Genomic DNA, 65,087 nt, shown 5'->3' on the forward strand with positions numbered 1-65,087 from the left:
TTAGTGGTAAATACAAAGTAATTTCAGGAGGAAGAATGAAAATAACTGGACATCAGCAAAGAATGAACTGTGCTTTTAAAGAAGTTAAGGAATCTATTAGGTAGACGTGAGGAAGAAGCCCATTCCAGATGCAAGGAAAAGGAGGGAGGAAATAATAGGGTCATGTATGGTGAACAGCTAGTGGGTCAGTGTAACTAGAATACAAAGTAGATGAAAGAGAAGAATATAAAAGTAAGACAGAAAAGGCAAGCAGAAGTCAGACTGCGATGGGTTTTAAATGTCATGCTAAGGGGTCTTGTCCTTTATCTTAGAGGCAATAGAGAACCACTGATGATTTTTGAGTAGGGGTTATGACTGATTAGATTTAGATTTTAGGAATATCAATTTAGCAGTTGGTCTACCTTCATTCATCATTTTTTGTTGTTTTTCTGAATACACACTGCTGTAAAAGTATTCATAAATATTGCCATTCACTTGTCAGCTATGCTAAGAATACAGGTTACAATACATCTGTCTGACTTATAGTCCAACTAGCCTAGTGTGTTCTGACGATGGCATGAAAGAATGTATTGTAGGCACCAATGGTTGTCCACCCATGATGTCAAACAGCAAAGTTTAAGGGGGAGGTCACTGAAATTTCTAGCTTCCCCTTACTAACCTGTTAGAGCCATCATTCATGAACGACTGTAAATGCTTTGGGAATCTATTTTATATGTTCACTTTGTTATCACCTTGAGGTAAAACTTTTAAACATTACCACATGCTGTGTAGAAGATGCCCTTTTCTCATGAAATCCTCTTGAGCTTTAAGTGGGTTACTGAATTCTATTAAATTACATTTGGAAGTAGTCTGTGTTCACGCACTATATCACGTCATTACAGACTTCAATCATGTCCCCTCTGTCTTCCTTGTTCCAGAAAGAACACTTGGTCTTTTTAGTCTGTTCTTCAGCCTCTGTGGTTATCTTAGTTGTCCCGTTCTAGATCTAGATCTAGATCTAGTATTTCTAAGTATTGCTTTGACCAGATAGAAGACTTAAGGAACGCCAACACCAGGGTTTCATATAAGGACGATGTCATCTGCCTGTTCCTCTCATTTCATCTTCTTCCTGAGAAGGCCCAGTATGTTGAACATCTTCCTCTGGGAACACCATGGATCAACATCTCATGGACTATAACAGCATAAATATATGGACATAGATTTGCTTCAACTTAGTACATAAGAAAGAGAACCAGAAGGTGCAGAGAAATGTTTTATGTTTATAGAGGGAGTATTCACACCAAATCATCACTCAATCAATAAACTTTTATTAAGTCGTTGTTTGCCAAGCATTTTCCTAAGTGCTAGGGATACAGAGACAAAATAAAACAGTTCTTGATGTCAGGGAGCTTACAGTCACTGGAGAAACCATCCAAGTACTACAGTAGGCATGAAATTAAGACTTATAGTTCCCCCATGTCTAATCTGGAGCCCTAGTTACACTGGAAATTTGCTAAGTACTCATTTTAACCAATCTGACCAAACCCTCCTACTTTTGAATGGATAGAAGTAGGATGGGTGATGTCAACTACATCAGTAACTTTACCATTTTGACATTTAGACAGAAATGTTGGGTTACTTCTGGAAACGTTAAGAAAAGGTTTTTCAAAATTTTTGTAAAATATCTCACAGAGGCAGCATATGCATAGTTATTAGAGAGTCAGCCTTAGAAGTAGGAAGAGCTGGACTCAAGCCCTGCCTCTGACACAATACTGGCTGTGTGAATCTGGTCAAGTCATTTAACCACACAGTGCGTTAGACTAGGAATCAACAAACTAGACACTGTAAGTCAAATGCAGCCTGACATCTGCTTGGTGCTGACCAAGCTAAGAATTGTTTTTACATTTTAAAATGAAGTTTTATTATACTTTAAAATGTAAAAACCACCCAGAACTCACATGGTGAGACAAAAGACAGGCACAGCCAGAGTTTGCTGACCATTGCTTTGGACAAGTCTCACAGACTTTTAAGTTGCTGAGAAGTTACAGATCCGCATTAGTAGAGGAAAATTTTCCTTTTCTAGGGAATTCTCTCTATGAATGAAATCATAGGTCCAGTCACTTTAAGCACCCTTGTAAACTTTCAATACAGCAAAATTCCCCTTTTCAAAGAATAAAAATTAAGCAGGTCAAGCCAATATTTTGAAATCTGCTTGATGTCTTGGGGAGGTTGAAACTTTCAATACCTCACTAACAGTTCTAACAGCTAAAACAAACTGCTTTATAGCTGGCACTTGGAATAAGTATACAATTCAAATTCACTGAATTACACACTGACAGATCATTTCTGCTAAACTGGGAATTCAAGCTCTGTTCAAGAACTGAACAGGGTGAATGACATTAAATGAGGCAGTAGAGTACAGTCTGAGGGCCCTGGTTCAAATAAAGGCTCTGCCACTATCTGTGGGGCCTTGAGTAAATCACCTTAATTCTCTGGACCTCAAGTTTCTTCATCTTTAAAATGAGAAGACTGCATTAGATGATCCAGATCCTATAAAAGTAAATACTACTTTAGAAAGATGAACTGACTATACTCTGCAAAGAATAGATTTTAGGAAAAACTGAATGGCACAGTAGATAGAAATCAGGAGAGTCTTGGGTTCAAGTCTCACCTCTTAGTCTATACAACAAAGAACAAGTTATTTAACTTCTCTGAATCTGTTTCTTCCTCTTTAAACTGCTGACCATATCATCTGTACTGCCTATCTCTCAGAGTTGCTGTGGAGGAAGCAGATGAACGTCAAATGTAAATGGTGAAGCACTATATGGATGTCAGCTATTACTTTAAGAGGAAATGAAGACTGGAGGATGGTGAGCATTCAAAAGCCACTAGAATAATCTAGACCCAAGGTGATGAGAGCCTGGGAGAAAATGGTAAAAATGGAAATGGAGCTGGTAATACTCAAGACAGTGCTAACAGTGAATCAACATAAGACTTGGTGGCAAAATGAATATAGATGATGAAAGGAAAGGAGGAAAAAATACATAATCCTTAAATTTCAAGACTGGGAAAACTGGTGCCAGCAGAAGAAATGGGAAAGGGGGGCTTACAGATAAGGAGACTTTTTTGGATGAGAGATAAAGTGATAAGGTCAGTTTTATACATTCTGAGTTTGAGAAGACCAACAGTAAATTCAATTAGAAGGAAAGAATCCTGCAGGCAATTAGAAATATAATATTAGAATGAACACAAAAGCTGTAGTTACAGATTTTAAAGTAATCGGCTCTGAAAAGGTGGCCGAAAGAGGGAAAGCATTTCAAAAGGAAAAAAGCACTTTAAATGTGCTGACGCCTCCATTAGAGCCTACTACTCTTAGCATCACCATGAATCTTGGCACAGGAATGACCATGAATTCTCAAAGTCTGTGGCAGTGGAGCATGAGTTCTAGCATGGCAGGTCTAGGAGCTGGGAAAGTTCCAAATGCAGATCCAGTGATGGGACACATCTGTTGGTCAGAGACTAGCCATGCTAACGTTCAGAGAGATTCATCACCAGCAGGCTGGCCCCCAAGTATGAATCTCTGCAAATCACAGAAATTCGCTGAAGACAGATACGAAGAGGCAGAAGGGCTAAGATCTACACAGATCTGGCCATGATACTCCCCAACCACAAATCAGGGACTCCCTACTGCGTCTAGCATGAACTCTTCATTCACAGCACTGAAAGTTTCCAGACAATCTAGACTCACTTCCCCTAAATCTCCTCACCATATTTTACATTTCAGCCAAACTGGCCTCTTTTCAGTCTCTGAATTCCATTCCTCACCTACCTGCACAGGTTGTACCCGAGCCTGAAATAGTCTCCTTCCTCACCTTGGCTTTGCTCGAGGCTCCTCACAGATGCCACCTTCTATAGGAAGTCTTTTCTGGTCCCCTTCTGTTTGTGAGTAAGCTCTCCCTCCTCAAATTCTCAAGCAGGCATACACTTATTGGAGAACACAGTGTATCATCTCCCCCTAAAGCTCCAAGATCCTAGAGGGCAGGCATGTTCTCTCTTTGTATGCACAGTATCCGGCATAGGTATTAAGTGCCTACCACTACCACGCAAGGTGCTGCATACTGGGGACATCAAAAAAAGGTAAGAGTACTACTATGCATATCACAGGGAGTGAAAAAACAACTGCTGAACCAAGCTGAAGGACATCAGCGGAAGGAGCAAGCAAACCATCACAATCGTCAGTCTTCCAAGTACTCAAATGTAGGAGAGAATGACGCTTGAAAATGTCATTTGGGGCCCGGATCCCCAAACCAAACAACAGCAAGAGCAGCACAACTTAAATGCCCAGCTTGGGCTGCCAATCGGGGGGAGATCGCATCACAGGCTTGAGAGCCAAGCTGCGAGGCACCTCGGAGATCACGCCTCTACTGTCCTCATTTCAGAGGCAGAAAAACGAAGGCCCACAGAGCACAAGTGATTTCTGCCCATGGCCACATAGCTAATGGCAGAGGAGTGCTCTGAATGCTCCAAACCTAGAGCACTCCTTCCCTTCCTCCCTCTCACTGACACCCCCACTCCTCATGCCCCATGTTTCATGAAGAAGATGATATTGAGTTGGGCCTTAAAAAGAATAATCAGGATTTCAACAGATGAAGATTAGAAGGGGAAGAAGTAGTGAAGAAAGGTACTCTAGGCACAAGGAATAGCATGAACAAAAAGAACTCGGGACTGAATTTTCTGTATAAAATTCCTGATTTCCTTATTCCTGCCGTTTATTTGTGGCAGTTTATTAATAACCACTTTTCATAGATCAGTTTCATATTTTCAAAGAATTTTCACATGTAATTATTTCATTTGGTCCTCATAACTCTTCGAGGTAGTAAAGAGAGGAGTAGCCTCATTTTAAAGACGAGAAAGCACATACAAAAAGACCCATCTCACGGCTAGTTTATAACAAAGCAAGGCCTCAACCCCAGGTTTGTCTCTCAGCTCAGTGTTCTTTCCACTGTACCATGCAAAAAGGAATACTGAAATGCCAGGATAGCATAATTACTAAAAATGTTAGCTCATCTTTTGTTTTAGTCTATATTTTGCCAAAAAATGAAACAACTAAATTAAATCAAACCAAATAAACCAACTTCACTAAGCTAGATATCATTGTCTCCCAAGAAATAAAGATGAGGCTTTAGGACATGAAGTATGTATAGTATTCATACTGATTTCATTTAAGTAAAAAATGTTCAGAATTTCATGGAAATCAAGATGATGTAAACAAAAGGTAGCATTTAAAAAATAATTTACCAGGAAGTTCAATTTATGTGCATACTACATGCAAAAAGGTAAATTTGGTGAATTCAGATGCACTCTCTTTTGCACTCATTGCTGCATGTTTTTGCTCTTACTTTACACCAGCTAGTTACAAGAGAGACACAGATAAAATCAGTTTGACTAAATTAAAAAGAGGATAAATTGGTCTCTTCCTCTTCCCAGAGAACCATAACTTATAATGAAGAGAAGAGTTCAGCAAAACCAGTCAACACATAAAAAAGGTCTGAGAATTAGCATTTGCAATGTTCCATTGCCATAGAGCTCCCTCCCAACTTCTGGAGACAGCCTCTCCCCTTTTCTTTGGGCCCGGGGACGGCCACTACAATTGGGCGACATTCGATTTCCGCTGTTTTGTTGTTGCTGCCCCTTCTACTTATGTTGTTATAGTCACCGTGTGGACTCCTTCCCTGGATCTGCTCTCTTCACTTCTCACTGGCTCCACACTGCTCTGTATTTAACATGTCTGCTGCTTCTTATCACAGAGCAATATTCTGTCACCTCCATGTACCACAATGTGTTTGATTATTCCCCAATCAATGCACATTTACTTTGGTTCCCATGCTTTGCAATCACAAAAAGTGTTGTGGTCAATAACTTGGTGTACATGGAACCTCTTTTTTGGTCACTGAAATGTATACCCAACAAGGGGATCCCTGAGTCAAAGAATATGTGACGTCTAAGTAACTTTACTCCTAGGCTTAGGCTCTCACTAGAGGGCAGAAGAGATGAGGAAAGAAGGTTCTACAGAGATAAGCACTGAAGGATAACACCCAAAAAAAAAAAAAAGGCACAAGACAGTAAGGTTTGCAAAACTAACATTCATGTGAAGTGTAAGTAATTAATTCCACTATGAGAACAAATCTGCACCCCAAGGATAACTTAATCCCTTCTGATTAGTGGCTGGCAAGAGAAACAAGTTAGGGTATTCATTTTCTGCAATTCTTAACCAAAAGAGAAAGCTCTCTCCCTGAACACCACCTGAAAGTGCTTCAAGAAATGGCGATATTAAAAAGCTATTCGAGATGTTGGTGTAAGGGATTGCTGACTCAAAGAAAAAAATTCCAGCCTATCTTGTACTAATAACTCTTGGAGGAAAAAACAAAGATGAGCTCACTTTAAACCCTAAGTATTTTTTTTTTGCCTTCTAGAATATTATAGGACACTTTTAAGTCTTTGCTTTAAAATATACTTAAACCTATAAAACAGTGGGATAAGACATTATTATTCAAAGCCTATCATAACAAAAGTCTCTATGTACCTAAAATTCAATTCAATAAATATTTATTAAGCATTTATGTTGTTTTTGTTGTTGTTGGGTCATTTCATTTGAGTCTGACTCTTCATGACCCCTTTTGGGTTTTTTTTTTTTAAGCAAAGATACTTAGAGTGGTTTGCCATTTCCTTCTCTAGCTCTTTTTACAGATAAAGAAACAAGGGTGCGGCTAGGTGGCGCAGTGAATAGAGCACCGGCCCTGGAGTCTGGAGGACATGAGTTCAAATCCAGCCTCAGACACTTCACACATACACATACACACAAAACTAGCTGTGTGACCTTGGGCAAGTCACTCAACCCCAATTGCCCTCCAAAAAGCAAAAAAAGAAACTGAGGCAAATAGGGTTAAATGACTTGTCTGAGGCCAGATTTGAATTCAGGAAAATCAGTCTTTCTGACCACAGGCCTGGGGCTCTCATCTACTATACCAGCTAGCTGCCATGTGCCAGGGATTATATTAGATGCTTATAAAGACAAATAAAGGGAAAACACAAAGACAGAAAATTAAATATAAGATCTATACAGTCATGTCTAGGGGGAAGGTGCTAGCCACTAGGGAAAGAGGGTTAGATCCCAGCTTCCTCTAAGGGGCACTAGAGTTGAGCAAAAAGGTAGCAAGGTCCCATATGGGGTCACAACCCACAACTTAAGAAGTGTTAAAGGGTCATAAGTGGAGAGAGTTTAAGAAACCCTGAAGAATATAGGGTCTAGGATGAGAGAAGGGAGTGCACACCAAGCTCTACTCTAGTATCTGGGCAAGGGTAAGGAGATGGGACATATGTTATAGTGTGAGAAGGGGAAGGCACATTATGAAGAGCGGGTGTAGTAGCTAGGGCAAAGGTACTCAAGTACCATTAGATAGGGATAAGGTATACTTGGGCTTAAATATTGCCTCAGGCACTTTCTAGATGTGTGACCTTGGGAAAGTCATTTAATCACTTGGTGCTTCAGTTTCCTGATTTGTAAAAAGATTAGATTCAATGGTCTCCAAGGTCACTTTCAGATCTCAATCTATGATCCTAGGAGAGGCTTTATTTAGCTTTTGCAAGAAGGGTCATTCCCTTACTCTGACTCTGATGCAAAGGAGGGGCTCTGGAGATCATAATGAATGATTTGGAGTAGAGAGCTGAGATGAGGGATCTAGTAAGGAATGAAAAAAAATAATGAAAATCAAAAGAGTTCCAATCCTTGGTGGTGACCAATTACAACTCCAAGAGGCTACCTAAATTTTCTTTTGCACCGAAATTTTGCTATGCTAAATAAAAGTGGAAACCTTTTGTCATCTTTGTTTTATAGAATCTTGAGCACAGAAAGCAAATACCATCTAAATACAAATATTTTAAAAAGGGTATTTATTGTGATGGGATTTAACTATATTTCAAACTATGTTAGCAAATGATTTTAAATGTCTATCCATTTAAAAAACAGGCTACAATTCAAATTTTTTCTAATTCATACTGGACTCATTCCTGAATAAATCCAGATTACCAAGATTTTACTTAAGAGTTCTGGTCTATCAGATGGGAAGGGAACAAAGAAAATGGGTTGTGTAACATGTTCTTGAAAATTTATAATAAACAGAGTGGCAAACCCCATCCATGAAATAACATTGTGAGAAGCAGATTCATTCAGCAAACAGATACTAAGTACCTACTATGTACTAATCACAGACAAGGCTAGATTCCAAAAGGGAGATCTAAAAAAGGTCAGGTTTAAGGGTGAAGAGCTGGAGGGGACCTTGGAAGGCCTTCCCTCCCATTTTACAGACCACAAAGCTGAGACCCAGAGGGGAAGCCATAGTAAGTGTCTGAATGAAGTTTCTGGTTTCCTTTTAAATGCTCGATTATCTATGCATTCACTGTCTCCACATTGCTGGCCTGGCAGACAGGAAGCTGAACACTGAAGAGGCTGGGCAATCCTCCATTTCACTAGACTAGGATTGAAGGTGGCCTTCTCACACTGGCTATTAACTTGTGACTATGTAGTTCACAAGCTAATGTCCATCAATGATCAGCAAATTACCAGCCTGTACCCACTGAAGTGAGTGAATATAGTTTAATCAGAGAGTCTCTAGTTCTCATTAGGAAAATTATACCACAGGGCCTTAAAAAGCCAAACTGGAATTGAATTCAGAGCACTGTGTAGTTTATACCAGGTGAGGCGGAAAGCAGAAATGCTATCTCCATTTTACAGAGGAGGAAACCGAGGCTCATAGATGTGTAAATAATTTGCTGACAATCACACAATTGGTTTCAATTAGTTCCTCAACCTCCAACCAGACCAAGTCTGGTCCGACTCAAAGGTCAGTGAAGAACCTACTTTTCCCTGCTTATTTGGATTCTATGTTCCAAGATCTAACTGGGGAGGGGGAGTGCGTTTCTTGAGCAAGTAAATGAGAACAGCTAAATAAAAAAACCATTAATTTGAACAAAGTATACAGGCCAGTGAAGTCCAGAGACCCTCACTCAAATTTCTACATAAGCCTAATGCCCTGGCACATTCAAGTTCCACTAGGAATACAATGCAAAAAAATTATTATGATAAGAGGCCTCTCTGAAAACATCTTTTTTTCTTCCTAATTTAAACTAAAATCCAGAATCTACTAAATAGGAACATTTTAGCAAATTTCAACAGCCAGGAATATGTACAAGAAGAAAGAAGCAACCTTTATGAAAAACAAGAACAAATCCAACAGCTTTTGTATAAAAATCACCATTATAGGACATTCATTTGAAATCGGTTACTTACTATAGTAGAACCTCATTTATCTGGATTATCTGAAGATAATAAGTCTAAGTCTGAGAAAACTCTTCCAAAAATTGAATTTTTAAAGTACTTTTAAGTGTAACAAAAATAGTCTTTAAAAAATATTACCAGTAAAGCCCCAGTTGGAAAGGAGAAGCACTAGTAGCCAGGGCAGGTCTCTGGGCTTTCTGGTCCTACTCCCTCTACCAAAGCAGACAAGCAACTGCTCAACAACTGAAGAGCCTGAAGAAGCTGCCTGGGGCGGAGCTGGGGCATGTCAGAAGTGGGAGCTGAACCCCAATTTTCCTGACTCATATACTTCCTCTCACATTGTAATTCCATTATAGTAAATGATGATTCCTATGTGTAGAAGAGTATATTCCCTATAGGAATGTTTATTCACCTTAAAATTTGGTATCCATGATGGATTTGCTTATTTGCAGCTTGTGTAATCATCATTTTAGACAAGAATTTTTAAAATAGTTAAAAATCTGAAAAAATGGCATCCAGATTAATGAGGTTTTACTACACTGAAGCAATCACTGATACTCAAGTCCAAAGACAATTTAAGACCCCAAAGCCAGACCTCAAAAACACTTTCACCAACAAAGAATGAGGAAGAAAGGGAGTAGGAAACCATTTAGAAATAGTATGAACAGAAAACTCAAAGTCCAAAGTATTTTCAAGAAAAAGGGAGACTGGTTTTGTATAGAAATAGCAATTTTAAGTAGTAATAACATATCATCCATTAAAATTAGTTACAAGAAGGTTACATGCAAATACACAACCACCTTAGCAAACTGAAAATTTCATCTTATTATCAGAAAGACTAAAATAATATTTATATAAAAAATATGCATGCATGCATGACAGCAAGATCATTTTTCTAAAGCCTCCATCAGCACCATTTTTCTCACACATTATCTGTGTTTCCAGCTATGACTTCTCTCATTTATTTGATTTCCACTTATCGACATTTCCAACAGTCTCCTCAGTATCTCCACCTGGATAGCCTGCTGGTGCCTAAATTCAACATTTCTGGCTTTTGACATTGTTTCCCCCAAAGCAATTCATTCTTCTGACCTCTCTGCTACCACTCTGTCTCCAACACACCACAGTCATTGTAGTGAGTTATTACTGATGCCTGACTCCTCCCTCTACTTCTCAACCAAAATTTTACAATTCTTTGTGCCTCCCAAATCTGGTCCCTCTGCCTGAAAAGGGAAGGAAACTGCCTAGATCAGAGTTCTTATCACATGAATTACTGAATAAGCCTTTTGGACTTTTAGAAGGTCTTCCTTCAGGCCACCCTACACGCTGACACAAGGGCTGCCATCCTAAAACAGTATGTAAAGCCTGTCATCTGGGGCAGCGAGGTGGTGACATGGATAGGGCACAGGACTTGGAGGCAAGACTCAAGTTCATACCCAGCCTCAGGCATTTGCTAGCCATATGACCCTGGGCAAATCACCTCACCTCTAATGGCCTCAGTTTCCTCATCTGTAAAATGGGGATAATAATAGCACCTATTTCCTGGAACTGTTGTGAGGATGATCAAATGAGAACATTTATAAAGTGCTTTGCAGGCCTTAAAGTGCTATAGAAATGCTAGCTGCTATTATTACTATCATTTGCCCACCCCTAAGAATGTTCAACAGAGTCCCCATTGTTTACTGAGTAAATTTTAAACCCCTGTCTGTCATTAATGGTGCTCCAGATCAATTAAAAACAGTATTTTGGGAAGAGGACTGAATTGGAAATCAGGAGGCATATGTACTAGCCCCTGTTATGTGTGACCTTGGGCAAGTCCCTTTAACCCTTCTGGACCTTAGTGTCTGTATCTGTAAAAGAAGGAACTACGCTAAGATCCCTTCTGGCTCTGAAAGGCTTATCAACTCTATCTCCACAAATCAGCTTCAGCCAAACTAATCTATTTATTCATGTCCCCTAATATATTTTGTTACTTTGCTTATCCCGTTCTTCCTGCCTGGTACACCCTTGTACCTTCCTTCTTCCCTCCTGTTCAAATCTTACCCAACTTTCAAGGCAAAGAGCTAGATTTGGGATTAGGTCTGTCTGCTATTTGAGCAAATCCCTGTACCTCTGCTTCCTCGTCTATAAACTGAGGGGGTGGCAAATCTAAAATCTCTTCCACCTCTGACACGTATGGTGGCTCAAATCCCACAGCCTCCAGGAAGCCTTCCCTAACCAGTCACACTGGAGGTATTGATTCCCTCAACTGCTATAAGACTACATCTTTACTCTTCACTTGGAAAGCAGTATTAGCAATTATTTTTTCATGTGTTATGGTTTACCTTCCCAACTAGATTATAAACTCAGAGAAATGTTCTTTACTTCTTTGTGTACTGGGTAATGGGTGTAAATATACTCATGGGAAGTGTCATAACAACAGGAAGAACACATTTAAGGGTGAATTCGTCACTTCCCAGTACCTAAATCTTTTCAATAGGAACATGTTCAATTTTATAATGATGTTCAATGACACCTGAGATTTGATATACAGAAATTCAGTGCCAAATATAGCAGACTCCTCAATTAGCACTTGCTAATCCACTGTGATAACACCTCTACTGGGGGAGCTTCACAGACCTTAAAGAGATTACATGTGAATACTGAGGACACAGTTGAACTGCAGCTCTGGACGGCCTTGGGAAAATGAACAGAATTGGCATCAAAAGAGGCCTACGTCCAGGGTACTTTGGAGCAGATGGCTCAGAGAACACTCAAGTCTGTTCTTGGAAGAATCAACTTACTGCCAAAGCCCATGGAAAACGTTTTGGGCTTGGCAGAGTAACCTTCAAATATAAAGTCAAATGTCCTTTATTTGTTTTATTATCCACTTCATTAATCAATCACACCTAGTAAAAGTGGAAGCCCCACCCAGTTCTCAGAAGCGAGCTCAATCACACAACACGGCATGCTTTTTGTATATTTGGGGAATGTAGGCCAATTTGATTATTAGTCTAGGTAAAACAACAAGATAATCTGCTACAGAATAAACCATAATCCAAATGTATGTTATTTTGTGCTTTCATTGTTCCTCTTCATCAGTACAGAATACCTATGGCTGGCTGAATTTAGAAAGCTGGGAATGAAAAGGAACTGTCATTACAGATGGCAACTGTCTGTTGATGTCGATGCTCCTCCTCTTCTCCCCTGACAGGAGAGAGACCCTTACTTAGCATATGCAGCTTTATTCCTCACCTGACAACCAAAGGCTGGAGGAGGACTGGCAGCTCTCCTAGCTCTACCTCCATGAGAACGCTCAACCTAAATAATCACTACTGCGGTAATATGCGATTTCAAATACAGTCCTGAGAGTCCTCTGTGCTGTTCAAGAGGCTCTTCATAACCTTTTTCCAGTAATTATAGTGCATTTGAAAGCTTTGGCTGCCAAATCCGAAGAGCTAACTCACCAGGTCCCTAGGCTTCTCTCAAAAGAGTCATTTATCCCCTACAATTGACTTTTGTGGAAGCTGGTCAGATCTCATATCCAGGGATCTTCAGGGAATGAAACAAGTTTTACTACTACCATTTGAAAGCCTCTTTCACTGAGATGGCACTGGAAAACCATGCATCAATTTTAATTACATGTGTGTGGCGTCCCATTCAACATTAATAATTAATGTCAGCTTCTTAGATATCAGGATTACTATTGGAAGGGAAACAAATCTTTTTTCAAAAATCTAATCGAAATGCTGTTAAGTCTAAAATACATTAATATCTTACTAGAGTCACAGTTTTAAAAGAAATATCTAAGTTAATTGTTTATCCTCCAAAATAATTAAACAGTTTGATTTTACTGTCAAAATAAGTGTTTTGACAAACAATGTACCCTAACAAAAGAATAAAGTCATTTCCTTACAGACAAGATAACTGAGGTTCACAAATGTGAAAGGATGAGGCTTAAGGTCACATTATGAACAAGGGCCAGTCAGAACTTAAATCCAGTTCTCTGAGGTCCAAAATCCAATCTTCTTTCAATGCTATCAGTTAACTTAAAGGCTAAGAGCTCTTTTAAGAGACTAACCAACCTTCTCAGAACCCAATACTCCTCTAGAATGCTAATACTTTTTTAGCTGAAAATGAACTTGAAAACAAATGCTAACATTCTTTTGTGAGCCTAGGTGTCGGGTCTCTGAGGATATCCCTGTTATGATAGCCTTTTTTTTTTTTTTTATCATATTCTACTGGGGAAATCAATGGAAACAAATAATTTTTTAGGTCTGGGAGGTCAGAATGACCATGCTAGTTAAGTGCCAAAAGTCAGTCTAAAATATGACTAGATTTATAATTCTCATATGAAGAGTCAAGAATAATATCTGAACTCTTAGAAAACACAGAACGCTTTTTATTTAATAAAGGAGAAAAACCTAAATGAGAAATGAACCCACAGTTTTAAAAACTGAGAATCCCTGAATGTGATATGCCACTATACAAAAAGCAGCCCCTGTGCCAGTGGTGTAGGGATGACAGACGGCATGATCAAAAGAAGTTTGTGGTTATCCTGGCAATCTAAGGAGGCTTCCAATAGTCCTCCCCATGTCACAAGAGGCTGGGAATGAGAAATGAAAAGGCTTATCTTTGATGAAAGAGAGACTAAAAATCAGTGGTATGCTAGGCCTGGGGCTATTGTGAATATAAAGAAATTCAAGAAAGGGAGAGATACTTTGCAATAATAATTCGGTAGTAATTATTAAGATGCTTTCAGAGTAGAGAAAGCCTACCAGTTTGAAAAGGATTTAAAAAAAATTTTGTAACCTATCCAGAGGACATCTTAAGCTAAAGGAACCAGGACTTCATGCTATCAGGACTTAATGAGGAATTTTCTAGTTGCCAGGGGTCAGTAGCAACGTAAGAGGTTAGGATTCCCTCACAACCTCCTGTACTTTGTATAAGATTCACTTAGCCAATGTGAGACCTAGACAGTGGGAAAAGGCCACAGGTGCAGCAGGTTCTTGTCTTGACCCTAAATACAACGAATGCCTTCCAGGATATTTCCCACTGAATGCTAGTCACCCTCCTCCTTCCAAGGCTACACCATAACATGTCTAGCTAGGTGCAGAGCTTAGCTAGAACAATTTCAGAACCATTACTGTCTCCCAAATTTAGTCTGTATCAGAGTAGCCACCAACTATTTTGTTCTTCAGATTGGCTTAGGAAAACACCCCTATATCTTTTTACAAACCTCAAACACAAATGTTTTTTTTATCTTCTACCCTCCCTCCCACTCCAGCAACTCCCACCCCACAATAAAACAGTTATCAGACTAGCCCAGGCAACAGCAAAACTGGCTATGATGACTCTAGCAGACAGGAGGGGTGCTTAATTTTATGTGAAATCAGTTAAATATCCTTCAACACTCTTTAGGCACCACCCCAACCTGTAAAAAAATGAGATAACAATCAGTAATGGCTATGACCTTGCTTTCTCTATAAACTTAAGACATTTTAAAGGCCCTGATCCCGATGCTGTCTTTCCAGCTCTCTCTAAAGCAGTTCTTATACTACTGTTTCTTTTCACTATAAGTTCATCCCCTCCAAGCCTTTATTTTTTCTACCAGTTTCAAACTTCTTGTTCTCCCATTAGACTACCCCTTCCCCTTAGTTTGTTTCTGTAAATGCATACACAGACACAGGATACCAACAGCACTGCTTTATGTACACAGAGCCATAAAGACAACACGTGGCAAGAACCCTAGCATCATAAGTCAGAAATCAAGACGGGGACCTCATCAACGTCAGAGTCGTCAAACAATTCCATTAGTTTTTCTCTCTCTAAGACCAGGCACAGACTAGATTTGTGTCTGCAACTCACCAGATGGCTCTTCAGGTTCACTTTCATTCTCCTCCTCTGGAGGGGCTTGAGGAGGAGGGGGAGGAAGCTTCTTCTCCTTCTCTGCTTTGGCATTTCTTTCCTCTTCAGAATAGTACTCATCTTCAGAGAGGTTGGCCAAGCTCTCATCCATTTCTCTGTACTCTACCTATATGTAGACCATGTCAGGGAAAACAAGGTAAAACAGCACCTCAATTAATGCATTCCAAAGTACAGTAAAATAGAAACCAGGCTTCTATTACAGAGATATCTATTCAAAAAAGAACCTCAGTGTACATTTCCTAGCATGAGTGTATTATGCAGCCAAACATTTTCATAAATTCATTTATTCAACAGATTACATCTACTGTGTCTGCTATGGAGAAGACTCTATGTTAGATGCTATGGGAGACACAAGAATGAACGACACACTGGTTGTTTCATGTCCCATTCTGCCATCTCGTATCTCTAACCACATGGGATCTTCGATCTGAGGAGGTATAAATCCACTCAGCTTTGAAACTCCTGGGGGCTGAGCTGACTTGATTGGTAAATGAATGCAAGTCAGTCTAATGGTAAATAATCTAAATGAAATGCACAATGAAGACTTTGATGCCAAGTCATGCCAAGTCAACCGAGATAAACTATAGAAAGATTTCTCAGGATAAACTATGTGGATGAAAGTGCATCAACTTCACTTCTTCCACTGAAGCCTCTTCTCCATTCCCCAGCCAAAAATGATCTTTCTGTCTCTGCATTCCTATAATACTTACAACCTGTCTGTACCATACTCTATTATTTCCTGCAATTTCCTCTATCTACCTCTCCAACCTGAGCTCTTCCTATTCCCCTATATGAATGAACCCTTTGCTCCAGCCAGTCACAAAAGAGCTTTACAAAGTGATTTAGGAAGCAATTTCATATCTATTATCACATTTTATCCTCACAACAGCTCTACAGATGTGGTAGACAGGAAAAACAGGCAAAAGAGATGAGTCAAACTCACTGAACACAACGCTCCTCACACCTTTGGTCATACAATCATTTTGCGTTAATGCTAGCCTGTAATTGCTACTTTTTTCTATATAATATCCCTATCCTGTACATACTGGCAAACATAAATACATATGTATTTATATGTACACATGTATTTATATGTACATATATATAAAATCTTGTTTCCCAAAATAGTTAAGATTTTAACTGCCTTGAAGGCAGTGACCATCTCTTATAATTTACTTATACTAGCACCTAAAAAACAGTCTTTCACACAGGACAAGCACTACAGAAAAGTCTGTGACACAACTATGCTTTGCTATTTTCTAATGTGTGCTGCATTTTTCTATATAAATTATAACTCTCTGAGGGGTAGTACTGCATTTCTGAGCACCCATGCCTCCCAATTCCCCAGTAAGTAATCTTAGATAATAGAATCTCCTATTTCTATGGCACTTTTAAGAAACATAAAGCACTTTCAGGCAGCCCCATAAAGAACAGAGCTTCCATATTATATGTATTTTTACAAGTGAGTTAACCAAGTTTCAGTGTCTCATCCAGGGCTACAAAGTTAGTTAAGTATCAGAGGAGGGATAAGAAGCCAGGTCTCTTCTGACAAAGTCCAGTGTTGTATGACCCCAAAAAAGTCACAACCTTTTTTGACTCTCGTTTTCTCAACAAACAATTGGGTTGGTATGTGTATTGTTTCACATGGGATTGTTACCTGAAATTGTGTGATCAATGATGTTTTTCATAACTGGTAGGGCAAAGGCTAGTCTTATTTCTTTGGTAATTCTCCGAAGTCTATATGCTCTGTTCATGGCAGAGGCATCAATAATAGTTCGTTCACATTTATATTACACTGAGTTTTCACAAATCCTCTTTGAGGAAGGTAGTGTAAGCATTATCTCCATTCTATAGAGGTCCAGAGAAGTGAAGTGACTGGTCCTGCAGGAGAAAGGCCCAGCTCTCTAGACTCGACGGACAAGATCCTTCCAATTCGACAATAAGTTTGAAGAGGTGCAGTGCTGACATTTTTCAAATACATCCAGGAACAGAGAAACGGTGTAGGAACAAATCCAAATCATTCTTGGCTAGTTTCCCTGCTCTGCCACTGGCAGGATCAGAGAAAGAATTTCTCTAGTATTTTAAAAGATCTATTTATTTTGTCCCTGTAGACACAGTCTCCATGACACTGACCCCACGTCTCAGTAAACTGCTTCAGGACAAAAACTTCATCACTTAAAGGCCAACTCTGGTAACAAGTAAAGAAACATAACCCTGACAAATGTGAATTCATTCCATCTCTATTTTATTGTAGTTTCTATCAAAGTCCTGCTCTGAATTCAACAAACATTAAGAGCCTACAATACACCCAGCATGAGAGAGGAGGAAAGGACAACAGCTACAGAACTCTAGAAGCTAGGGTGAATCATGGTACTTATAATCTAGGTTTCTAATTTCAAGACCTCTTTTAAATACAAAAGTCTAAGTGCTCCAGTAGGGATATGGGAGCTCTCAGAGAAAGCCTTTTACCTTTCCCTCTCCTTCCTTGTCACTGAGGTACTCCCACACCTCCCAAGTGTCCTCATCACAAGAACCAGACCACCCTAGGGAGTGTGGTATGGGTATGAGGGTTGGGGAGAGGCTTCTATTTCTAAGCTAGTCAGGTAAGGTCAGCGTGCTATTTGCTGTGAAGAAGGGCACTGTAGTGCTTGAAGGATGCTGTTCTGGGTCTCTAAGCAGAAGGAAAGAGACTCAGAACAGGTCTCTGAGCAGGAGGCATCTGCACTAGAGGTACTACAGTGGCGGATGTAGTAGAGAGGATTCTGTTAGGGGAACTGTCTTACATCCCTATGAAGCACGTAGGGATAGTGAAGTTTAAGAGTACTTGAGTCCTTAGGCTGGGCACAATGAGAGCATGGTTGGGGAGGACCGTCTTTGATCTATAAGGGGGACTGATCAGGAGAGTCCTTGAACAATTTGTCTTAATCCCCAATTAACTGGGGTCTCTAGAGGCATCTGGACCCTCAATTAGGACACAGGGAATTTAAGAAGACTGTGAGTGTGATTCAGGGAGGTAAGACTCACATTGTAAGGGTAGCCCCTCCTCACAGTAAAATACAGCATGATACACATTTATTGAGCTAGTTATGTGCCAGGCTCTGTGCCAAGTGCATCGGATACAAAATAAAAATAAAAGACAGTTCCTGCCCTTAAGGAAGTTACAATCTAATGGGGAAAGACAATACACAAAAGAAAGCTGAGAAGTGAGGGGAGGAGGGAGCCAGAAAGATAACGATGTGTAGCAGAAGACAAAAGTCAACTTCACAATTTATGGAAAATGGAAACAGAACATAAAAGCGCCCTTCACTTCATCTCAGAGGGCAGTTCATGGACAATGCTAGAGAAACTCAAACGCCTTGTTGGAGGAGAGGAAAGAATTCTGAATTCCCTGGGCAGCACAATTTTGGATTCTAGACTTTTAGATAGAGGAGGGAGAATTTCTGAGCAGTAGCAACTCAAATTTGAGAGTTCGTAAGTGCAATAGTTTGGGGATGGAATCTCCTAGAAAAAAAGAATTTCCTAATTCACTGAACAAGTATTTACCAAGTACGTATTAATATTACTACTATGTGCAAGGTACTAGCTAGGTGCTGGGATACAAATCAATCAACAAAAATGTATTAATCACTTACTAAGTGTCAGGCAGTAAGTGCTGGGGATACAAAGGAAGACAAAAACAATTTCCTACCCTCAAAGACCACAGGTTAACAGGAAATAAGTAAATAACTATGTACAAAGACACATAAGTAGAGACGGGAGGGAAAGTTATCTACAGAGCTAGGCCCGCTAGAAAGGAACCCAGAGATTAGCTAGGAGGCACAGCTGAGCAGGAAGAGTATTTCAGACATGGTGAAAAGCAAGATCAAAGTCAGGGGGTCGAGAGATGGAGCATCCTATTGCAGGGACAGCAAGACAGTCAGACTGTGAAGGCTTTAAGTGTCAGAGGACTTCATTTTGGATTTTGGAAGTCATAGGGTTACAGTGATGAAAAGTTCCATCTAGCACTTGTAATTTACTGAGGGAGAGGGAAGGTAACATATACAAAGATCATACAGAGTAATATCAGGCCAGAGTATGAACAACTATGGGATTAGGAAAGGTTTGGTTGTAGAGGAGAGCTACAGATTCCAAGAGGAATCTCAAAATGGAGGTTCAGGGTATAAGTACCAGCCTTTGCGAAAGCATGGAAGTATGACATGCGATGCCATGGATTGAGAACATCAAGTAATAAACAAAACTGAGAACAAAAAAGGGAAAGACTAGAGAGGAAGTGGGTGCAAAACTGCATATGGCTTTCAATTTGAGACAAAGGAGTGTGTATTTCATGGACATCACTCTCCCCCACCCCAAGTCTGTCTCCTTTCTTTCTATCTCTAACAAGGAGAAGACTCTTCTCCTGGTGCAGGTCAATCTATTTGCCTATGGCCTCGAGATTATCCCCTCCCACTTTCTCCAGGAGAGGCCAACCTTAATCATCTCCCCAGCTTTCTCTAATATCCAGCCTCTCCCTTCTTTCCATACTGTCTTCAAACATGCCCAAGTCTCATTCATCCCTTAAAAAAAAAAACTAAGGGGTGCCCATCAACCGAGGAATGGATAAACAAATTATAGTAGACAACTCTTAAAGACTTGCTAATTTTGATCATAGCACAGCGGAGAGAGCACTAGACCTAGAGTCATGAAGACCTGAGGTCAAATGTGACCTCAGACACTTATTAGCTGTGTGACCCTGAGTAAGTCACTTCCCCCTGTTTGCCTCAGTTTCCTCTTCCGTCAAATGAGCTGGAGAAAGAAATGGCAAACTATTCTAGTATCTTGGCCAAGAAAACCCCAAATGGGGTCACAAAGAGTTGAACACAACTAAGGCACAAAAATTTTGACCAGTGCAATGACCAACAATTACAGAGGACCAATGATGAAGCTACCTACCTCCTGAAAAAGAATGATGTACTCAAGATACAGAATAAGGCATATATTTTGGCAATGGTGCTTGATAACATTTATTATAAAGACTTGTTTTTCTTTTTTCCCAGTAAGGGAGGATGAAGGTTGGAAAGATAAAAAATGTGCACTAACTGAAAAAAATTAAAACTACAACTAGATCCCTACCATCCTCTTAACCAACCTATAGCATTTTTTCTCAGCCAAATCCCTAGAAAAAGCTAATCAAACTCAGCTGCCTCCACTTCTTTCCCTCTTATCAGCTCTTTAAGATGTTTTCTGACCTCACCACTAAACTGACCCTCCTTCCTCCAAAGTCACCAATGATCTCTTAATTGACAGATGTGATGACCTTTTCTCAGTCCCATCCTTCTCCAAGTCTTTGTGGTATTTGACATTGCGGACTACCCTTTTCCTCCTGTAGCCTCTTTCCTCTCTGGTCTTTCATAACAAGTCTCCTTTGCTGGGTCATCATTCACATTATGTCTCCTAACTGTTGGTGCACAGTAAGGTTCCATCCAAGGCACCCAAATCTTATCTCCCTAACCTTGTTCTCTTGGTGATCTCATCAGTTCTAATGGCTTTAATAATTTATACCTATTATGCAGGTAACTCACAGATTCATTTATGGAGTCTCCTCCCTAAACTTTAATCCCACACCCCCTATTTTCCTACTGGACTTTTCAAAAAGCATGTCTATGAGACATCCCAAACTCAGTATGTCCCAAAGAGAATTCATTGATTATCTTTCCTCCCTTACAAATCTAGTCAATTGCCAACTCTTGTCTTTTCTACATCCACAAGCTCTCTCTCATTAGTACCTCTTCTCTATTTACATAGCTACCACCTTAGTTCAGTTCCTCATCCCATTTCCCTTAGATGACTGTACAAGGCCTCCTCCCTGACTCAAGCTTTTCTCCACACTAGACAAAGTGATTATCCTTAAGTCTAGCTCTGACCACATCACTGCTCCTCAGCTATGTTCAGGAGTTCCTCTGTCTCCATGAACCTCTCCTTTAGTTTCACGATCTCATCTCAACCTATGTGTCCAGTTTCATTCTACATCGCTGGGCACACTGTCTTCCACTGGCTTTGTGCCTCTGCACTGCCAATCTTCCATGGCTGGAGCAGGCCCTCCTCCCTTCCTCCATGGAAGCCACTCCTAGTCACAGCTCATGCATCCCCTTCTACAAGAAGCCTTTTCTGGTAGTGAACATTATTATAACCGTCTCTCTCAAAATACATTGTATCTAATGACTTTATAGTTGTTCTCTATGCACACACCATATCTTCCCCCCCATTTCCCCACTAAAATCTAAGCACCTTACACTGTGTTTATCGCACATGGCTTTGGCCCACAGATGTTTAATAAATACTTTTTGATTCATTTATTCATTTGTTCTAGGGACAAGAGGGTTTCCATACTGGAAAGGGGACGGCATGGTTCTGGGGTGTCACTCTGGGCCTGTATGCTGTTACAAATGGCCGGGTTTGAGGGGAGTCACCTTCAGTCTCTATGCTGGGGGGTCTTAACCAGGGTAGGAATGGTAGGAATTGGGGGGAATCATCTTAGGTCACTATCTTTGAGGGGGACCCTTCATGCTGGGGTAGGGTCTCTTTGCGGAGGATCTGAGGGGAGTATCTCTCCATTGGGGGGGGGAAATCTCCCCAGATTTCCCTGGGGAGGGGAAGGTCTTCCTCGAAATATATGGGGGGGAAGGTCTCCCTGGACCTCCACCCCAGGGCAGGGGGGGGGCACTTCCTGAGGGAGCCCCTGGGGGGTCTCCATGGTGGGGAGGGAAAGGTCTCCCTGGATCCCCATGGGGACAGTCAGTGGAAGTCTCCCTGGACCTCCTCGCTGGGGTAGGGTCTCCGTGGGGATAGTCTTCCCGGATTTCCATGGAGAAGGTCTCCCTGAATCTCCACGCCGAAGTAGGGTCTGGGAGGGGGGAGCTTCCTGAGGGGGCCCTCGGGGGTCTCCATAGGGATAGTCATCGGGGGATGGTCTCCCTGGATCTCCACGGGGATGGTACCTGGTGGGGGGAGGGAGGGCCCTCCCTGGACCTCCACGCCGGGGTTGGGTCCTGGTGTGTCGGGGGCGCGTTTCCTGAGGGCGCCCCTGAGGATCTCCACGGGGATAGTCATTGGAGGAAGGGGAAGGTCTCCCTGGACCTCCACGCAGGAGTGGGGTCTCCGTGGGGGCAGTAAGTGGGGGGGCCTCCTTTGACCTCCACCGGGGTAGGGTCTCCGTGGGGAGGCGCGCTTCCTGAGGGAGCCCCTGGAGGTCTCCATGGTGGGGAAGGGCTTAAGGGTCCTGGGGAGCCAGCGGCCTCACTCACCTTGGCCCGCTTGCGTCGGCTGGTCCGGCGGCCCTCGGGGGTCTCGGCGATGCCCGTCTCCATAGGCGCCCCGGCAGGTCCCGGAGCTCCGGCGGGGCCGGGCTGCGGCGCTCCGGCGGGGCCCGTCGGCTCTGCCAGGCCCCCGGGAGGCGAGGCCCGCAGCGGCTCCTTCTTGCGGGGCGTGCGCTCCGTGCCCGGCCCCGACCCACTCCCAGCTCCGGCCCCTGGCCCCGGCCCCGCCTCGGCCGAGCCCGCCAGGCCGGCGGCCTGGGGCGCCGCGGTCACCGCCGCCGCCGCCACGGCCGCCGCCGCCTCGGCGCCGTTCTCCGCGCCGCCCGCAGCCCCCGAGCCCGCCTCGGCCCCCGAGGCCGCAGCCGCCGCCGCAGCAGCAGCTGCAGCCGCTGCCGCTGCCGCCGCAGCCGCCGCCGCCGCCTTCTTCCCGGTCAGCATGGCCCGCTGCCTCTCGGACCGCCCGAGCCCACGCTTGCTCCCCTCGGCCACCGCCGAACGCCGCCGCAGCCCCGGGCCTGCCCGCGCGCTCCCGACCAGCGCCGGACAAAGCGTCCCACACCTGGCGGCGGCGGCGCCGCGCACGCTCCAGCACGCCGGCCCAGAGAGCCGTCACGTGACGGGCTAGAGCGGCGGCGCCCCGTGGAGAGCGTTCTTGTGGCCCGGCGCGTTCGGAGGCTGTCCTACATCGCCCCCTGGCGGCCGGAGTACTCTGGCGCCGCCGAGCTCCCAGCTTGCAGCCTCCTTGTCCAGATTCTGATATTGACTGCTTAGGGAAACTCGCCCACGTGGAGCAGGGCCTGCCTGACGCCTTGAGGCAGATGCCAGTCTCCGCGTCTTGAATCCAGAGCGTGGTATTCCAGGACTATTCTGATTCCGGGAAGGAGGTCCGCTGTACAAATCCATTTCCAGAATCACAGCGCTCCAGAACCTCAGACTCCTTCCAGTCCAACCAGTACTGAATAGGAAAACCCTCTCCCAACGTACCTGACATGCAGTCTCCTCCGGCCACTCCTTGGAGACCTCCAGTGAATGGGAAATCTGCCACCTCGCGATTCAGCAGATTATTTAGTCTCTCTTCCCTTGTCTTTGCTAGATAAGCACCTATGGCAAACAAATAACAGATTCAGATCTGTCCCTTAAGGGAGATTACACCTAGGACCTTGGGTGGAGAAGACCTGGGCAGGGGAGGAAATTAGCAAATCCTACAAAGACAGAGGGACCAGATCTTGAAGCGCAAACAGTAAAGGCACCAAAGAAGGGACAGATTATTGTGACTTTGAGGAGGAAACCCGCAGATTGCAATGGAGGGAAGGCACCCTAGAAGGCAGCAGAAGGGGGACCAGAGATTGAAGAGACCTTAGCATATAGAATGTCAAAACTCCGAGGAACATGACAACACGGAGTGACAGAACAGAATGTCAGAACTGGAAGACAATCGACAAATTAGAACATAGAATGTCACGCAGAATGTTGTATTATAAAACTGCAGAGCAGAGAGACATTCCACTGCATAGAATGTTGGAATATCAGAGCCAGAAGGGGACCTAGAAGCGGCGTTCCACCCAAGCGTCCTTTGGGGTCTGCAGATAGATTTCAATTCATGAACTTGAATAGGAAAAATTCATTTTAATTTTCATTAATCTTTAACTGAAATGTGCATTTCCTTCAGTTATTTAAAAACATGATTCTAGAAAGGACCTCCATGGACCTCACGGAACTGGGATCCAAGACAAACGCAAAAAAGTTAAGGACCTCTCTGTCTCATCAGCTGTCTACCTCCTAAGCTTGGAGTTCTCAACCTTTCTTGTGTCGTGGACCTCTTTGGCAGTCTGGTGAAACCTATGAACCTTCTTTTCAGAATAACATTTTTAAAATAATTCAAGGGAATTCTAAATTTCAGTCAGAGGTTACCGAAAATAAAGATTGTTTTTCCCCATTTGTATTCACAAATAATGAAATTTATCCTTGGACCCTCTCCTCTTCCCCCTCCCCACCCCCACCCCCCAACATAGAATGTCAGATCTAGAAGGAATCTTAGAACAAGCAATGTTTAGTTGACTCTCCCAAACTTGAGGATACTGAGTAGAAAGAGGGAAAATGAGGAAAAAACTTGGTGGAGCTTGGGGATGAGGTGGAGTGGGATGGAAATTCGTGTTGCGTCGTTTTTCAGTCATAGTACCACTTGGGGTTTTCTTGGCAAAGATACTGGAGTGGTTTGCCATTTTCTTCTCCAACTCATTTTACAGATGAGGAAACTGAGGCAAAAGGGGTTAAGCCCAGGGTCATACAGCTATTAAGTGCCCGAGGCCAGATTTGAACTCACAAAAATGAGTCTTCCTAACTCCAGGTCTGGCGCTCTCTCCACCTAGCTGCCCTTACAGACTCCCCAGGGGAGATGGAATTGGGGGATGGAGGAAGTGGTGTGGGACCGAGAACAAAGGAAAGAATCAAAAGCAGGTTGTTGTTTGTCCTTTGTTCACTTGCTCATAAATTGGATTTAAGTGAGACAGCTGCAAATGTCATCAGCTTTCTCACCGATCCTGCTTCTGCCACCTTCATGGCCATTGGAGCAAATTCTTCTCATCTGGCCATTCTGCTGGTGGGAAGTCTTCCACTTGCGTGGAGTGGACACCCTCCTAACTCACCAACTGGTTTGAGGAGTCTCAACATGGTTTAGATCATTTGCTGAGGCGGTTTATCAGGGCCTGCCCACTGCACATGCCATGGCTTGTTTGGCAAATGAAGAACAGTGAGAGTTCAAGATCTAGTATGAAAATGGACTACCAAAGGACTCTACTGTTTTTTTGTTTTTACCAGTAATGGAAGATAATTAGAAATGACAAGACAGTAAATTTTTAAAAATACTGTTCATGTGGACTAAGCCTAGAAATTATAAAAAGCATACAAATAGCATTAGTGAGGTAAATGCTATACTAGAAAACACCAATCTAAACAGTCTAAAGATTTAGTTCTCCCATATTTCTCTTAATTTCTCATGTTTATAATTTCTCACATTCAATATAACTAATTCAAATAACTAATTTTACTTATAGAACATAATTTGTTGAGTCATGCCCCCCTCAATGGGCTTCTACTTTGTTTCCAGGCTTTTGGTATAACAAAAGGTGCTGCTGTTAATAGTTTGGTATATATGGAACCTTTCTGTCATTGACCTCTCTGGGTACTCCCCCACAGTGGTGGAGTCATTGTGTTAAAGGGAATGAACGATTTCTTTACTTTTTGTAGCAGGAATGGAGGTGAATGAGCCAAGCTTCCTGATGAACAGAATTTAGAATGAAATAAAGTTTCTTATTTATTAACCTTTGGGGGCACAACGAAACAAACTTCTTTCTTTAAGGAGAACCTTTAAGCCACCCTATTTAGCTAGAACTTCATGTCTTGGGGTCTTATTTATAGTGGGAATGTCAACCTGGATATGTCCCAATTACTTCAGTAATATGTCATGTTATTAGTTGTTAGACAAAGATCACACATTGGCAGTACCAACAGGAAAATTAAGGCTAAAAAATTGTATATAATTCATGCTGAAAAGTAACTAAATCAAAAGTATATTGAGTTCAACAATACCATAGGACTTCTACTCCTTGTTCCTGGAGGGAAAAAGCTAGAAGGGAAAGGGGTAAATGGCTTCATCCCTGGAAAATACGTAGAGAACATGCAAAATCACTGTCAAAATAGATAAACCTTTACTTTTCTTGCTTTTTAATTTTTTTTGCAACATGGCTAATATGAAAATGTATTTTTTATGATTTCACATACTTGATCAATATCACATTTTTTGCCTTGTTAATGGGTCTGGGAGAGGTGGGAGGGAGGGAAAGAATTCAGAACTCAAAGACATTTTAAATTAATTTAATTAATTAATAATTATTATTAATTATTGTTATTGGGAGGACTATTGATAATAATAAAATGTTCATGTTAAAATAATAATTATTGAAAAGAAAACAGATAAGCCTGAATCCAATCAGTTATATACAATAAAACAGAATAGAGTGTTTCCACAAATCTTGGATGTTCAGCTAAGTGGTAAAGAACTTTGAATTATGGATTGGAAGCTGGAAGAACTAATCTACTTCAACACCTTTAGAGGGGAAGAAACTGAGAGCCTAAGACGTTGACTGCTGAATTCCCACAGAGGTAATAAATAGCAGAATTGGATTTTGAACCGAGAGTCTGATTCTGAAGCCCATGCTGTTCTCTATATCACTGGTAACCAGAGAGAAAGTCACATGGAAGGGAGAAACCAGAAGGAAGGAGTAACAAGTCACTGCTACATAGCAACACTACAATAATTCACACCGTTACTAAATATTGTATATTTGTTTAAAAATAGAAAAGCTGATCAATGGAACAGATTAGAAACAATTAGTCTATCAGTTAGTAAATTACTAACATTAAAAAAATGAACTTTATTAGGTTTTTAAGCCTTGAGCCATGTTTTTCTCTGTCCCAGGACAGGTACTGTTGTTTAATCGGCCATCTCTGACTCTTTGTGACCCCATGTGGGGTTTTCTTGACAAAGAGACTGGAGTGGTTTGCCATTTTCTTCTCCAACTCACTTTACAGATGAGGAAACTGAGGCAAACGTGGTCAAGCTACTCACTCAGGTTCACACAGCTAAGAAGTGTCTAAAGCTGTATTAAAAGGCACTCTGCTAAGTACTGGGAATACAAATTAGTAAATAAACTGCTAAGTGCTAAGAACACAAATATAAGCAAAAAAAGACAGTCCCTCCCCTCAAAAAGTTTATATTCTAATGGGGAAGTCAACATATGAAAGGAAGGTTAAAAAAAAGTAAGGGAGCTTGGGAAGAAGAAGGGATGATGGAAAAGTCTAGAGGAATGCAGCTTGGTAAGAGATAAAGAGATGGCTAGCTTGAGTACCCTCCTTAAATGGAACATATTACAATGAAATGAACATAGCACTATAATGTTGGATAAACACAAGGAAATCAACCACTGAGGCTTACTCCAAGGAATTGCTGGGGAAAACATTGGAAAATTGAGAGAAAGTAGGTTTAGACCAATATGTCACACCTATACCACAATAAGTTCCAAATGGATACATGTTCTAGATATAAAATGTTATGTCATAGACAAATCAGAGGAGATTAGAGGGGGTTATCTTTCAAAACCATGGAGAGAATTCCCAACTAAATAAGGAAGAAATAATTATAAAAGATAAAATGGACAATATTAACTCAAAGTTTTTTAATAGTATTTTATTTTTCCAATTACACATAAAGATAGTTTTAACATTAATTTTTTTTAAATTGGGGTTCCAAATCTTCTCCCTTCCTGCCTCACCTCCCCCTTCCTAAGACAGTAAGCAATTTGATATAGGTTAGATATGTAAAATCATGTAAAAGATATTTCCACATTAGTTATAGTGTGAAAGAAGAAACAGATAAAAAAAACCAAACATGAAAAAATGAAGTGAAAAATAGTATGCTTTGATCTACTTTCAGACTCCATCAGATCTTCCTCTTGATGTATACAGCATTTTTCATCCTTATTGATTCACAAAGTTGAAAAGGTTTTGCACAAACAAAATCAATATGGTTAGACTTAGAAGAGAAAGCCCACTGGCATAGGAGGAGGGATAGGAAACCTTTGCAGCAAATCCACTCTCTAATAAACATCATAAGATATATAGGGAATTGAAACAAATCTATAAGAACAAAATCCATTCCCCAAAAGATAAATGGTTAAAGGATATCCAAGCTACCAGCAACCACATTTTTAAAGAAATGCTCCAAATTATTAATAATAAGAGAAATGTGCATTAAAACCATTCTGAGGTTATATCTCCTATCCATCAGAATGGCAAAGATAACCAAAAAAAGGGAAATGGAAATTGTTGGAGTGGTTTTGGGAGGAAATGTGTATTTATCTGCAATTGGTAGATCTGGGAATTGGTCCAATCATTTTGCTGTATTTTCTTTTTCTTTTAATCTTTTCATTATGAATGTCATAAAATCAACAAACACAAACATTTCCATATACAAAGAGGAACAGAAAAAGAGAATTGTATATGGAACTGTGTGTCTATTATATTTAACTTGTTTTTTTTTTTTAGTATATAATACATTTAATATATTAGTAGCAACACTGCCCTGTTTGTCTGTGTCCCCTTCTGGACTTCTTCCACTTGTGTGTGTGTGTGTGTGTGTGTGTGTGTGCTCATGCTTATGTTTCACTAAAACTCTTTTTGGAAGAGTGGGTGGGGACCACTGTTCCCCCAACTCCCCCCTCTTCCCCATAAGCTTCTCCCTTTCCCCCAGTAAAAGTCCTCCCCAAAAACAAATAAGTGTAGTCAAGCAAAACAAACTGACATATTGACTATTTCTGAAAATATATGCATAATTCTGAGTCATTCTCTCTTTGCCAATTGATGGGCAGCATATTCCATTAATCAGTCTTCTATAGTAGTGATTGGTCCCTGCATTGATTAGCATTCTTAAGTCTTTCAAAATTGTTTTTCTTGACAGTATTTCAGTCTTTGTATGAATTGTTCTCCTGATTTTGCTCACTTTGCTCTGCATTAGTTCATATAAGTCTTCTTATGTTTCTTTAACTCCCACTTAGAATTTCTTACAGCAAATAATATTTTCATAATTCATATTCAATGATGATTTATTTAGATATTCCCCAATTGATGGGTACTCAATTTATTTGGATTTCATTGCCATGACAACAATAAAACATATTGCTATGAATATTTTTTTACAGATCTCTTTGGGATATGTACCTAAGAGTGGTATCACTATGTTAAACTGTATGTAAAAAGTTTAGTGATTGGGAGTAGGGGATATAGTCAGTGTTGTGTGTTAGAGTCAGCTCTAATCAGTTTGTAAGAGCAATTATTTTGCAATGCAATGTTATAAATCAGGGATAAATTTATTGCTATATTGATTGTCTAGACTTAAGAAAGTGTTAATAATAAAGATCAAATTTAAAAGAAGTGCATGTGCATACATTTCTCCTTCACCCTTTTAAACATTTATCACCATACCCCTGCAATGATCTAGGAACAGAGCTTAATCACAATAGGAGTATAATAGAAGGCTCAGGGAATGAAATCATCACCAGATTAGAGGTCAGGTGACTGTAAACTACTACTACTATTACTGCTACCACTGCCACTACTACTACTACTACTACTACTACTACTACTACTACTACAAATACAACTACTTCTACTGCTACAGTATACTACAACTACTGCTACTGCTACTACTACAACCACTACTACTGCTGCTACTGCTACTACTGTTACTATTGCTGCTGCTGCTACTACTACTACTATGTAATAGTAATAATAATTGGCATTTATATAGCACATTAAACTTTGCAAAGTGTTTTATATCCATTATCCCATTTGAGCCTCATAACATCCATAGGTATAGATCTGAATCACCTTTCAGAATGATTGGCCTTTTTTTTTGTCTCATCAAAGTAAGCTAAGCTTTCCCATGCTTTAGTGTATATATTCTTTTTTTTCCAGTACAGTAACATTCTATTGCATTCATTTACCACAATCAAAATAGAGAGTTCTGACCAAACAAGATATAGAGAGCATTACAGGATATAAAATGGATAATTTTGATTATATCAAATTTAAAAGATTTTGCACAAACAAAACCAAAGTAGCCAAGATTAGAAGGAAAGCAGGAAACTGGGGGGAAAATTTTTACAGCAAGTATCTCTGATAAAGCCTAATTTCTCAAATATATAGAAAACTAAGTTAAATTTATAAAAAATATGCATCATCCCCCAGTTGATAAATGGCCAAAAGATATGCACAGGCAGTTTTCAGAAGAAATTAAAGCCATCTATAGTCCTATTTTTTCATATGCTTTCAATGCTCTAAATCACTATTGATTGGAGAAATGCAAATTAAAACTACTCTGAGCTACCACCTTGTACCTATCAGTTTGGCTAATATGACAGAAAAGGAAAATGACATGCTGGAGGGGATATGGAAAAACTGGGACACTAATGCACTGTTGGTGGAGTTGTGAAATGATCCAGTCATTCTGGAGATCAATTTGGAACTCTGCCCAAAGAGCTTTAAAACTGTGCATTCCTTTTGACCTAGAGATACCACTAGGTATGTGCTCCAAAGAGATCGAAGGAAAAGGACTTCTATGGACAAAAATATTTATAGTAGCTCTTTTTTGTGGAGGCAAAGAATTAGACATTGAGGGGATGTTTTATCAATTGGGGAATGACTGAACAAGTTGTAGTATATGATTATGATGGAATACTATTGCACTATAAGCAATGACAATCAGGATGCTTTCAGAAAAACCTGGGAAGACTTACATGAACTGATGCAAAGTGAAATGAGCAACAGGACAACATTGTACACAGTAACAACAATATTGTAATGATTATCATCCTTGAGTGACTTAGCTACTATCAGCAAGCAATGATCCAAGACAATTTCAAAGGACTCATGATGAAAGAAAACTATTCACCTCCAGAAAAAAACGGATAAAGTCTGAATGCAAATCAAATTATACTTTTTAAACTTACTTTATTCTTCTTCTTTTGGTCCATAATTTCTTTTGCAACATGGCTAATAGGGAAACTCTCTGCATGATTGCACGTGTATAATCTATATCAAAATGTTTGCCTTCTCAAGGGAAGGGAAGGAGAGAGAGAATTTGGAATTCAAATTTTTAAAAATGAATGTTAAAAATTTTTGTTTACAAGTAATTGAGAAAAAAAATGATATCAAATTAAATGTTTAAATAATAGAGTTCTTAAGAGGGAGTAGTTTCAAAAAGACTCACTCTTTTCTTAGGGTGAGTCCCAATACTAACAATGATTCCTTCATTTAGTAATCCTAAAAACCCTGTGAAAGTGAAACCATGTACTTTTGTTCTCTCTTACTCTAGAATTTCTTTTGTTTCAAAATTATTATGAAATTGCTATGAAGTAGTTGGAAACTGCTGAGAGGGGTGGTCTTTTCTGAGTCTTTTCTTTCTGCTGCTCAGAAATTCTTTGTCTTTTAATAAAACTGTATCTTTGACATATTTAGCTAAGAGCATTTTTTTCTTCCACAGCATGTAATGGGTAATACATTGCTTTAGAATTGTCTGTGTCTGTCTGATCCCTCCTGTATGCTAAGCTCCATGAGAGCAAGGATTGGGTCTTGATTAAACCTTATAATTTCACATCCCCTCCCTCAGGTACCAATTACAGTGCTACACACAACTAGCAAATTTTTAAAGAATGCTAGAAGGAAATTCTGAAAAAGGAAAGTATGAGAGGAGAATTATTCAACACAACACCTGCTTTATGTAAGAATGAGCACCAGGGAAGTAAATTCGCCTATAGCAAATAGCAAAGACTTTGCTGTCAAGGAATTTATCATCTAATGAAGGAGGTCAGTCAATAAACATTTATTAAGCACCTACTATATGCCAGGCACTGTGCTAAGCCCTGGGAATACAAAGAAGGACAAAGACAGTCCCTGATTTCAAGAAGCTTGCAGTCTAAAGGGGGAACGAACATGCAAACAACTATGTACAGACAAGTATATCCAGGATAAGTGGGAAATAATCCCCAGAGAGAAAATAGTAAAATTAGGGGGTTGAGGAAAGGCTTCCTATAGATGACAGGATTTTAGCCAGCACTTGAAGGAAGCCAGGGACATCAGGAGGGAGAGATGAGAGGTACTGGGTATGATCTAGGAGGGGTGTGGCCCAGCCCAGCCCAGCCCAGCCCATGTCACAGAAGCACTTTGTTGAGGTGCTGGGAGGGAGTGAAGAACCAGGGGATGGAGATGGGCAGCCACAGAGCCTTCTTGCAGAGCATGCTTCCCTCATCTGTTAGGGAACCTGGAGGCAGTTATGGATACGGCAAATTCCCTAGGGACCGTCTTTAATTGGTTGCTCAACTACAAGCCCATTCTGCTCGCGGTCCTGGTTGTTTTGCTGTTGCTTAGCAACTGGCTGGTCAAGCAAGAAGTCTGGCCAAACAGGATGAAGCATGAGACGGTGAGGGGAAGCTCAGTTGGGGTAAGACTTTGGGGATGCTTAAAGAGCAGAGAACACAGTCAGCTAAGGGAGTGTAGGGAGGGGATATCTCAAGAGTATGATGGAGTCATAAACCTAAGAGAAAAATATGCCAGGAGCGTAGGGAATAGAGCTATAGCTAGTAATGGAACAAATGGCAAGAAACTTACCCTCAAGACAACCTTGTACTTTGAGAGGTGAAAATAAGACACAAAATTAAGACAAATTCAGTTGACCTTGAGGGGGGAATTAGTTGCCATTATAATAATTCTTCGCCTTCTGGGTCTCAGTTTCCTCTGTCAAATGAGGGGGTTGAACTGGACTTTGTACCCTCTAAATTTCAGTGCCCCATGACAAAGTCCTAGTCACCACACCCTAGTTATGGCTCTGCTAGGGACATGATCATATTGAGTACAGCAATGAATACAGGAGAATTTGGAAAGTGTTGGATGTGATTGGAAGCTAGAAAACATGGCATTTAGAAGCTCTGAGGGAACTCAAGATTATATAGTTCAACAAAGGAGGAAACTATATCTCCGAGGAATAAAATGATTTGCCCAATGGCAGGTGTTCAGAGCCAGAATTCAAACCCACAGTCTCTGACTCCACATCTGTATTCTTTTCGGTTCACTATATTGCTTTCTCTCTGCAAACTCTTGTGCCTGGTACAACTGAATGGTCTAGTGTGTCCTGCTGAGATAGATTGCTCATTCTAAGTCCTTGCTCTGCCACCAGCTTTCTTGTTGACTTTAAAGAGTATCTTTCATTTTATAAACAGCAAGAGGTTATCAGCTCCTGAGTGAATGGCTAGTCTGGTGATTTGGAAAAGATCATGCCTAGGGACCCTCTAAGTGTGGAGGCTCTCCAACCAGGCAGGTTACAGAGAGGAGGGGGAAATGTGAGGATGAAAATACCAGCAAATACATGCTACTAGTGGGCCCAGAGAAATGGGAAAGGGCTTGTAGGAAACTAGTCATGGCCATAGAGTCCACAGGGAGTAGGTTATCTAATCTCATTAGAAGCACAAAGGAGATCCTTTCAGATACTCAGGGTACAAAACCCTAGCATCATCCTTGACTTTATCCTCTCCCTCTTCCCCTTCCTGTATTCCAGACTGTGGCCAAGCCTTGTCAGTTCTCCCTCTTCAACATCCTTCAGATTTGTCCATCCCCTTCCACTAGTCCAGACACCCTAATCTACACTCTCATCACTCTTCACATCTAGAATATTGTAGTAGCCTCTGGATCAGTCTCCCTGCTTCCAGTCTCTTTCTTTTCCAATTCATCTTCCTTTCAGCTTCTAATTGAAATTCCCTCTAGCACAGGTCTGACTACGTCAGTCTCCTGCTACCGGAGCTTTAATGACTCTCTCTCGCCTTGATGGTAAAATATCACCCTCCCTCTCTCTAGTTTGGTATTTAAGGTCTTTTACGATCTGGTTCCAACCTACCTTTATGAAATGATTTCATGTTAGTCCTCTTTGCACATATTCTGTTATAACAAAATTGTCTTATTGGCTATTCCTTAAACATGGAATTCCATTCTCTACCTCTTTTCATATGTTCATGTCCTCCCAGGTCAGGGGTATGCAACTTAAAACAAGTACTCATGGACCACTCCTGACAGCTTCGGCAGAACTGATCTTATTGTATGAAATGGTTATGAATAAAGTTATAATTTTTGCTTTGTTCAATTGTTAAAATAAATTAATTCTTGCATAAAAAAGCAACATAGATCTTGCCATTATAAAAGACTTCATCTTATTTTGGGGGCGCTCTGTCTAGCTTTCATTAGCCAGGCATGGGAGCATATAATCTCTGGCTAAAAGAAATGTTGGATTGTCCTGATGAAAGGAGAGGCTTCCTAGTCACTACACTCTAGCAGGCAGGAGATAGCTGGTAGGATGCCTTGAAGAGATGAAGCCTTGAAGCTGGTAGCAGGGAGTAATGTCCAACAGTAAATAGAATACCATTAGAGTGATTATGCCCAGCAGAGAGAATAACAGTCCAAGAGAGAAATAGGAAGTCACAAAGATGCAAGACCCAGTAGGGAGCAGTAGAGACACTATGTGATATCTAAGTGTGGACTTAGTCTTGAACAGCATAACCTGCAGGAAAAAAACCCAAAGAGAACAGTGTCATAATAACACCAGGAGACAGAAGTGGCCCTGAAGTATTAAAGTTATGTGTTACCCTTCCATGAATGTGCCCTACATGTGTGGCTACAATGTTCTTTACATTTACATGTGTCCCTATGTGTGATCCCTGTATATGAGCACAGGTCCCATGAAAATGTCTATTTGTGGGAGTTTACAGTAGGGAATATTCCATCACTACATTTCTTACTGTGCTTTTTCCTTAATGTCTTTGATGTGGACTCATTGTGTCCTCTGGCTGACTAGTAAGAATGAATATCTCTGTGGAGAGTTGCGGTGCAGACCCATGCCTAAAATCTTGGGCAGCTCTTCTGGGAGCCTGTAAGGTTAATGAAATATAAGATCTTCCTCGCCCTTTAATAGGCCTATGTGCCCAGCTGTGATACATCCTGAATCACACAGAGCCCACTGAGGGGAGGAACCTGCTTAAAGAGAAGCCTGCTTAGGGGAAGCTTACTTGTAGGAAGGCTTTCATACCAGGGCTGTGATACCTTCTGGTTCTGAGAAGGGCATGTATACTCTGAGTTGGTATTTTGCTTTGGGGGTTCGCTCATGAGAAGGATCATGTGATTTCCTGGTTGAGATTCTGAGTGGTAGCTTGTTGACAGCCTTCTGACTGCTCAGATATTGTCTGTGCTCCCTCAATGTATGTAAAGTGTATAGCAATATTGCTTTACTCAGACAGTTAGAGCCCTGTCTGTTGGTCTTTGTGCTAATTTCTCTGCTTGTATTTTCTACTTATCTGTCTTTCTTGGATACTCACTTCTTTTTTTTTTTTTTTTGGGTTTTGCAGGGGGGAAGGCAGGGCAATTGGGGTTAAGTGACTTGCCCAAGGTCACACAGCTAGTAAGTGTTAAGTGTCTGAGGCCGGATTTGAACTCAGGTCCTCCTGACTCCAGGGTCGGTGCTCTATTCACTGCACCTCCTAACCGCCCTCAAAGGGTTCATTTTTTTGTGACCCTACAAGGCTGCCCCCCCCCCAAAACACCATAAAGTTTCATGCTGAATCCCTTGTAGTAGGGGTGGTAGACCTTTACCATCACACTGCGTCTGGACCAAGCTACTAGGGGCTCTCCTCTGACCATGAATACATCCTTGTCTGTTCCGTTGGCCATGAAAGGCCTTGAATTTTATCACTCATTCTGGGTTGTCGTCATCACCATCATCATCATCATCATCATCATCATCATCATCATCATCATCATCACCATGACCACCACCTCCAGAGCATCTAAACCATGTAGGGTAATGGACTTTTTCACATAGACATGAAGCTGGGTCTGGAGACCCCACCAGAAGGTGGTGTCATCAGTATTGGGGAAATTAGCTTTACCAACCCAATCCTTTCTCTAAATGACTGGTAGCAGGTACAACTCTATAAGGAAGGCCTTAAGGAAGTGATACAGGCCAAGACTCAAGTCTGGCTTCTTAGATGGCATCTTGCTGCTGAAACAATGGCAGAAGTTGGAGCTACAGGATGGAGTGACCCTAGTGGCCTGAAATTTATCCCACAAACAGTATCCTAGAGGATTGGGTATGGTCCAGACCACTTGGATCTATGATCAGGCCAGAACTATGTTATAATTTTGGATAATGAAAAAGTGAAGAAAAAATATTTAATTTGTAAGAAGTAGATTTTGCTGGCCCTAATTGGCATCATATACATAAAAACATAGATTCATGCATATATATATATATACACACATATCTGTATATATTTATATCTGTATCTGTCTATACACAAAAGCAATTCCTACCCTCAAGAATCTTACAATTTAATGGGGGAGACGACATGCAGATAAATATGTTCAAACCAAGCTATATGCAGAATGATTGGAAATAATGAACAGAGGGAAGGTACTAGAATTATGAGGGTGGGGGATGGCTTCCAAGAAAAGAAGGAACTTTAGTTGGGACTTAAAGGGAGCCAGGGAAGCCGGTAAGTGGAGATGGGAAGGGAGAGCATTCCAGGCATGGCGGACAGCCAAAGAAAATGTGTAGAGTGGAGAGATGGGGTGTCTTTCTTATTTGTGGAATAGCCAGAAGGCCAGTGTCACTGGCTCAAAGAGTGTGAGGTCTCAGGAAGTAAGGGGTAAGGAGACTGGAAAGGTAGGAGGGGCTAGGCTGGGAAGGACTTTGAATACCAAACAGAGCTTTTTGTATTTGAGACTGGAGGCAAGAGGGAAGCACTGGAGTTTATTGAGCAGGAAGAATAACTTGATTAGACATGTGATTTATGAAAGTCACTTTAATGACTGAATAGAAGATGGTTTGGGTTGGGGAGAAACTTGAGGTGGGCAGGCCAATTAGTGAGATATTACAGTAATTGAGGCATGAGGTAATGAAGGCCTGTACCAGAATGGAGACAGTGTCAGAGGAGAGAAGGGGGAGTATTTTGAGACATATTGAGAAAGTGAAGTCAGCAGGCCTTGGTAACAGCTTGGATATGAGGGGTGAGAGAGAGAGAAATCCAGGATGAGTCCAAGGTTGGGAGTCTGGGGGCCTGGGAGGATGGTGGTAAGAGGGAAGGTAGGAAGGGTGGGAGTAGGGAGTTTAAGGGGAAATATAATGAGCTCAGTTTGAGACCTATTGTGTTTAAGATATCCACTTGACATCCAGTTTGAGATGTCTAAAAGGCAGTTAGAGGTGTGAGACTGGAGGTCAGCAGAGAGTTTGGAGCAGGATAGGTATATGTCAGAATCATCATGGCACCTGATGAGGTCACCAAGTAAAGTAGTATAGAGTGACAAGAGAAGAGGGACCAGGAACTAAAGGATGTCTACAGCTAGTGTAATCTGGAGGAGAAGCTAACAAAAGAACTGAGAAGGAGCAGTCAGAGAGGTAGGAGGAGAATCAGGAGAGGGATGCTCTGAAAACCTAGAGACAAGAGAGCTGCAGAGAGGTCAAGGAGAAGTAGGATTGAGAAAAGGACATTGGATTTGGCAACTAAGAGATCACTGGTAACTTTGGAGACAGGAGTGTTGCTGATTGGAAGCTGGATTTTAAGGGGTTAAGAGTGAGAAGACAGAAAGTGGATGTACCTATCATAAATAGCCTTTTTGAGGAGGTTAGCTACAAAGGGCAGAAAGACCTAGGGTGATAGTGGGGATGGAAGAATCATGTGAGCATTTCTTTCAGGGTAGGGGAGACGTAGGAATATTTGTAGGCAGCATGGAATTTATAAAGAGGGAGAGACTGAAAATAAATGAAAGAGTGGGGATGATGGGGGGCAATCTTTTGGAGGAGATTGGATGGAGAGGGATGGATTGAACAAGGAGAGGGGCTGGCCTTGATCACTTCATTAAATGAGACAAGGGTGAAGGAGGAGAGGGGCAGAAGGCACCTGAGTGATAGGAGATGGGGAAAAGGGGAGAAGAGGGAATTCACAGCAAATGGCCTCAATGTTTGTTTTTTTCTATAAAATTTGAAGCCAAGTTCTTAGATGAGAGAGTGGGAGCCATAGGAGTCAGGGATGAAAAATTCTAGAAGATCCACTGTAGAGAGTGGCCTAGTGAGTTGGTAAGGAAGGTATAGTAGCGCTGCCTAGGACAGGGTGGGGAACCCGTGGCCTGGAGACCACATGTGGCCCTCTAGGTCCTCATGTGAGGCCCTTTGACTGAATCCAAACTTCGCAGAGTGAGTCCCTTTAGTTGAATCCACATGTGGCCTCGAGGCTACAGGTTCCCCATCCCTGGCTAGGAGCAGTGAAGGTTCATTTGAGGGTATGTAACAAACTTGTAGCAGACCCAGTCAAAACAGTCTCATGATTTTCTCTACCTTCGTTCAGCAGCATGTGTGTAGGAGCAAAAGTAAATGGTGGGAGTGATGCTGAAGTTTGATTGGGCATAATCAGTGATATGATAAAGGGCTAGTGACTCAAGAGAGGAGGACTGTGCACAATTGAATTGGCTCACCAGGGAGTCAAGATAGGGAGAAGAGGAGAGAATGGTTAGTGCAGGGAAAATGACCTGGCAGAGAATCAAGGGATCAAGGGATTGGAGGTCACAGTATGAATGCAGACTAGAGTTACATAAGGAAAGGCAGGCATAGAGGTGAAAAGTTTAATAGATTATGGTCAGATATAGGGATTGCAGAATTCTTGAACATAGATGGCGGTACATTTGTGGGTGACGGTGAGATCAAGTGTAGGGCTGACTTTTTATTTGACTGAGGTGGAGCGAAAGAGCAGATCATGGGAAGTGAGTAGGTTGAGGAACTGAGTGGTTGGAATATTGGAAGGAGAGCCAATATGTATGATGAAGTACTGTGATATGAGGGGAGGAGTTGGGGAGGAGAGAAAAACTGTGAATCAGGTACTGAACTTAATGAAGAAAGAAGGGGAAATACCTGGGATTCTGTAGACAGCAGTTACCGGGGTTTTGATTGGTCTGTAGATATGAATATTGTTAACCTCAAAGGAAGAGAAGTTACTGAGTAATAAAGGGTAGAGAAACTGGAAGTTGCAATGGGGAGTGAGTATTTAAACTGCCCTACCTTTACAGTATGTCAAGGAGAATGAATGAAGGTGCAGCCAGTACAGGAAAGGGTGCTCGGGGAGGCTGTGTCATCAGGGGAAAGTCAGGTTTCAGTAAGCTAGCAAGTGGAAAAAGTGGAAGGAAAAGATTTAAGATGAAAGGAAGTTTGTTGCCCATGGAACAGGCATTCCAGAAGGCACAGTGGAAGGTCTAGGATGAAATTTTGGAGTGGGAGAATTGAGGGGGAGGGGAATGAGGAGTCAGGTAGTGACTGGTGGGGAATGGGGTTTGGATGACAATCTACAGGAATTCAGAGTCACTGGGATGTGAAAGTTATGACCAGGTGTGAGAATGTTCATCTTTGAGCATAGGATGTCTCTCCTCTTTGCCACAGAGATTGAAGATCAGCCTGGAGGCCAGTACGATATAAGATGTATGCTTCAGTTTCCTCATCTGCGAAATGAGGATAATAATAGCACCTAAAATGAAATATTTGCAAAGTGTTTTGCAAGTCTTAAAGTGCTATATAGAAATGCTAGTTAACTATCATTGTTAGTAGCCTATAGTTGGTAAGGCATTATGGATTAACATTTTTCTGTATATGGTTTCCATACTAATACCCACTCTGATCATGGTAAAGACTTTGAAAGCAAATAGCTTAAGGAGGTCTTAGCCTGTCAGGAATCAAGTCTAGAATTATACCTTATCATCCTTAGAGAGACCCAGTGCAAAGCATTTCAACTGAATGCTGTATACACTGCATTACATTGCTGCCCAAAAAGACATTACAGGCCCTATACTCCATAACTCTCAGTGTCTGGGTAAGGGCCAGCGTTTGCAGTAGGCAGTCTCATGAATCTCAGAGAAAATACTGTGACTCATAAAAAAAGAGTGACTCACAGTCTGAACAGAGAGATTGGTTGAAAGAAGCCCAGCCAGCTATGGTTTCAGTCCAGAAGAGCAGCAATAGATCTAAGCAATGGTGGGATACTTGACGTCTTCATTGAGGGAATGGATTTCTACTAAAACTTTGGCATGCTTGGTACATGCAATGAGGTTATCGATAAGTTTTTATTAAGTACTTACTATATGCTAGGTACATTAAATGCTAGTCCTGGGGATACAAAGAAGAATAAACAGAAACATTCCTTGTGCTCAAGAGCTTACATCCTATTTAATAGATGCAAGATGGCAGACTGATGAAAAACCATTCCATCTGAAGAATTTGAAAAACTAGGCAATTTGCCAGTCTGGAGGCAGCCTGTTTCAGGGGGAAAACAAATAGAACAACCCACCAACCACTGGATTTGGAGTCAGAACACCTTGATTTGAACCCCAGCTCTCCTGCCTACTACTTGTGTGATGTTGGATAAATCACAACCTCGCTGGGCCTCAGTCTTCGTCTGTAAAAATGAGGGAATTGGTCTAGGTGCACTTTGAGTTTCCTTTCAGTTATAAATCTTTAATCCTATGATCCTAAAGGGAGCCCCAGAAAACAGTTGGAACCCTGCAAACATGATATATCACACTCACCTAATTCCTATTGAGGAGTTATTCAGACTTCTTCCTGAGCAGAAGGAAAGGCAAGATGGAGAGTCAGCCAACTGGCCTTGGGGAAGAAGGGCCTGATCACCAGTTGCAGAGAGACTGTTAGAGCCCGATAACAGTTCAGAATATGATGACTCATAAGAGGAAGAAACTGATGTTGCAACCCACCAGAGTTAGGAAAATCAACCAAGATTCTTCCAGCCCCAAGGGTATCTTTCCTCATGCAAGGGTGAGGGCTGAACTTAGAAATAGCCCCTTTCTTTGCTAATGCTCCAGTCACAGAGGCTCCAAATGGATCAAGAGGACATCTACATAGTCTGATATACCCTTATTCACTCACCAGCTCAAGGAAATCTCCTGGCCAGGGGATGGGAAGATGCTGCCAGGCACTCTGGGCCAGCCACAGGCTTAGGCTGAGACCCTAGTCTGAGTGCATTTGGCCTCTTAGGCTAGAAGCCAAGCTAAGGGATGATACTGTGTTAGGAGAAATGGTTCTTTGCTCAGCCAAATGAGGCCAATTATTGCAGTGCAAGTAATATGTGTTTTGTGGCTTATCAAAATAGATGCTATATATAACAGAAGTCAACATTACATTATGACTTTATGTTTGCTGTGCAATGTTTTTATAAAAATAAATTTATATTAATATATTTTTCTATATATCCTAAATTTCCCCCTGAATCCTTTCCCCATCCCCTCTCAGAGAACTATCCTTCATAACAATTTTTTTTCAACAAGAAAAAAGAGGAAGAGGAAAAAAAATCAATGAAATGGATCAAAACATAGAAAAAAAAATCTCACAATATATGCAGTGTTGCATATCCATGGAGGTCTGCAATCTACTCTACCCCCACCCCACCCCACCCCAACTTCCCGTTCTGCCAAGGAGTGGGAAGATGAGTTTTCTCACATCTGTTCTTTAGGGCCGAACTCATTCTTTGCAATCTTATGTAATGTATGTACACAGCTGTGGTTCATATATTCTTTGTTCTATGTTTTAGCCAGGGGTATGCTGGAATCAAGTTGCAAAGAGCTGGTTGTTAAATTTTCATTTCGAGCATTTATTCCATGGAAATTGACAAACACTATTATTATTTTACTGATTACCTAAACTTAAGAAAGCAAGAGAGAAATGTCAATTATGTAGATTAAACTGAAAACTATATCATAGGTACATTTTTCTAGAGAGCTGGTTGTTAAACATTTATCGTCACACTCTTGGTTAGTGTGCAGTGTTGTATGTGCTCTCCTGCCATATGTATATGTAATATGTTTCTGTAGGGAATCTGAATTTCATCAGTAGCCCTTTATATGTTGCCTTTTTTTTTTTTAACTGCATTGAGATTTGTGTCTTTGGTTTGATATAGGACATGGGTGCAGTGGATAGAGTGTCTGGCCTGGGGTCAAAAAGATTTATCTTCCTGAGTTCAAATCTAGCCTCAGAAACTTACTAGCTATGTGACCCTGGGCAAGTCACTTCACTCTGTTTGCCTCAGTTTCCTCATCTGTAAAATGAGCTGGAGAAGGAAATTGCAAACCACTCCATTATCTTTGCCAAGAAAACCCCAAATGTGGTCATGAAGTGGTCATGACTGAAAAATGACTGAATAATAACAATAAAATTGTGTCCATCACATGCATTGATGCTAGAGGCATTCATTTCTAGCTTGAATACCACATATTAAATAATTTCATTTCATGGTGTTATGGGGGAAAGAGTGCTGGATTTGAAGTCAGAGGACCTGGGTTTTAATTCTCATCCTGCCACCTGTGTGACATTGGGCAAGTCACAACTCCTCGGACTCTCATTTTCCTCATTGGTAAAGTAAAGGGAAATTAAAGATGGCCTCTAAGGCTTCTTGCAGTTTTAAATCTATGATACTATAATTCCCTACCACCATCACTAATTATTTTTCAGTTTATTTTGCTTATGATGTAGGCTCCTAGATACATGAACGGATACCATGCAATTTTTTAGGGCTACAATTTTTCTTCTCTTCAGGGGAGAATGCTGGGAAACTGGATTTTTGCTATCCAAAATATACCCACAAATTTGCGTAGTTTTCTGCTGACAGAGGTATATGATGAAGGCGGAAGTGAGGGCTAGGTAGTTAGAAGAACTTGTCTCCTTATCTTTTGTTCTGGCTCAAATTAATTTGCATGCCAGGTCAGAGAGGATCTTGGGAAATTCTAACCCTAAGTCAGATGTAGGACAAGGACTATGATATGAGCACCAGAGGAACAGGTTAAAAGACTTAATCATGGGGCAGCTAGTGAATAGAGCACTGGCCTTGGAGTCAGGAGGACCTGAGTTCAAATCCAGCCTTAGACATTTAACACTTACTAGCTGTGTGACCTTGGGCAAGTCACTTAACTCCAATTACCCTGCCTTTCCCTGTCCAAAAAAACAGAAAAACAAGCCAAAAAAAAAAAAGGCTTAATCTTATCCTGTAAGCACCTTGTTTGTTTTTGGTTAGTAGGTTATGGCAGTTTATAGCTTCTGACTATGGCTAAAAAGCTATTAGTCTGCCCTGGAGAGGGAAAAGATTTTTTAGAAATAGCACCTTAGCTGACTGGAGCTGTAGATGTCCCCAAAGAGACGAAACCCAGAAGTTGGTGGTAGGGAACAATGACTCGCAGCAGCTAGGAGACCCGCAGAATAATTCACCTGGAAAAGAGTAAAGAAGAGAGACAGATATAGATAGACGGAAACAGAGATCCACAGAGACAGAGAAAGATGGGGGTTGAGAGGAGCTTCAGAGACATTAACCATGTGATGCTCAGAGCAGAATCAGCATAGAACAGTGCCCTGCAGGGAGCAGGTCCTGAGAGAAAAGACCCCTGCCGTCACCAGAAGACACCAGCGAACCTGCTACACTGGAAATGTGAGGTGACCCTCTGTGTCTCTTCTCAATCACATGTTCTTCCATGTAAACTCCTAAGCTCCAGCCGCATGCATAGCCTGCGTTTGTGCCCTGATGTCTAAACTCTCCCCATGCCCACTTTTCCCATTGATGGGATATGCGATTGTGGGAGAGACTCAATCGCCACTTTTCTTACTCTGTTATTTAACTTGGAAATAATTGCGTCTTCCGGGCGACAAGGAAAGGTAGACAGATGTAGGGGCTTGAAAGCTATGGTTTTGGGTGGATGTGGATCCTCAGATTACCTTGAAGATAGAATAGCTTTTTCTGAGAGCCCCTCATATGCTGGGACCACACATATATACAATATAAGTAGTCAGACAGCTAGATGTCACCAAGGATAGAGTGCTGGGCTTAGGGTCAGGAAGAACTGAGTTAAAATCTAACCTCAGATACTTTCTAGCTGTGTGACCCTGGACGAGTGACTTACCCTCTGTCTGCCTCAGTTTGCTCAACTGTAAAATGTAGCTAAAGATAGAGCCTTCCTCCCAGGATTGTGGGGAGGATCAAGTAAAATAACAATAGTAAAAACACTTAGCACATTGCCTGGCATGTAATAGGTGTTTGAAAAATGCATATTCTCTTCCTTCCCCTGTCCCTCCCCTCCTCCCAGCTATGGTATTTATGTGAGTGCTTGTTGTTTCCGCTTAGTGGAGTGCAAGCTCCTTGAGGGCAGGGGTTCTCCTGGTCTACGTCTGGTCTGTCCTGTGTTTGGTCATGTCAGCTGGACTAGAGCCATCCTCTATCTTGTGAGTGACCAGACCTGTAACAGAGCAGGCTAGAGACAGGAGAGCCAGGACGCAAACAGAAGTTTAATTAATCTCAAAGTGAGGAAAAATGGCACCTGCAGGCAGAACCCCTCTCAAGTCCTAAGAAGGAGGGCTCAAGGCTGCTAAGGCTGGGGTCACTTATATACAAGAAAGAGGTTGGACTACAACACAATCTTCCTTAGTTCTTGAGATCATTCTCATGGCTAGCATTTCTGGGGACAATACAGGTGCTCTAGGGTCCCGTGGGAACAGTCATTGTCTCAAGTCTTGGGGGTCATGACCACCGGGCAGGGCACAGAACCAGAGTTCTGGGGCAGGAACAGGAAGGCAGTACCTGTCAGTGACAAGGAGCGGTGTTGTGAACATGTGATGGATGGCTCTGGGAAATCAGGGGAGTGGGTGCAAGCAGTATATTTTGCCAGAGGCTGAGATCATTCCAGGGCACAAAGGATTATTGTTATGCCAAACTCAGCACAGCCAGCTTGCTGAGCCTTAACTCTGGGTAACAGGGCATCTCCAAAATATTTTGACTGATATAGCAGGAACTTAATGATATTGAATTAATGCTTGAATTAATAAGATGAAGTTTTCCTAGAGGGCTAAGGCAGCTCCCTCATCTGGTACCTCCTGAATGTGAAACTTTTAACCCTTTTGAGCCTCAGTTTCCTCAGCTATAAAATGGGGATAAACATACTTGCACTCCCTACCTTATGGGGCTGTTATCAGGAAAGCTCTCTCTGTGACTTGTAAGCTGACAATTGCAATGCATATTTTTTGGGGTTCCCATTAATGTCATAGATTTCAGAGAAAGACTTCTTCTAGACCACTTCTCTTTTCTCCCCAGTTACATTTTATCACTTCAATTCTAGGGAAATCTCTCCGAAGTTCAGATAGGGAAAATAGTAACTCGGTTTTAGGATATGACATTGCTGACCCACCACTGTTAGAATAAAGGCTTTTGGTTGTTATCTGAGTTGAGGAGCCCCTTAAGGGAACAGCCCTCCTGGGGTTTGGACCCAAATCTTATAGAGCCCTAAGGGGTTTATATGTCCATTTTATATGTCCAGTAAAGGGCTCCTCCTCCCCCGCCACCTCCTCCCCTCCAGGGTCTAGTGACTACATTTGGGCCTTTCCCAGGGCCCAACATCTTTGACCATCCCCCGACTTCATAAGTATATCATCTTCCTAGGCACAAGAATTTCTGGTTGCCACTCGTGTGGGTATTGCCAACACTCAACTATCAACTTTTTTTCACCCAATTTCAAAAATATATGCTGTCCAGGATCAGGGGCTCTATGTGTGAAAAGGACAGCTCACTGACATTTGTAATGGGGTGATTCCAGGGGAACTGAAAGGTCTCTCTCCCCCTAACTCCCTGACCTGCTGAAGTACTTGAAATTCATAAAAGTCATTAAATACAACACTAATAATATTAATACTAATATTTAAAAAGAATAAATTTATGCCATACTAGTAATTAAAATATGCTAGTAATAATAACAATAAATTAGAATAACAACAGTTAGTATTTATTTAATGTTTTAAGGTTTGTAAAGAGCTTTCAATGCATAGTGGCTAGAAAGTTGGCCTGGCAAGCCAAGAGGGCCTGGGTTCTGATCCTGCCTTTGACACACATTGACTGTGCAAGCCTGGTCAAATCACTTGACCTCCCAATGGCCCATCCTGCTGTCTAGAACTATAAGCTGCAAATGAGACACCACCCATGGGAGAAGGAGTTTCCTCACCTGGAAGTTCCCTAACAAAAAAAAATCACAGGTGTTGTCTTCACCCCTGATAATAATGGTTAAATAGTTGTCATGGATAAATTTTAAAAAATAATGCATTAGTAATAGTTAAATAGTGTAATACAATGTAACACTGTACTCATATCATACATCAAAAAAGTACAGAATCACTTTATATGGAATTCAACAATGACTTACATATTACTGTATGAATCACCACTTTTTCTGCAATATCTTAATTTAGCCAACTTTTAATTTTCAGTTGTGTCCAACTCTTTGTGACCCCCTTTACAATTTTCTTGGCAAAGATACTGGAGTGGTTTGCTATTTTTCTGCTCATTTGACTGATGAGGAAACTGAGGCAAACAGGGTTAAGTGGCTTGCTCAAGGTCACACAATTAGTAAGTGTCTGGAGGCTGGATTTAAACTCGGGAAGATGAGTCTTCCTGACACACACACACACACACACACACACACCTCTAAAGGAGCATGCCCAGGTAAGGTGTTGGCCCAGTGTGGGGTTGGTAGGAGGCCACTTGTATTATTAATGCAATGAGAGGAAATGGGAAGACAGCTCTGAATCACAAACCACAGTTTTGTCTAATCCCTGCTCTAGTCACAGAATTGTCTGGGGTTTTGTTTGTCATATTTGTTTTGTGTTTGGTCCTCTTTATTCAGAGCTAATTGGCCTGTATGAGAATTGGGATCTACGTTTAGGATTTTTTTTTTTTAATAGTTGAGAGGAACCTTAAAAGATAGCATTAAATAAATGAGTGTTGAGACATAAACTATTAGAGCTGAAAGAGGCCTTAGGACTTTGAATGTCAGTACTGAAAGGACTTTAGGGGAGAGGGGTAGGGTAGTGGAGAGAGAGATAGACTATGAGTCAGGGTAAAGTGACTTTCCCAGGGTCACACAGCTAGTAAGAGTCTGAGGCCACATTTGAACTCAGAACGAGTCTTCCTGACTCCAGGCCTGGCACTATGGGGCCGCCTAGCAGCCTCTGTCAGGCTTATGAAGTGCTTTCTTCACCATATTCTTGTGAGGTCTGTAGTCCATTCCCCTGTTTTATTCCCAAGGAAACTGTGGTTCAGAAGATGTTGGTGCAACCGGGACAGGCAGATCACCTGTTGCCAACGTGCTTGTACAGTCGGCCTGGGCAAACGGAATTCCAACTTATTTCTGGAGGCAGCAGAAAAGGTGGAGCACGTGCCATCCTCTGCAGACCTTTCTAGCTAGCAATTTTCTGTTTCTCTCAGTGTGAAGAAATGGAAGGTTGTGTTGTTTCGTTGATGTTGCCGTTACTGTTGTTTAGTTTTGTCTGACTCTTACTGACCCCATATGGGGTCTTCTTGGCAAAGATCCTGGAGTGGTTTGCCATTTCCTTTTCCAGCTCATTTTAGGGATGAGGATACAGGTTGAAGTGACTTGCCCAGGGTCACACAGCTAGTAAGGGTCCAAGGTCACATTTGAACTCAGGTCTTCTAATTCTAGACCCGGTGCTCTATACACTGCACCATCTAGATGCCCCAACGCCCATATCATATCTTCCTTTTGTTGTTCAACAACAACAAACAGGCAAACAGGGTTAAGTGACTTAGCCAAGGTCCCACAGCTAGTAAGTGTCTGAGGCCAGTTCTCTATTTATCTAATTGATTTGGAGTTGGAAGAAACTGTTCAAATCCCAGCTTTGGAAGAATTCTGTGGCCTTGGGCAACTCATTTACCCTTTCTAAGCCTTTTCCCTCATCTGCAAAGTGAGTTTTGTCTAGATCAGGGGCTTTTAACCTGGCATTCGAGAACTTAAAAAAAAAATTTGAATAGAGCACTGGTCCTGGAGTCAGGAGAACCTGAGTTCAAATTCGGTTTCAGACACTTAACTAGTAAGTAAAGTAACTTTACTAGTAAGTAAACTGTGTGACCTTGGGCAAGTCACTTAACCCCAGTTGCCTTGCCTTGCCCCCTCCAAAAAGACCAAAAAAAAAGTCACTATTTGGAAAACTGCATTTTACATAATTTCCCCTGTTTATTATCTTATTGATTTTATTTTATGTTTTTAAAAACATTCTTTGAAGAAGGAATGCAAAGACTTCACCAGACTGCCTAAGACATTAGGAAGGTTAAGAATCCCTGGAGTCTAGAAGACTACCAAGGCAGAAAAGTTCTAACATACATGTGTACCTATCCCCAACCTAGCTTGTCTTTATTTAGTATATATATTTAATAAATTGGTATATGGTACACATATGTAGTTAGTATATATATGTATGTGTATGTATATATGTATGTGTGTATATATAGAAATATATACATACATCAGAGGTGTCAAACTCAGTCCTTCTGCTGTGGCAAAACTCCCTGGTACAGCCTGAAGCAGATTAAAATGTAATTAGGAAATGTTCAACAAAATATATAAAAATACAATACAGCATAGATGTTAATTTGTGGTTTTCTACATGCTATCTTGCTCCAGTCGAATGCAAGCTCCTGGAGGCCAGGGACTGCTTCATCTTAGGACCCTTAGTGCTTAGCACAATGCCCAGCCTGTAGGAAGCACCTCTATGCCTGTTGATTGAGAGAGTGGTCGATTCTATGCTCTCAGGTCTTTGGGGGCTGTGACAACCCATGATAAGCCCCATTGAAAGAGCTAAGTCAGAGCTGACAACTTATTGTACCCTTATGTAGCCTTTACAAAGTGCTTCCATATCCATGTTCTTATTTGATCCCCCGACTGTTCTGTGAAGGAGGCAGGGAAATTAGTTTTAACATCATGTCATCAAATTGTAACTTGAAATCATACTGGTCAAAGGAGATAACATTTGTAAAGTACTTGGATCAGTGTTTGGATCCAACAGGTGCTTAATAAATGCTTGGTCACCTCCATCATGATCTTCATTCTACAGATGAGGAAACAGGCCCAGAGAGGACCATGAGATTACATAGGTAGTAAGTGGCTGAATTGGGTTTTGTACCCAGGAGCTGGTGGGAAGGGGTATCTTTTGGACAGTCCCTCTGCTGTCCAAGAAGGCTGGACTGCTTAGAATGGCCCCCTTGGCTGTCTTCTCACCTGACACTGTTTCCAGCCCTTCACCTTTGCCCAAGCTGTCTCCTATTCCTGGTGCACCGTCCCTCTTTTCTCTCTGCTTCTCATAATTCCGAGCTTACTTCAAAGCTTAGCCCCAAACCCCTTCACCTACATGAGGTTTCCCCTTTGCCCCACCTGTAGCTGCTAATATCACCTCACCCTGCTGACCCTTCTGCTTCCTCAGAACATTTTTTGGTATTCATTCATGTGACATGTTGTTTGCCCCAACAGAGTGTAAGCTCCTTGAGCTGTCTCTATTCTCAGCATCTAGCACAGGGCTTGACACATAGCAGGTGGGCATTTAACAAATGCTGGCTGAATGGGTTAAACCTGGTGCAGGGATTCATGGCAGTCAGAGCTGGAAGGGATTATCTTTCTATTTCTAGTCCAATCCCTTCATTTTACAGATGAGGCAGAGAGGAGTTGATTGACTTGAGTTTCCTTTGGTGCCCTTCCTTATCACTGGGGTTCCTGCCCTGTCATAGCTGCCAGTCTTGGTTGATGAGGGATACCCAGAGTATCCCTATAATAGAGGCTGGGTAATAGATTTTGTCCTAGGATATCAATATGGGGAAGGTGGTTTGCTCTTCCTCACCATGTCAGTCCTTTGTGAGACCTCTCTCCTTCCCTTTCTAACCCTAGGCTGTCATCTCAGTTTCCTGTCACCATTCCACAACCCTTTCCTTAACCCAGGAGTCCCTGCCTGTCACCTACCAGGGGATTGGAGTCCATAGGGTAGGAATGAAGGCCAAACTCTTCTGCAAGGCAACCTACTACACTTAACTGTGGTTATAACATACCACTTCTGGGCCTGGGGATCCCCACAATATGCTTCCACAGGGACTCCTGGGTTAAGGGTGATGACGCTGGAAGGTGTTGGTGGATGGGGGATCCTGACCCTCCCTTTCTCCCTCATGCCCCCAGCTGAATTTACCTTGGGCGCCAGAATTCCTCGTTATGACTCTGGCTCCATCTTTGTTTATTCCTATGAACTAAATTTTCATCTTTTGGTGGGGCTGGGGCCTTTTAGGAATATACAGAAAATCCAAAGGTCTCCCAGTGTCTCGCCAGCAGCGCCGCTCTCACCACTAAGGAGATCGACAAGATGCGTGCCTGCTTTGCTGTTCAAGACAAGCTTATGGAGCGGCTCATGTTCAACGAGATGAAGCTGAAAGTGTTGGAGAACCAGATGTTCATTGTTTGGAATAAAATGAACCGCAGGCAGAGGTCGAGCCGGGCCCGGATTCCTTCGCCAGCCAAATACTTTCCCCGGAGAAACCGCTTCTCCTCTGCCTCGGGCCTCAGCTCCAATTCCCATGGGCCTTGCTGAATTTTTCCCCCCTCATTGGCTAGTAAAACCTAATGATTGATGCTTGCCTTTTTTTGAGTGAATTTCAAGCTGACAGGTGGCAGGGAGTGAGCCAGGAGGATCAGAGCAGAAAAAAGTCTTCTCAGCTCAGGCCAATCCGAGATATGCAGAGACAGGGTGGAAAGCCTGGCGGGGAGGGGGGGCTCGTAGGGAGCCCAGATGGGTGCCCCTGCCTGAGGAGTACTGGGGCAGATGGCCAGAAAAGCTACAGAGGCACGGATGGGTGGGGGAGGACAGAGGGTACCCTGGGGAAAATTGCAGGAAAGTCTGTCTGGGAAAGTTCTGGAGAACCCCCTGGGAGAAAGGTTGGGAGCTCTGGGTAAAAACTCCATGAGAAGGCATGGGGAAAATGCACAGGAAACCCTTGTGTGTCTGTGGGGATACTCTGGGAAATAACAGGGCAGCCCTGGGGGGACGGACACTGGGGAAGGCTGCAGCGGAAGCCCTAGACCTGTGTGGGTATGCATGTGTGTGTGGGGGTGGGGGGGTGGGGAGGTGCTTTATTCTGCGAAGGAGGAGAAGGAAATCTGGATGGGAAGCCACATAGCAAAGAAAGCTTTGGAGAGGGGAGGTGTACTGCAGGGAAACTGAAAGAAAAGGGAAGGGGGAGGGGGAAGGGCTGCTCTGCCCGAAATTTTAGGAGAAATACTGGGTTGAGGGATCATAGGTTTAGAGAGCTGGAAGGAAACTTGGAGGTAACTGAGTCCTACCTTCTCATTTTTCAGATGAGGAAGCTTGAGGCCCAGAGTGGTTAAGTGATTTTCCCAGGGTCCACAGCTAGTAGTGTCTGAGGCCACATTAGAAGTCAGGTCTTCCTGACTCCAAGCTCAGTGGTCCCTGTTCTCTGTAGCAGACTCTGTCTGCAGCATCTCTGAAGGAACTACAAGAGGGGTTTGGGGTGATATAATTGGGATGGAGGGGTTGGTAGAAATAGCAAGGAAAGCCCTTGGGAAAGGCCTGGGGGACGGGAGAGGATGATTGGGAGGGGAGGATGCCCTAAGAATCTTCAGGGAAGGTTTTGGGGTCAGAGGAGGCTGCAGAGGAGGAAGCCCTGAAAGGAAAGCTTGGCAGTAGCAGCAAGAGCACTGGATTTGTTAACAGGACATCTGGGTTTGAAGGCCTGCCTTGACTTGGACGCCACCCCCCCTTTATTTTTAGATGTTTTCTGGTCTCACCCAGGCTGGAAACGCAACAGTCACTCATGGGCTTCAACTTACTGTTGATTGGTACAGAAAGTCTGACCACTGTTTCTGCTTCTGATCTGGTATGGCTCGTCACTCCGTAGGCAGCCTGGTGGCCTCATTTCCAGGAGCTTGTGGTGTGGACAGACACTGGACTTAATGCAGATGTCTGATTGACTTTAGCCCAGCTGCAGCTTAGAACTCCTGAGGTCAAGAGATGCCCCAGCCTGAGCCTCTCCTGGAGCAGAGATGACAGGCAGGGGAACTGACACCGATACTTTCTATTTGAATGACCGTGGTCAAGTCACTGAATTTCTCTGATAGATACTCAGTTTCCTATTTTGGAAAAATTAGGGGAATTGACTGAGTTGGCTCTGAGATGCCTTTCAGTGGTAGATCCTGTGTTAGATCGGGGGAGAGGGTGATCAAGTGAAATTCTGGAAACCAATAAATTGTGTTGCAGGAAAATGTCCATCTATATCTATATAGATATAGAAAGATAATATGTGTGTGCTTGTACACCGATGTGTGTGTGTGTGTGTGTGTGTGCGTGTGCATCTCCTCATCACAACTTCAGACCACTCCTCCTCCTCAATATTTCTGGGGCTAGAGAGACCCTTCTTTCTCCAGAAGAGTTTGGCAATGTGAGACAGTGGGGCACAGTTCCCATTGCACCACCTAGCTGCCCCCCCCCCCTTATTTTTTTCTTCTTTGTTACAGCAAATGATTTTGTTGGGGAGGATAGACACATGCACACACACACACACACACACACAAGAATGAAACATATAGGGGTGGCTGGGTGGTACAGTGAATAGAGCACCGGCCCTGGAGTCAGGAGGACCTGAGTTCAAATCTGGCCTCAGACACTTAACACAAAAACTAGCTGTGTGACGTTGGGCAAGTGACAACCCTGATTGCCCTCCAAAAAGCCAAAAAAAAAAAAAATCTAAAAAAAAAAACCAAATCAAAAAAAAGGGAAAAAAAAAGAGAATGAAACATATAAAAACAAAAAATTGATTAAAATGAAAACTTCTTCCAAACATCCCACAAATTCCAGTTTTGAATGGGCCAAATTCTTCACTGTTGTGCACAAAATATAAGACCCAGAGGAAGATGTCCAGCTCAATGAATCCTTTGTGGAAGATCTATGGAAGAACACGGTCCTGGCTTAGCTAGTTACAATGACCTTGGACTTCTGGGCCTCATGTTCTCATCCTTCAGATGAGGGGGCTGACCTTAGATGACTTATAAAATCCTGTCCAGTTCTATGGTTTTGAGGTAATGTAGGAATTTTGAGAAAAGAGGGTAGCTACAAGACAATGAGAAAATAGCCAGCATCTTCCCATTGATGCTCAAGGAAAGCACTGGGGGAGGGGAATAGGAAGAAACTCAGGAGAGTGAGAGGACGGTCTTGGATCCCAGTGTATAAAGGGTCCATTCCATCCCAGACCAAGTTGGGATGACCACTCACCATGTATGTGGTCGACGAGATTCATTTTCCAGGTGTGGTTTACTCCAGGTGGCTGCTGAAGCTCTTTCCACCTCTGAAATTCCATGATTCTCTAACTCCCATAGCTAATGTCAGAGCCAATATTTAAGCCCAGTTTCCCAGACTCACAGACAGGTTTTCTATTACACTGTTTGGTAGCATTCTTAATGATGAGAGCATCAGTGTATCCTTGAGTTGCAAAGCTGGGCCCGTGCGCAGGACATTTCTATTGACGTAAGAGTTCTGGCTCCTTGCTAGAGATGATGTTCTCTTGGTACGTGTGAGCAGGAGCCAGGGAGGGAGAGGGGGTGAGGATGTATCAAGAGTGATTGATGGGGGCGGCCAGGTAGCACAGCACGTAAGAGCACCAGCCCCAGAGTCGGGATGACCTGGGATCGAATCCGGGCTCAGACACTTAGCACCCACCCAGAAACACCTGGTTGTGTAACCTTGAGCAAGTTACTTAACCCCAATTGCTTAGGGGTGGCCAGGTGGCTCATTGAGTAAGAGCACCGGCCCCAGTGTTGGGATGGCTTGGAGATTGAATCCTGGGCTCAGACACTTAGTACCCACCCAGAAACACCTGGTCGTGTAACCTTGAGCAAGTTACTTAACCCTGATTGCTTTTTTTAAAAAAAAAAAAGAGTGATTGATGACTGAGTGGGGAAGAGGTTCTAATTCTGTAGGCCACAAGAGAGGAAAGACAACTTTTGTTCTCTTTTGAGGTGGTTTCTTTGTAGGAACCCAGGTAGCCTCCCCCTCAGATTTCTAGCAAAGTGGGGTGGGTATCCTTCCCTTCCTCCTCCTCAGCAGCAATGGTGACAAATGGCAGTGAGGACATGCTCTGGTCTAGAAAAGCCTGAAACTATCTCAAGCAGGCATGTGCTGGTAAATGTTTAAGAATCATTTCTCTGGAAAAAAAATAATTTAAACCCAATATACTTTTAAATTTAAGCTGCATTATTCATATTTTCTTGATCACTTAAGTCTAGATAATTAATAAAACAATGATTTTGGGTTTTTTTGATAAAAAAAAAATAAAGGCCTTGGAGTGGCCAGGTGGTGCAGTGACTAGAGCACCAGCCCTGGAGTCAGGAAGACCTGAGTTCAAATCCGGACTCAGACACTTAACACTTACTAGCTGTGTGACCTTGGGCAAGTCACTTAACCCAAATTGCCCTACCTTCCCCCCCCAAAAAAAGAAAAAAAATGATGAAAAAAAAAGGCTTTGATGTATAGCATTTACTAATTTCCAAGATGTAAATGTTCACACTGAAAAGTTAACAGTTGGCTCTCAGGGACCTGTTTGAGCTGGCTCCAGGACCCCCTGACCTCAAGTCCCTGGCTGCCTTTTCTGTTTTATGATTCCTTCCCTAAGCTGAGATGACTGATTGGATTAATTGGATGGTTTTGATTTTAATAGCTACTCTATACACCCAGTGAGCATCGAGGATCTCCTTGAGCTTATGAGCTAGACACCAAAGCTAGAACCATCCATTTTAGCATCACAGTCCAGTCACTGGTACCCAGAGAAAGAAGCACAAAGCAAAGTAATCAGCGAGGGATTCGAGATCCAGCCTCACATTTATCTAGGAAAGCATCTGTGCCCACCGTCACATGCTTGTAGTTTCCGTAGCTGCTGCTGCAGGGAAGGGGAGAGAGCTCCATCCCCTTCCTCCCTTACTGGAAGTCTGAGGGGGAAGTGTTTCAATCCAACCTCCGGCTAAGGAAGGGCATGGGCGAGGTACAGACAAGGTGCTATGTGAGGACTGAAGAGGGATAGGTAGTTTCTGCCCGAGGATGGGAGAGAAGGCTTCCTGGACAAAATGGCACCCAAGATGGGCTTTAATGAATTGGTGGGGAACAACTCTGAGAGATCAGGGGGGAAAAGGTGGGTTGGAGATTTTGATTTTGGAGCTTTTGGAGAGTCTGGAATATTTGATGACTGAGCTTTGACTTTGTTTGCTAGACAGTGGGGAAGCATGGGAGATTTCCAGCAAGGGGGTAGCAGCATGGTCAGAACAGTGCCTTTGGAAAATCATTCTGACAGTTGCCTGAATCATGGAGTGAGGGATTGGAAGCCAGTTATTGTTATCATCCTGATGAAGGGTGACAAGGGTTTGGATTAGCATGGTGGCCATGGCAACAGAAAGAAGGGAAATAATTGGAGATATCTTGTGTAGGTAGACTCATAATAGTTTCAGGGCTGGAAAAGAACTTAACAGGTTACCTGGTTCAACCCTCTCATTTCAGAGGTTGGGGAAAACAAGGCTTGGAGAGGGGAAGAGGGTTATTCCAAGGACAAACTACTAATTAGTGAAAGGAAAGAGAAGTAGCCACTTGGATACTGAGGCAGAGGGAGGTAGAGAATGAGAGAAGGTAAAAAACAGAATCAAGGGCTAATTCGCTAGGATTTGACCAAGGGATCAGAGGTCCATTTATGGGGTGTAGATGGCATTCCTGCTTAGATGTATATGTGTTGGTCTAGATGCTCTTTGAAGTCTTTTCTAGTGTTGACATCCATAGTAATATACATTTGTCTCATGATTAAAAACACTAGATGAGGCAGCCGGATGGCTTAGTGGATAGAGCCTGGAGTCGGAGTCAGGAAGACCTGAGTTCAAGACTAATCTCAGACACTAGATGTTTGATGTTGGGCAATTCACTTAACCCTTCTTTGACTTAATCCACTGGAGAAGCAAATGGCAAACCCCTCTGGCACCTTTGCCAAGCAAACCCCATGGAAGTATGGTCTATGGGGTCATGAAGAGTAGGACACAACTGAATAGTTACAAAGTGCTTAGAATAATGCAAAGAGCTCCCTACAGGGTATCCCAGAAGTCCCAGGGCCATTTCAAGCTCTGATTCAGACTATAGGGACACCAATCAATCAAACAATCAATATTTATTATTTACTAAGGCACTGTGTTAAGCAATGGGCATACAAAAAGAGGCCAAAACAGCACCTGCCCTCAAGGAGCTCCAATCTAAGGGAGGGGAGACCCTATATGTTATCTCATGTGATGTAGGTACTGCCACCATGATGAGGAAGCCACGGCTCTGTAAAATGGGCAGTATCTCTTTGGGCCGCACCGTGGTGTCTGGGTTAACTTTTCCTTTGGCCCTACCACATAAGGGTTTGGCTAGTTACTTTCCTACATTGGTATTGAAATTCTCCTTGAGACTTGGCTAAGGTGGTGGGTTCAGGCCCACGTTACAAAGGAGCTCCAATTCCCTTCATCAGGCTTCTGACCACGGTCTAATGTCATGAACAAAATGGGGAAGCCGAGGCCAGCTGAATCCAAAGGCTGTCTTCCCTGAATAACTGTGTTGAATAACTTTCCTTTGATGTGGGTAATTTGTTCTGTTAAGTTTTGAATGTGTTGTAAATTCATTTCTTTTCTACTATTGTACTTAAGATGAATAGGGGAACAAGTCAGTCCCAGCTCATGACAGGTTCTGAGAAGTTAAATGACTTGCCCATGGTCACATAACTAAGTGCTAGGGGAGGAATTGGACCCCTGGTCTCTCTGGCTCTCTGTCCATCACATTAGATGCCTCTTAGTAATTCTCAGAGAAATTCAGACCTTTCATTCCTGAGTGCTATCTTCTCTTTGTCTATGTAGGTGTCTTGATTAAATTTCAATCAGAAGATATTTACTGATCCTTTACTATGTGCAAAGTACTGTGGAAAATACAAAGAGATCGAAAACATAGCCCTTGCTTTCAAGGACTTCATAGTCTGCTTGAAGACACAGGAGGTACTCACACACCCACTCACCCACCCACACTCACATACAAGCATGCACACACCCACCAACACTCATGGATGCTAGCACAGTTTGTAAACCATGAAATGCTACACCTGTTCAATCATGTCTGACTCTATATGACCCCATGGACTTTGTCCATGGGATTTTCTTGGTGAAGATTCTGGAGTGGTTTTCCATTTCCTTCTCTAAAGTGCCCCTATTTTGCAGATGAAGAACTGAGGCAAATAGGGGTTAAGTGACTTGCTGAGGGTCACACAGCCAGTGTCTGAAGTCAAATTTGAACTCAGAACTTCTGGACTCCAGGCCCAGTGTTCTATCTAAGGTACCACCTAGCTACACCCCCCACCAAATGCTGTTCAGATGTTAGTAACTCTGATTAAGTTGACTCTGTGTTCTAAGGTTCCACTTAGTTCTGACATTCTATATTCTAAGGTCCCATTCAGCGCAGATATTTTATGTTCTAAGAACTCTCTTAACTCTGTGTTCCAAAATCCATGTAAATTCTTTTATTTTTTCCTTTTTGGAGAGGGGAAGGCAGGGCAATTGGGGTTAAGTGACTTGCCCAAGGTCACACGGCTAGTAAATGTTAAGTGTCTGAGGTAGGATTTGAACTCAGGTCCTCCTGACTCCAGAGCTGGTGCTCTATTCACTGCACCACCTAGCCGCCCCCATGTAAATTCTTATATTCACGTTCTAAGGTCTCTCTTAGCTCGGACATTGTATTTTCTCAGGTCCCTCCTGACATTCCATGTTCTCAGGTCCCTTCCAGCTCTTGAGAATCCATGTTCTAGGACCCTTTTCAATGCTAACAGTCTGTGTTTCAAGATCCATAACACTAATTCTGACACTCCATGTCCTGAAGTGAATTCTAGCTCTGACATTTTGGAGTCCCTTCTCGTGCTAACATCCTCCCTTTTTTATCTTTTTTTTTGGGCAGACCAATTATAATTTTATTACAGAAATGAATAAATCCCCATAGGCCCTTGGATGCTATTTTTTTTAAACACCAACACGGAGGGACACTTTGACAGCAGTGCACCATCAAGCTCAGATTTTATGGGAGCCTGTTTCCCCCCAAAACTGGGCTTCAATTGAGGGGGAAAAGCAGGTGTGGGGGGAGGAAGGAAGAAAGGGGAGGGAGGCAGAGAAACAGAAGGGGGAAAAGGAATTAGAAATACAAGGATTAAAAGGCGGCAGGCATGAAGTGACTGTCATTGCACTCCCACCATGCCAGACTGGAGCTGGAAGGCACAACATGCCTCCCAGCAAAGGCTCAGGTAACAGAAGGTAATCTTACTTGAGCTTCTATCGCCACCTTGTGGCCGCATTCCCGCATGACTCTCTGAGTGTCAGCCTCACTTCCCCATAGGCTGACTGTCTCACCTGAACAGAGATGACTGTGCCTGCCTAATCCGTGCAGAAATGGAATCCCTGCCCTATCGGAGCGTACAGCCTAGTCACACTCATTCAAATGTGCACATACACAGACATGCATATGGTACATATGTTAAGGTTAGCAAAGTACGCATGATCTCATTTCATCCTTAAAGCAACCCTGTGCCAGGTGCTGTTCTTTACCCCCATTTTACAGATGAGGAAACCCAAGCTCAGAGGGGTTATTTGTCCAGGGTGACAGCCCTTGGGGAAGGACACACATGCTGCTTCCCCATGCTCTACAGATATCGCATGCCCATAGGGCCGATGTGAGACCTGCCACTATCCTCTCAATGTCTTCCTATTTCATGGTTAGCAGTGTAACACTCAAGCCCTCTATCTCTCACTCTCAATAGCTGGAAGGAAAGGGAATAAGTATATATTAAATGCCTACTTTACATGCCATGTGCTAAGCCCTTTTATAAATACTATCTCATTTGATCCTTATAACAACCCTCTGAAGTAGGTGCTATTATTATTATTCCAATTTTATAATCGAGAAAACTGAGGCAGAGGATAAGTGACTTGCCCAGGGTCACACAGCTACTAAGTGTCTGAGGCTGGATTTGAACTCAGGTCTTCCTGACTCTAGGCCCAGAGTTCTATCCATGGCACCACCTAGACCCCTTAATAGATGACTGGCCCATCTCTGTTCTCAATCAGTTTCCTGGATGCTACATTTCATCCATCAGTGAGAATGTCCACTGGACATCTCTATATTTCCCTTGGTTCACTCACAGCTTTGAGTTTTCAAGTCATGTTACTTTATTATGTAGTTACCTCCTATTGCGGCAGGGATGTTAAGTCCAGTGCAGCTCCCCAACAGCTAGTAATGTTGTGGGATTGTTATTTTTTATGACAATTATTTGACGGCTAATGTTATTTTAAAATCACAGATAATTACAGTTGATCAACACAGTCTTTCGTTTGTAGACATGTTCCAATCACAGGCTGTAGCTTTGGAGTTATTAGAGGGAGAAGTGTTCACTTTAATAGTCACTCATGGAGAAGAATGATAAAGAAAAGGTAGAGGTGGGATGTGTGGGCCCAGCACTAAGGCCTGTCCACTGGAGCATCCTCAGCAGCCACAGGGCCCACTCCCAACTTGCTTTTTGGAATCTTACATATACAGTTGGTTCCAAAGCTGGCATCCTGAGCCTGGATACAATGAAGGCAGCACAAATTTTTATAACTTTGTTTTTGCCATTCAGCAATCAAGTTCTGATCTGCATAACCTTCTTTAATTCAGTGCTCATACAATTCTCTCCTTATGCCTTTCCTCTTTTTTTTTTTTTTGCTTTTTGGAGGAGGGGAAGGCAGAGCAATTGGGGTTAAATGACTTGCCCAAGGTCATACAGCTAGTAAGTGTTAAGTGGCTGAGGCGGGATTTGAACTCAGGTCCTCCTGACTCCAGGGCTGGTGCTTTATTCACTGAGCCACCTAGTGGCCCCTATGCTTTTCCTCTTAAAAAAGAGGATCAGTAATATAAATAAATATAAATATAAAATATATATATTTTTTCCTGGTGATAAATCCTGATGATTGGCCAGAGAGATTTCACTTTCCTCTTTCCTTCATTAGATTCAGTTTCAGCTTCTCTCGTCTTCTGATTCAATACATCCAATGTTGGTTCGGTTAGCTCCCAGCCATCTGGAGGCACTTTCCTGCTTCTACATTGGAATCTTTGACTGCTTTGACAACCACCAGCCCAACTTCAATTTCTGTCCTACAGCTCTGATTCCTCTCTTGTTGCCTGTTTTTTAAAAAAATTCTTTCTTTCTTTCTTTCTTTCTTTCTTTCTTTCTTTCTTTCTTTCCTTCTTTCTTTCTTTCCTTCTTTCTTTCTTTGTTAAGTGACTTGCCCAGGGTCAAACAACTAGTAAGTGTCTGAGGTCATATTTGAATTCAGATCCTCCTAATTCCAGGTGCCACCTAGTTGCCTCTTTTTTTTTTTAGTTCCAAATTCTTTCCCTCATGCAGCCCTGCCCCCACCCATTGAGAAGGCAAGCAATATAATATTAACAAATGTAAAATTATGTAAAACACAGTTCTATATTAGCCATGTTGCAAAAAAGCAAGAAAATAAAGTGAAAAAATTATACTTCAATTTGCATTCAGTTCATTAATTCTCATTCTGGAGATGGATAGCATTTTTTATCATGAGTCCTCCAGAATTTCCTTGGATTATTGTATTGATCCAGCAGTTAAGTGCTGCAGTGCATAGACCACTGGTCCTGGAATCAGGAAGACTCCTCTTCCAGAGTTCAAATATAGCCTCTGACATCTACTAGCTGTGTGACCCTGGGCAAGTCACTTCACCCTGTTCACCTCAGATTCCTCATCTGTAAAATGAGCTAGAGAAGTAAATGACAAACCGCAGTATCTCTGCCAAGAAAACCCCAAATGTGGTCATGAAGAGTTGAACACAACTGAAAAATGACTGAAAATTGTATTATCAGAGTAACTAAGTCTTTCACAGTTGATCATTATTACTCCTGGTTCTGCTCATTTCACTGCATCAGTTCATAGAGGTCTTCCCAGGTTTTTCTGAAAACACTCCCCTTGTCATTTTTTATAGCACAATAATATCCTATTACAACCATATACCACAACTTGTTCAGCCACTCCCCAAATGATGGGGATCCCCTCAATTTCTAATTCTTTGCTACCACAAAAAGAACTGCTATGTAAATTTTTGTACAAACAAGTCCTTTCCTTTTTCTTTTCTTTTGTCTTATTCTTTTTTTTTTGCTGTTTGGAGGGGGGAAGGTAGGGCAATTTAGGGTTAAGTGACTTGCCTAAGGTCACCTGGCTTGTTTTTTGTGTTAAGTGTTTGAGGCTGGATTTGAACTCAGGTCCTCCTGACTCCAGGGCCGTTGCTCTATTCACTGTGCCACCTAGTCGCACTCCCTTTTTCTTTGGGGATGCAGATTTAGTAGTGATATTGCTGGTTCAAATGACAAGTACAGTTTTCTAATCCTTTGGGCATAATTCCAAATTGCTTTCTGGAATTATTGGACCTGTTCACAGCTCCCACCAATAGTGCCTTAGTGTCTCTGTTTTCCCACACCCTTTCCAGCATTTGTCATTTTCCTTTTCTGTAATGTTAGCCAATCTAATAGGGGTGAGGTGGTACCTCAGAGTTGCTTTAATTTGTGTTTCTCTAATCAATAGAGATTTAGAGCATTTTTCTACATATGGCTATTGATAGCTTTGATTTCTTCTTCTGAAAACTACCTGTTGGTATCAATTGGCCACTTATCAACTGAGAAATTACTTTTATTTTTATAAATTTGATTCAGTTGTCTATTTGAGAAATGAGGCCTTTATCAGAAAAACTTGCTATAAATTTTTTTTCTCTGTTTCCTGCTTTCCTTCTAATTTTGGCTACGTTGTTTTTGTTTGTGCAAAACCTTTTTAATTCCATGTAATCAGAATTATCCATTTTACTTCCCATGATCCACTCCATCTCTTGTTTGGTCATTAACTCTTCCTTTATCCATAGATCTGACAGGTAAAATTTTCCATGCTCTACTAATTTGCTTATGACATCATCCTTCATGTCTAAATCTTATAGTCATTTTGACCTTATCTTGGCATATGGTTTGAGATGTTAGTATGTGCCTAATTTCTGCCAAACTGCTTTCCAGTTTTCTCAGAAATTTTTGTGAAATAGTGAGTTCCTGCCCCCAAAGTTCAGATCTTTGGGTTTATCAAATGCTAGATTACTATGGCTATTTAAGACTGTGTGTTGTCTCCCCAATCTATTCCATTGGTCCATCACTCTATTTCTTAGCCAGTACCAGATTGTTCTGATGATTGCCACTTGGTATTATAGTTTGAAATTTAGTATTGCTAGGTCACTTTCCTTCACATTTTCTAATTTATTCCTTTATGTCCTTGATCTTTTGTTCTTCCAGATGAATTTTATTATTTTTTATAGATCTATAAAATAAATCTTTGGCAGTTTAATTAGCACTGAATAAATTAATTGATTTAGGTGGAATTGCCATTTTTTATTATGTTGGCTTAGTCTACTCACAAATAATGAATATTACTCCAATTGTTTAGAGCTGTCTTTATTTGTATGAAAAACATTTTGTAATTGTGTTCATATAGTTCCTGGGTCTGTCTTGGCAGGTGGATGAGGAAATAAGGTTCAGGAAGTTAAATATTTTGCTTGTGGTCACATAGCTAGCTAATATTGGAGAGGAGATTTGAAAATAGGTCTTCCTGACTTCCGGTCCAATATGCCTGTCTGAAACCAGATGGTTTTAGGCTCTTGATACATGAACTGAATAGGCTGCCTTTCCAACTTAAGAAATGGTCTGAACTGTCTTAATTTGTTTTCATCTAGTCATTGAATATTAGAGCTGGGAAGGCTCTTAGAGCATTTGATTTGGGAGGAAATTTAGAACATAAAACGTCAGAGTTGGAAGGACCTTAGAATACAGAAGGTCAGAGCTGGTGAGGTGCCTTAGAACACAGAATGTCAGAGCTGGGAGGGCCCTTAGAACACAGGATGTCAAAGCTGGGAGGGCTCTTAGAACACGGGATGTCAGAGCTGGGAGGGACATTAGAACACAGGATATGTAGAGTCCCTAGAGCATATAATGTCAGAACTGGGAGGAGACCTAGCAAACACATAGTCCAGAGCACTCACAGAGCCTGGTAGCACAAAGGCCGGAGCTAAGGGTTTGTTTTTGGTGGCTCCCACCAGCCAATCAATGCCTTTTTCCTTCTGGAGGATGTCTCCTTCAAGTGTTCTCTGAATCCCCCTAAGCCCTCAAAAGCTGTATCTTGTTTGAATCAGAATCATAGTCACACTAAGATGTAAATTTACAGGGAAGTCCTGCTCCGTGGCATTTTCATTTAAACAGTTACCCAAACCTAAAGGGAAGATGCCTGGCTATTGGACTTAAATTTTTTTTTAATTAGTTAATCAATTAAGGCGCTTTATTAAGCACTTACTATGAGCTAAACTCAGTGCTAGGCAGTGAGGATACAAAGAGAAAAACACAAAACATTGCCTGGCCTCGGGGAGCTTCCATTCCATCAGTATTTGGGGCATTCATTAGCCAGCTGGTGGCCGCAGGATGTCACCCCCTGGTTCTCCCCACACTTTCTTATGACCCAGCAAATTTACCCCTCTGTAAGCTGGTGGACTTTGGTGACTGGAAATAAGGGTATACGTGGGCAGTGGCGCGGAGACAGCCCTTGTAGTCCAGAAGACTTTACGGAGTTTCATTTCTAACACTTAGAAGCTCAGACAAGTCTTTGGACCTTAATTTTCCTGCATGTAAAATGGGCATAATAATTCTGCATTTTCTCTTTCACCTGGTAGTGAGGAAGCCTCTTTGTAAACTATAAAACATAATAAATAGAAATGCTACATTTTGTCTGTCATGGAAGGGCCTGGAGTCCAGTCCTGGTTCTGCCACATACTGCCCGTGTGATCCTGGAGGAGGACACAGTCTCCATGGGCTTCCATGAGACAAAGAAATTGGTCCAGGGCTATAAGCTTTTAAAACTGCAAGGGCCCCGAGAATCTGATTCCCTCATTTTACAGATGAGGAAACTGAGGCTCACAGGAGTCAGGTGATTTGGTCAAGATCACACAGTGAGCAAAGCATCAGAGAGGATTCAAAACCATGTCTTTTAATGGTAAATCTAGGACTCTTTCCATTATATAATTCTGCCTGGAATCAGGGACCAGGGCTCCTGGATCCTTTCATTTGTGATCTAAGAGAAATTACTATTTGAGCAGTGTTCCTGCCTTGCCCTGCCCCTCCCCACACAGTCTCCCTCTGCACTCCCATTGGCACTGCCCCGGACAGATGTTCCTCACTTCTCTCCGCCTTCACCCTCACATCAGGACTAATCTCTCCAGCAGGGATTGGACACCTGGGTAGCCAGATGGATGACTGCCTTGGAAAGCCGTTTCTGCCCCTAGCAGAGGGCTGGTGCTGGGGCCACGGGGAGGTAAAGAGGTTTGGGTTTCCAGAAGAAAAAGATCAGGGGCGTGAGGGCTCCAAGTCGGGCGCAGGCTTCAGCTGTCCTTTCATCTGTCTCTGGAGACCTTTTGGGAACGGGTGAATTTTCATTTGGGTTTTGGGGGCTACTTGGGCTTTGGCCTTAGAATTGGGAGGACTGATTCTAAGCATCTACTGGGGATCTGGAACGGGCTGGAGAATGGGGGGAAGTTACGGGGATTAAAGGCAGTCGAGAGGGTTTCTGAGCATCTCCCCTAATCCTATGGGCTAATATAGAACAGAAATATGGGAGCCCATTTTGTCTTTTCCTTTCTCTGTCCTTATTCCCCATTCTACTAGACTCTATCAGTTCTCTGTCTATGGCCCCTCCTTCTCAGTCTTGATCCTGGCTTCTTCCTCTTTAACTCTCTCCTGATAACTCTCCCTCTACCCTGCCTTTACCCTCCATCCCCTGAGCCGACATCATTCCCTGCTTCTCTCCTCCACCCCCTTAGAATTTCTTTGTTATTGCCACCTCCTTCCCAAACACTTAGGTTGCTCTCCTTTCCTGACTCAGTTTCCCTGCTCACTGGGTATCCTAAAC

At 42.2% G+C, this 65,087-nt stretch overlaps 3 protein-coding genes across 5 annotated transcripts in view; 2 read left to right on the forward strand and 1 right to left on the reverse strand.

Moving 5' to 3' along the window:
• The window catches only part of KDM1A (lysine demethylase 1A), a 77,796-nt gene extending 54,831 nt beyond the window's left edge, over window positions 1-22,965 (reverse strand). For all 3 annotated transcript variants that reach the window (XM_069079548.1, XM_069079549.1, XM_069079547.1), the window contains exons 1-2: window positions 22,501-22,965; window positions 15,161-15,326 (exon numbers count right to left, since the gene is read on the reverse strand). In XM_069079548.1, coding sequence (XP_068935649.1) covers window positions 15,161-15,326; window positions 22,501-22,950 — 616 coding nt within the window. In that variant the 5' untranslated portion in view covers window positions 22,951-22,965. The remainder of the gene's footprint in view (window positions 1-15,160; window positions 15,327-22,500) is intronic.
• A 9,433-nt stretch (window positions 22,966-32,398) lies between these two features.
• Window positions 32,399-50,593, forward strand: TEX46 (testis expressed 46). Its single transcript, XM_069078917.1, has 2 exons — window positions 32,399-32,545; window positions 50,294-50,593. Exons 1-2 carry the CDS (start codon window positions 32,399-32,401, stop codon window positions 50,591-50,593), a joined length of 447 nt encoding a protein of 148 aa, XP_068935018.1.
• Window positions 50,594-64,427: 13,834 nt separating this feature from the next.
• LACTBL1 (lactamase beta like 1) overlaps window positions 64,428-65,087 on the forward strand; it is a 9,738-nt gene continuing 9,078 nt past the window's right edge. The window contains exon 1 of the mRNA XM_069078918.1: window positions 64,428-64,493. Coding sequence (XP_068935019.1) covers window positions 64,428-64,493 — 66 coding nt within the window. The remainder of the gene's footprint in view (window positions 64,494-65,087) is intronic.

Source organism: Petaurus breviceps, unplaced genomic scaffold (assembly GCF_028583685.1).
Source record: "Petaurus breviceps papuanus isolate PSGF00001 unplaced genomic scaffold, PetGlider_PUasm1.0 91041, whole genome shotgun sequence".
Classification (NCBI taxonomy): domain Eukaryota; kingdom Metazoa; phylum Chordata; class Mammalia; order Diprotodontia; family Petauridae; genus Petaurus; species Petaurus breviceps.

Excerpts from the sequence above, each read along its gene's own strand:
- TEX46 (XM_069078917.1), top strand. The coding sequence starts at position 32,399 with ATGGATACGGCAAATTCCCTAGGGACCGTCTTTAATTGGTTGCTCAAC. Across the intron at positions 32,546-50,293 it reads ACAGGATGAAGCATGAGACG|GAATATACAGAAAATCCAAA; the intron begins GTGAGGGGAAGC and ends GGGGCCTTTTAG.